Source organism: Pollicipes pollicipes, unplaced genomic scaffold, assembly GCF_011947565.3.
Source record: "Pollicipes pollicipes isolate AB1234 unplaced genomic scaffold, Ppol_2.1 Scaffold_5724;HRSCAF=6776_pilon_pilon_pilon, whole genome shotgun sequence".
Lineage (NCBI taxonomy): Eukaryota > Metazoa > Arthropoda > Thecostraca > Pollicipedomorpha > Pollicipedidae > Pollicipes > Pollicipes pollicipes.
Window position 1 is genome coordinate 46164466 of NW_023596746.1, and position 72089 is coordinate 46236554.

The following is a 72089-nucleotide window of genomic DNA, read 5'->3' on the forward strand; positions in this document are numbered from 1 at the left end:
ACTTCATCCAGAAGCAATAGTTCTCACAGGCAAATATCATGTTGGATCAAGGAGGTGAATAATTGAATGGCTTGCTTATGCGCACTTGGTATTGTATTGTAAACGGCTAGATTGTCATGTCCCTGCCACATTTGGACCTCACTTGAATTTTAATCGCCTTCATTTGCAGATATCTGCACAGGTGTGAGAACGAGCAGAGGGGCCGGGCACAGGTGTGACTGGCCGGGCCAGTCATGGTACCCCACTGCGAGCAGGTTAAGGCGCTAAAGCTTGAGTAAGACTGGGTGAAAAACAAACCACATATTTTGCCATGCGAACAGTCCAACATACCACATGAGGTCGCAAATGCTTTGTCATTTTTAAGAGCATAAGGGCAGTCCTACCGTGCTTTACGCCATGTCACGTTGCCCTGGTCACTCGATGAGACTCGGCATGGGCATATTCGACATTCAGAAGGGTTCAGGGCCTAACAGGGCCTCAGCACACTCACTCTGTGAAGCCTTTCAACGTTTCCATGGAAATTCACGGCATTAGAACTGAAGACATATTGCTGCGTACCACATTCATCGTTCTCACGACATATAAAGGACAGTTATGTGCGTCGCTTTTTGCTCAGTATTCCTATTAAAAAATGTTATCATCATCTTAAGATGGTGCTTCGCATACGTTCATGCCTGCATGGAACTCGGATTCAGGCAGCGTGAGCTATACAAACACCGTTTTGTGGGTGTGCACGGCTTCCAATGTTTTCAAGCAGGTAAAATATGCCGAGATGTTGTAAAAGAGCAGGCGTTTTCACGAAGACTGCGCAAACCAAATCTGTTCTCTTGATCATTGTTCGTGAGTCATTGTACGACGTTAGCCTGCTTCCATACAAATGTCCGAATTAGTTAAGAGTTGTGTGACGAACAGCAATTCATTGTTCAAATCGTCCTTGACACTGTCTAGACATTAAAAACCCATATCTCGAGGCTATTCCAAAAGTTTTATCCCTCGCCAAGTGAGAGCTGTTTTCACTCGTGCCGTTAACGAGGTGGGTGTAAGGCACTCCTCTCCATCAGACCCTAAATTGAGCTATAGCCACGAAACAAAAACGGTGGATAGCCAGGTATCGAAAAAAGCTCGAGAATATCCCGTTTTACCCGTTGGTCTCTTTTCTGGGAACTCATTGGGAACTCTCCGGGCCAGGTCAGCATGAATACCTCCGAACATGAAGTAGAAAAGGGAAATTTTGAGTAACAGAAAGTCACCTTTGGAGCTAAATTAGCTTAAAGCTTCTAAAACAAACCCAGTGTAAAATGGTCTCAAGCCAATTTAAGGCCAAGCAAAATCAAAGGACAAAGGCGGTTAGCCTTTTCAAAATGATAGATGTGCTTGTAGCCTTGTTCTGCACTGAAGCTGCTTCAGAAGTTACTTTCCATTGCCCATTAATGACAAAATCGACGCCTCACTTAAAGAGGACTACTTGCCACTAGAGATGTCACAACTCAGTGGCCTAACACAAACTCGGACCTTTTTTAACATGCACAACGTATGCACAATGAAGCGTTGTGAGCTATGTCAGGAATAGTGGATCTGCCTCTTGCTGTTTTTTCCGCTTTTCCTCGTCGGATAAGGGTGAAGGCATTGCACTCAAAACGCCTTGAAAAAACGCGAATACTAGCAGGATCTTTTGGAGCAAAACATCCGTCAATGCGTTTGCGCAAAACTATCTCGGGCATTGCTGTATTGCAATGAGTAACATTGCTTTAGGGACAAGCTGTTCACATTAATAAATGGGTTGAAATCACGTAGATCATGACCACTGCCATGCCCTGTGAGGCTTAAAATGTTAGCTAATGGGTTTTCGGTTGTATAATGGCGCCGCGGTGTGAGGGTGACGCCGAAATTGATGATATGACGCTGGAGCCATTTTCACAAATCACATTGCGTGACAATGTGCTGGTTATGACTATGACCGGACCTAGCGAATTCGATCGGCATAGCGCGGCCAGTTTGTAATGAGCTGTGCTTCCGGGACTGTCCCCAAACACTGTCAAAAAGCAGCATTTTGACTGGGTACTGGTCAAGGAAAATTGGACTACTGGACTGTGGGGCTGCCGTGGTCCAATCGCACTCGGCTTCAGCCACAGCGCATTGCATTTGAGACCGGCGTGGGAACAGATGGCATTGATCGCCTCTCGGTCGATTACTGGCACAACTTTGTTTGGAACAGCGCTGAGATCGTCGGCTGCTTTGGTGATTGTTCTCTGAACTTTGCAGCTTGTGTCACGCCTGTATCTATTCTGGCTGCCAAGATCTGACTACGTTCCTTAGAACCGTCTGCAGTCGGGCATATCCATGGCTCGCGCCTGAGCGCACGTGCCCGGCTGTGCATCTGCCTAGCCCACGCTTCAACTGTAATAATATTTTGGCCCACACTGCAGCCGTAATGATGTCTTGGCCCACACTTAAACTGTAATGATATCTTGGCCCACACTTCAGTCGTAATTATATATCGGCCCACACTTCAGCCGTAATGATAATCCACTCCCCCCCCCCCCCCGTCAGTGGCCATTTCGTGTCGCTGTGACTTCGAGCCTCGAGGTCCGGTCGCGTTTTCGATCCAGGCTGTGGGGTAATTTTGTTGTTAGCAAATTTAACATTTTCCATGCCAATCGAATTGCATGCTAACATATGTTTACATTGTAATGTTGCTAGTAAATAAGGCGTCCCCATTTAGGATACCCATAGTTTGCCCTTGTTCGTGATGATGAATAGCTTCTGCGCAATGCCTTGAAGTTTACGCATTGCAATTTTTCAATTGCGCCCCTTATTACGTGAAACTGCGTGAGATTGAGATCGGTAGTTACAGATGTCCTAGTTTCTAGAAACGGCAATGATTGCACTGGGCTGGGTTGGGCCTCTATGATGAAACTTGTCTTCGTGACTCAGTTATAAGACTTCCTCAGCCTGCGAACTCGCTGGTAAGTATCGACGCGTGATGTTTCAAAACAATTCAGATGGTCTCAGACATGCCGGGCGTTATATTTGTGAAGATGGCGACCGCAAATAGACACCCTAAGTTCGTACCAGTTGTCACCAGTCTTCCATGTATGCATGCAGCTTGGGTTGATAAGTAACACACAGTTGAGGGAATGCTTCGTAACCTCACTTCGTGACATCTGTCTGATAGTCTTAGATGGCTTGCCTAGTTTAAGTGTTGGTTTTGGCCCATATTTCACATGTCGTGCAATTACAAATAAAAAGCCCCAGGTGAGCGTGATGCGAGACCACGGGCAACACCAAAACCGTGCAAAGCCGCAGCGATCCACGGTCGAGAGACACGCGGAGCTTGGCAACGGTGTCAGCATTTGTCCAGATCACACCGATATGCAAGCTGCAAAGTAGGGCATGACCTGTTATAACCCAGCAGTGCTTTGTCGTTACTAAAGGTTAGTTATACTTTACATTCTCATTTTTTCTGCCTCCAACGACTTAAAAAATGTATTCAATCGATGACGTAACGTGCTTGCTGTTCCTTGCTGGCTTCACGTCAGCCTTTTCAGCCCGCCTTTTTTAGCAGGGAGATCTGCGACATGACACTTCCTCGGTAGATCGCTGGCTAAAAGAGTGGAGCCTTTGGACTGTTCGATATGTAATGATATTTCCTTTACATATCGAGCGTACCAAGTTTTTTTGCAGTCAACATGAAATGACTTCTCCTGTCAGGTGCAGCACCATTTGCTGTGTATTTAGCGCCAGTGAACAGATGGCTGAAAATACCACCGACGCCCGCTCGGGTATGCGGGCGAATTATGCTGCTTTGGTCGGCAACATGTCTAGTGGCACTGTCAAACTAGTGCATCTACAGTCTCTGGTGCCGCACGCTCCGGTGGTCAGCAGACACATCTCGTGTCACTGCCAAACTGGTGCATCTGCAGTCTCCGGTGCCGCAGCGGTTAAAACGGGTGCTGTGGAGATACTACGCTGACGCCAGTTAATTTGATTGCAATTCAGTTGTGTTGTGTGGCTTTACGGGCGTTCGAGCTACACCGACATTCCTCTTCTACCTGAGTGTCGGTCATTTACAACGGCTAGTAAGCGGCAGCCATTGCTGTTAATTGCCATGCGTGTCCCAAGCATATTAGAACAGAAATATACGACCTGTGACTGAGTGTCAGCTGACACCAGATAAAAAAAGCACCCAAGGAACTGAAATAGGACCAAGAGTGGCTTAATGTCTATGCTCGCAGGAAGTGGAGCTACCAGGTTTGACAGGTTAGTTGGCGGTAAACAGGTGCAGTGTCACGGTCTAAAGCACATCCACTCGGGGTCGACGACACATTCCTGGGCTTCTTCTGAACCAAGTGCATTGTGGCAAGAAACGCATACAAACTACCGGTCTTCAAAACAGATGGGTGGCATTGAAGGCAAATGAGGTGGAACCAAGTGTCCACGTCCACCATCGATGAGGTGTTTGCTCCCGACCGAGGAAGCAAGAAGTCAATATACCCATGTTCTTTGCACAGGCGAGTTTGTGAACCACCTGCCTAAAACCAGACGACTGAAATTTCCGGGTTTACGAAAAGCACATGACATTCTGCACCGTTCCCTGTTCACGCCCCGGAACAACGTGACAGAAGCAAGCCGCCAAACCTCTCAAGATTCGGCGTTCCTTCGCTGTCCGACGTGCCGCGCGGCACGAACCGGTCACGTAGCGAGCATGCTTGCATGATGCTGCGCTGCTGAAATGGGGACAAATAAGAATAGGCAGTCATACTGGCATTAACTTTACTTGAGGTTGATGTCTGCTCGGTAGGGGTTGATAATGGCCATCAATTAGTGTGAAGCTGCCCTCCGGCGTCTGACTATCACTAAGCCTCCCGCTCAGGTTGATAATGGCCATCAATCAGTGTGAAGTTGTTCTCCGGTGTCTAACCATCACTCAGCCTCTCGCGCCAGCTGCCGCTTTGGAGACGTGCAGAGAGACCTCCCACGATGGAGACATCCGGCCAGCTGTTCGCGCAGGAAGCGGGAGAGGAAATATAACACGGAAACAGCGCAACACCTGTGCAGTGAACAATAGGAGACGAACAGGAAACAGCATTAAAAATTCAGAGCCGTGCAGGTGATCTTGGCAAGCATGTGAGCAGAAGGATGTTGCTGGAGGGTGATGCAGACTGTAGGACCGCTCGGCGCGACTCGGCTCGTCCCGAGCGTTCTCCGGCGGCCACCCAGGCACGGCCAAACGAACCGGAATATCGCCCCGGCGACAGACATACGCTCGGTTCCGCATCAGTGTAATCGGTCCCGACTTTTGCTCATGGCACATTGGGTTGATTCCCACTCTGACTTCGATCAACATTGTTGGGTCGATCCTGATTTTGACTCATCGGTATGTGGGGGCATACGTGCGCAGAGATATATCCAATGGAGTTGATTTCGTGGGTAACAGTCAAGGCATGAACCGTCGTTTGGGCAATACAACACTGTCACTGAACACACATTTGGATGAAAGGACGTAAAAACGTTCAGGATTTCATGGGTGGCACATGCGGCAGCTATGATAATTATTTCGTTACCTATTTGTTTTCTGTATTTCTATTTCAAGCGACTCATGGGTCATGAGTGCTAGTGAGGCTGCATTTAATCCTGATTCCGATGCTACACATCTCCAAAAAAATCTATCCAGCCTCGGCTCAACGAAAATTCGGATTTTCCGTGGTGGGATTCGACTTTAAATGAGTCAAGTACAAGCTTGCTTGAAAGGCAAGATAAAAAGTGGTAGCAAACTTAGATTGAGCCATGAAAAGTTTAATGCATAAATAAGACAGCAGTATTAGCCTTACTCCTCAGAGAAAAACCAGAAGAATGGACAGAAAGTTTGGTTAACTTAACCCAACTAGATCTCCGCAGATATATGGAGATCCGGAATATTGCCCTAATATAGTTAGGTTAATATAAAATGACTGGAACCCCACGGGTTAATATAAAGTTACTCATCTGCAATGGAGATAGAGTTGTGTTAACCCAGCTATATACACAGTCTCCTGTTTTTCTCCGAGGAATAGGACGAATACTATTGTCTTATCTATGTGAATAATGTCCCTTGCTAATGTAATGAACAACAAAACCACCTGCAACCGCACCCGCACATGCACCCGCACCCGCACATGCACCCGCACCCGTGCCACCCTGCCTTGATAGCTCGCATAAGCATCAACCGATTTGCCTTACTGTCTTGGAGCATCGCACGAAACGGACAACTGTCTGAGAGAGCCCACTTAACCCAGTTTACCTCCAGGAAGACCTACCTGGCCCACTTAACTGTCTTGGAAGGCCCACCTGACCCGAGTAACTGTCCGGGAGGCCATCCGATCTGGGTAACTGTCGCGAGCGCACGGCGCCGTCCGGTGGCGGATGACGCTCAGGTGACCGTGCGGGGGAGAGGGGGGGGGGGGGGGAGGGGCGGCATCGTGACGAGTTCCGGTCCGGCCCGCACGCGCCACGCCATGGCGTGGCCGGCACTTGCCCAGAGGACGCGCGGGAGCCACGCTACGAGCGGCAGGGCACCGGCCCTGAGTGCGCCGGCGTCAGGGCTGAACACAACTGCTGTGAACACAGGCCAGGCGGCTGCAACTCTCATGACGAATGGGGAGCGCATGTTCCAGGGCACTCGGTCTGGGCAGGTCAGCATGGTTCATTCACACTTCGCAGGTTTCAAAACAGCTGCAGACTGTTATTTAATCCACGAGTACAGCGTGTGCGAATTTCTGCAGGGAAGTTACCTGTCCAAGTGTTGGCTATTTACAGTAAAATCTATTGTCACGCTGCGCGCAGCCTGCGAGCCTGCGAACTGCTAAAGTATTCATCCAGTCCGCGGGAACCGCCAGGTCGCCGTATGGGGCGTGTCTGTCGACTGTTCCGTAATGACCCGACCATGCGTCCACACACGAAAGGCTAGCCTTCTGCGCCCGTTTAGAGTTTTCTCCGGGTGTTGATAGTTGTGAAGGTTTGGAATCTGATGGCTTGAGTGGGCTCGTTTCTACTCGTTTTATTTTCCCACCAACACAATTGCACGATTGTATCTGATCTGCTATCCTTGGAAGGCCCTACATTCCACATCACGGCCCCGATCTGTGCCAATTTGTTTCGTTTCAGATGAGAACTGTGCGATGGCCTTCGGCTGGGGTGTGAGAACAATTTTGTTTCACTGAAAGACTCGGCAGGATTGATGAAAAGAACGGCCATTCCGCTTAGAGTTTGCCTGGTCTATGAAATGTCACATTTTGGGTCAGAATATCGTACCAGAACATTATTAAAATCCTCAGTACCTTTCAACATAAGCAACGGCCAAGTCACGTCAAGTATCTTCTGCAAACACTTGGGCCGATGTAAACTTTAAAAAAAAATCGTCGGATGATGCGCTGCAATTTGACGCTGCCATCACAGCTGGCCACGTGCAATATGCTGCCATCACAGCTGGCCACGTGCAATATGCTACCATCACAACTGGCCACGTGCAGTACGCTACCATCACAGCTGGTCACGTGCAATATGCTACCATCACAGCTGGCCACGTGCTATATGATGCCATCACAGGTGGCCACGTGAAATATGGTGTCATCACAGGTGGTCATGTGCAATATGCTGCCATCACAGCTGGCCACGTGCAATATGCTACGATCACAAGTGCCCACGTGCAATGCACCCCGGTCATCACCTGGCTGACAGGTCCAACTGAACCACACCTTCAGACACCGAAAATGGATTGTTTCGCGGCTCAGTAGGACAGTCATGATTTGAATAATATTTTGGAAATAACTATAAATTACCTGTAGTGTAGGCACATCGCGTCGCAATATGATGAACCGGGCCGGCGAGCCACAGTTACAGTGCAGTGGCCACGCTTCTATGTCCCATCAGCGCGTGCGACATTCCCGGTTTAGCAGCTGAGCAGCCCTGGAGCGGCAGCTGGCTCCAGCTGGCCTGAAGCGTACCTGACTGCAGTAACGTCTGAGCTGCAGTCAGTCTCGCTCCGCAGCGGAGTGCGGACGGAGCGACACTGGCTGCGGTCTCCCTGGAGCGACTCCTGCCCCAGCCTTCCTAGAGCCGCCGGCCAGTGTCGCTCCGCAGCGGAGTGCGGACGGAGCGACACTGGCTGCGGTCTCCCTAGAGCAACTCCGGCCCCGGCCTTCCTAGAGCCGCCGGCCAGTGTCGCTCCGCAGCGGAGTGCGGACGGAGCGACACTGGCTGCGGTCTCCCTAGAGCGACTCCGACCCCAGCCTTCCTAGAGCCGCTGGCCAGTGTCGCTTCGCAGCGGAGTGCGGACGGAGCGACACTGGCTGCGGTCTCCCTAGAGCGACTCCGGCCCCAGCCTTCCTAGAGCCGCCGGCCAGTGTCGCTCCGCAGCGGAGTGCGGACGGAGAGACACTGGGTGCGGTCTCCCTAGAGCGACTCCGGCCCCAGTCTCCCCAGAGCCGCTGGCCAACAGGCCGTCGCCGGCGGCGGGCGCTCACGCGGCTCATCCGGTGTCCGCCGGTGGAGCAGCCCTGCGCGCCGTCCCGGCCGGGCGCCGTCGTCCCGCGCACAAGCGATGGCCGGGTCCGTGACGGCCGCCGTCACTTCCCGCCGCCGGAAGCGCGGAGAGCGTCGGCGGCGGCGCCGCGTAACGGCCGCGCCGCTGGCCGTGTCGCTAAATGACGGGCCCGCCGGCGCCGGCCACCGGCTGGGAAGGAAACGGTGGTTGTTGCGCGCGACCGGTGAGAAGCGGCTAATCCAACTGCTGGGCGGCAGACGGGGTCCGGCCAGGCCGATGTGATCGCGCTGATTGAGAAATAATGGCCGTGGTAGTATTGGCACGAGCTTGCGGAAGCCACTTCCGTGCGAAGTTCGCGTTCACCGATGCCGGATGGAAGGCTTTTGCTTTTACACGCGAGAGAAGCGTTGGTCAGCGGGCCTTGCGTCACCACGCTTCGTAACATAGCCTCTTGATACATCCAAGCATTTGGGGTACGTGTTACAAACCGCTACAAAGCAGCGAGACGATAACGAAACTATGAGCGAGTAACGAGCTGTGCATCAAAAGGAATTCGAGAATCCGCTGCTGATCACCCATTTGACGCATGGTATGCGTGATATTAAACAACGCCATCTCCAAAAGCCAATGCCTTGTTAGCTATCAAGCAACGCCCCTGTAAATGACATGCCAAAATACGGATTACAAATGCCGCAGTTCATAAATCCGAGAGCATATTCGTTCTTGAACAGCCTCGCCAGACGCGCTTCTTGTGGCTCAGCTCATGCCGTCATCTATCGACTTCCTTTTGCAGGCTCTTTCCGTCGGAGGGGTCCAGCTCCCAGCGCGTGACCTGACACCAGGTCAGTTTGGGCCCACTCTCGTCACGACTAACGTAACCGCAGGTCAGCCACAGCCGACCCCGACCCCTGCCGACCTGACGCCAGGTCAGTTCCAGCCAACCCTGACCCCTGCTGACCTGACGCCAGGTCTGTTCCGGCCGACCCCGACCCCTGCCGACCTGACACCAGGTCAGTTCCAGCCGACCCCGACTCCCACCGACCTGACGCCAGGTCAGTTCCAGCCGACCCCGACTCCCGCCGGCCCGACACCAGGTCGGTCCCAGTCCGGAGAGGAGAGCCATCAGCACGCCTTCGAGCCGCCCAGCTTCGGCGTGCCGGACAACGGGGAGCCGCTGGGCATGCTGGTGCGGGCTCACCGGGACGCCAGGCCGGGGCGGCCGGCCGAGAGTCGGCTGGACGGTCCGCGGGTGGCCGTCGGCGACCCGGGCGGCAGCCGCCCCGACTGGTACGGTCTGCTGAGCGGCCGGGACCCGACCGGCAGCGACGCGGCGGCGTTCATCGCCATGCCGCCGCCGCCGCCGGCGCTCGCCGCCGCACCCGGAGAAACCGGTGCCGTCGCGGGCTGGCAGCGGAGCGGTGCCGCGATGACCGCGCCGCTCGCCGACGCCGACGCAGCGCCGCCCGCGTCAGCTGGCGACAAGGCCGCCGCGCCCGATCGCATCCTCTCGCTGATCGACGTCGAGTACCAGCGTGCCATGGACAATGACGACGCTACGACGTTCATCACGCCCCTGGATGGGCCGCGCGCGCCGCCTGTCCCCGGGCCCTTCGAGAACTACGTCAGCAAGTACGGCCAGTTCGTGGAGGCGCAGGCGCGGCGGCGCGGCGCGGCGGCCGACCCCGAGGGCGACATCGAGGACCTCCTGCAGCGACTGACGAACAAGCTGGGTGTGGAGGAGCGCGTGGGTAGCAGGGAGAAGGACGTGACGCTGGAGAAAGAGCAGACGAGGGAGCACGAGCTTGACTCATCAAGGAGGCGGCCGGAGAGCGGGGAGGAGAGTCGGCTTGCAGTGCCTTATGTCGATATCAAACGTGTTGTGACCCGGGCGAGGCAGAGGTCGGAGACGGGTGAAGGTGCTGAAGAGCTTTCAGCCATCGGTAGGGCTTCTGTGGAGAGGAGAGAGAATGTGGACAGGTCGGACCGAGCGTCAGATGCCATACCTGTGCTGAAGAAAGCTGCAACGTCACACGTTCGTCCAACGGAACCGCCAGGTGAAGATGACAAGTCTGAAAAACAGGCAGTTTTGATAAAAACCGATGGCGCCGTAAACGATGAAAACGCTGCAAAGTTTGCACCAATTTTGCCCAATCAGATTGAAAGGCACGTCGTAAAGAAAACATCCGAAATCAATGGATCAGATGAATATGCTAAAACATTCAGTAAAAACAAGGTATTTCGTGAGGCATTACTAAAAGACAACAAGCCCGGCGACTTAAATGAAAGTTCACTCTCCGAGCTGAAATCAACAGCCACTTTGTCTCGTGGAGCTGACGGGAATGATGGCGAACCATCAGACCTCTCCGCTTTCTCAGCGCCCCCAGAACCATCCGCTGACTGGATAGATCCCGACACTCGGCTGGCAGTGGCCTCTAGGAGTGGCCCGGGAACCCCTCTCACATCGGTGACATCCATTCTGCTGGACGTCGCCAACAGTAGCGAGGAGCGCGGGCAGGAGTCGGATTCGGTTCGCAGCGAGACAGCCGGCGAGGCCGCCGCTGAGACGCGGAGGAGACTGCCGGGGTACGAGACCCACGCCGAGGTAAACTTGGCGCCCCTCACCGGGGAGGCAGAGCCGGCAGGCGAAGGGTACGGGCCGGCAAAGCCGTCGAGCAGATACGAGCCAGACGAGGACAAGAGCCGAGAAAGTGTCGATCACGAGGTGGAACGTGACGAGGCAGAGAGCGCCCAGACCGAGGCAGAGAAGGTAACGGTATCGGTCAGCAGCGGGGCCACGTTGGATGGAGCAGAATCTGTCTCATCGAAGAGCGGTGACGGCCCGGAGGGAAGGCACATTGAATTGTGGGAGCCTCCGAAATACAGACCCAGAATCAAGATTCACCTCCCGTTCGTGCGGGAAGAGACGGTTATTCAGTTTCACCCACCGGACCGTCACAATTACGGGCCACCGAGGAGCATCTACTCGACGGCACCGGAGTCTTCACCCCACAACCTGCACACCGGTACTCCCGCAGGCCATGGCGCTCATGACAGCGTGGCGCGTGAGCCGCTGGCGGGCCAGCACCGCCCTTCCAGTCACACTGTCCCGGGCACCGGGCACCAGCCGGCCAGGGGGCAGCCGCCCACACCGGTGGACGGGCTGCACTCGGCAGCGTCCCCCCTACCCAGTGACCAGCTACCGAAGGAGCACAGGCGGCCCGGCCAGGGCCACCACCGCGAGACGCAAGGGCACCAGGGCGAGGAACCGGTGAAGGAACCGCAGCGGCTCCAAGGTCAACAGCATGGTCACCCCAGACCGCAGTCCCACCAAACGGGGCACGGAGACCATGCCAGTCAGGAGCCACGCCCGCTGGCCAACCCCAGTCTACAGCTGGCCTATCAGCCGCCCCCTCCGCATCAGGTGGACGAGCCGGTACGGCACGAGGAGCCAGTGGGCTACCGACCACTTGTCCACGTGGCGCCACACGCTGGTAACGACCCGTTCGCTCACCACACGGCTGCCGGCCACCATCCACCGCGACACACAGCACTGTCGGCGTCGCAGGACGATGGAAGCGAGTATCATTCGATCGGACTCAAGTCTCCCGAGAACGAACACGAGCCGGAGCTCTTGTACGCCCCCGCTCAGGTGACCCCGCCCCAGCCGACCTACGTCCCGCCGCTGCCGCTCCTTACCACGCTCCAGCAGGTGTATGAGGGCACACCGACTCCTGGCGTCGTAAGCCCTGGGGATGCTCCAGCCGGGCAGCCTGCTTTTCTCCATGAATCTGTCGCTTCGCTGCCCTCCTACCATCCATCTAACTATCAACTGGAGCCCCCTGCGCCCTCGCACAATGTGCTAAGACCTGTTCCAGAGGCGCCTGAGTCTGTGTTCACCGCCTTCAAACCTGCGTATGCCATGCCTGAACCCGCTTACACTGTTGGTCAGCCCCATCAGGGGTCCGGTTTCGTTCCGCCCGGTCCCACGCACACACATCCTCTGCTGGCCCCCTCTCACCCCGACCCCGGTCCCGTGTACCCCGACCCCGGACTAGTCCTCCCCCTGTCGACTCACCCGCTCCCTCCTCCAGACCACTACCTTCCCTCCGTCGTCTTCGACGTCCCCAACCCGCTCCCTGGCCCGGCACCCCCTCCCCCTTCCCACGGCGCTGCGTTCGTGCCGCTGCCGTTTGCTTCCGGACCGGTGGCGCGCCCCACCCACCCACCGATCCGCAACTACGTGGTACCACCGGGGGGCGCGCTGGCCGCACGGCCGCGGCCCCCTGGCGGCCAAGACCCGCCCGCGCGCAACTACCTGGCGCCGCCGGTCGGCCGCCGAGCAGAGATGGCTCCGGGCGGGCCGCCGGCCGCCGCGGACGGCCCCGGGGCGACGCCCACGGGAGCGGCCCCCACCGTGGCGGTGCCGCGAGAGGGCAGCATCGTCAGCGTGCTGAAGGCGGCCGGCTCCCGGCTGCTGCTGCGGCTGCTGCGGCTGGCCGACTTGGAGCAGCTGCTCGCCGACACAGGTGGGTCACAGCACCTGATGTGGTCGTGCCGGCGACCGGCTACGGACGAGGTCATACCGGCGGTGTCTGATACGCCGTTCAAGTGCAGATGAGAGTAATCATCCTATTTTCTTCTTGCATGGTGCTGGTCTGCGCGCAGCGTTTCAGTTAGTTGTTTCCCCGGCGGTCGTAAGGCATTAGCCTTCAAGACAACCTAGTTACATCCGACGACCACGGCCCGGGAAATAGCTGACGGAAATGCCATGAGCAGCGGAGTGACACCACGTCCGAAGGCAGTGGTTGGAATTACTTTTCCATTTGAGTGCCAGTGATGATTGATGATGAGATTGCTGGAGAACTTGGGATCGCAAAGTCAAGCCTCTCCCATACAGCTGATGATTGAACTTATCCACTGAACCAGTGTCGTCATCATATTGTGTGAAAGGCGTCAAAATATCGAGTACAGCAGCAGCAGCAGTAATGGAGTGTGGCACACTACGTGAGTCAGACCGACGGCTTTCACCCCCAACTTCGAAAAACTAGAAAGGCCGAGGTGTTGCACGAGGATAGATAAAGACACGTTCCCTTCCTTTCACTTGTCGGGAGCATGGGTGGCGCGTAAGGTTTAGCCGATGGTGTATGTGCGATGCCAACTTTCATCAAAACGATGACAAATTTGCACTTCACTGATGAAATAAGCCCTCTCCACTCAATTTGACTGCACCGAGTTTTTCTGCATCTTCACCCTTGCTGCATGCCAGTCAAGCGTCGCACCCGCGTGGGCTGACGCCACGCCTGATAGCGAGCGGTGCGGGTGGGTATGCGTGCACGTGCTGGTCATCGCTAGTCCCGTGTGCATTACGTCACAGCGGCCCGCGGCCCGGACCGTTTAGCAAAACGGCGGCTTGCGGCCGTGCTGCCAGCTGCGGCCTCGGTGACGGCGTGCCGTGCGTGGTCGGCAGACCCGCTACACTTGCCCACGGCTGTCCTGCCCACGGCTCCGCCAGCCTGCCCGGCCTCGTGACTCGTGGTCAACGCCAGCCGTTACTCACTGGCAGGCTGCGGTCACCACGGTCCCGGCCGCCGCATATCCGCTGTCAGTTGCCACCGATGGAGTGGGCTCGGTTCTGCTCGACTGGGGCCGGTATGTGGAGGAGCTCTCCGGCCGGAACCAACCAGAACGATGTGAACCCACGACCGTCGAACCGAATGCAGGACGAGCATGGGCCGTCGCACGCATGTATGAGGAGTGCGTTACGACACTGGGATGACATACCTTTGTGTCGTGGCGACTGTCATTGGCCAATGCTTCGGTGCATGGTAGCATAGCATATTGCTCCAAAGTTGCAGTTATCTGTGTTTTTGAGCTGTTGATTGTGCGCTTTCGTAAGACGTGTTTCTACTGCGTGAAGAGCACTCGCATTGTGTCCGCATGAATGCACAGAGACTCGCCCAATGTTTTAAGTGTCAGTTTGCGGACGGCAAGTGAGAATAAGCATGGACTCAGCAGAATTGTTCCCCTTTTCATTGCACACATCTGTTGAGCACGCCCAGCTAAATTTCTGCGATGTATGCATGTGCCTTGCACCTGTAGAACAACCTCCTGCGTATATCCGCTATGCATGACTTTAGACATTGCGAATGTAGGCTGTTTGTACGCACAAGCATGGTATACATAAGCAGCTGGATTAATACGCTTATTATGGCATATCATAGCATACAGTTTTCACTTATTTGCACCATCGAAAGTGGCTGACGCCTTCCTTGGCTCAAAGCAAGGCGCATGTTCGCACGCTTTGAAACTAGCGACTCGCCAGAGAGACTGCTGGCGCATCTGAGCAGACAGCGATGTGTCACACTGAAAACACTGCCTTTCTTGCACCGTGAAAAAGGAGCTGTCCTGCTAAATCCTGAAGCCTTTCCGAATTATGGCTCACAGACCGGAGATTTAAGTCAGACGTTACCTGCCCAGCAATTGATTACCCCTAAACAGCCTCCGCATGTTGGCGATGCCATCAAATCCCTCGTTTCCGCAGCGGATGTCTCCTGGTGGAGCTGGCCACGGCGCTATGCCCAGGGTCAGACACCGTGGTGAGCAGCGCCCATGCGACTGCGCGCCAGGCTTTCACACGCGCCTATTCCGTATTGTGCCACCGGGGCGGCACTGTTAACCACGCCGGCCGAGCGGCGGCGCGTGCGGACGCTGTGACGTAACTCGGGCGTCGGGTGTGGTCTGGGCCGGGCGGTGCGGTCCCACCACCGCCGAGCGCGGCCGGGCGTTGGGTGTGTGAGGGCCCGGCGCCGTCTGTGCGGGCGCAGCGACGGTGGAGCGGCGAGAGGTGTCAGTGGTGTCGGTGTGAGGGACAGCCGGCTGTGCCCTGGCCGCTTTGTGCGGATGACGTACAGACGACCCTGTGTCGTACGGTAAAGCGCCGCAACACGGCAGGCACGTCAAACGCTTTCGCGCGCCATCAACGCAGCAAGCTCACTCTGTCTCGGTTATCTGACCCAAACAGAATCGACAGCTGAGCCCAGCCTACCCGAACAGCCCGTACACTCATCCGCACGTGTAGGGCACCGGCGCCTATGCCAGGGACGGTACAGCTGAGACTACAAACACGGGCCACAGCGGTCAGCCCATGACCGGTCCTCAGTATTTTATCGTCGTGATCAGGCCGTGATGTCGCCGCCGCGGCGCGCCTCTGCGGTGTCTTGCCCGCGGCCGGCCGCGACGCCGCCGCCTGCTGGGGCCGTTGCCGTGCTCTGGCGCCGGGCCGGGCCGGTGGCCGGACCGCTCTGCGGTCGGTCGGCCGCCGTGGCTCGGGACCGGACGAGGCTCACTGAGCAGCGCGGGGAAGCCGAGCCGGGATATGGGCAGTCGGCGCCGCGACCATGACCACCGCGTCGAGCCGCCCGTCCAGTCTGGCCAGGTGCTCAGCACTGTTCAACGGCCGGCGACTGAGAACGGGCCGCACGGCACCCGCGCCGATGGACGGCTGTTCTGTTTCGGCCACTGCGGCGGCGAGATTGATGAGGTTCTTCAGGCCGGATATCGCCCATGCAGTAGGAAGGCAGGGAATCTGTTCAAGTGATTGCTGGCCGACGTACCTCCTCATCACGGATACACAAGCACCTGTAGTCGACTCCATCAACGTCGCATGTAATCTGCGGTTTGTAATTATTGTGAACGTAGGCCAAGGTGAGACAATGGTTTGAAGCCATTAAGTACCGCACCAACACGCGTGCGGTCGGCCGGTTGGATACCGTCTGCTCGGGTGGGGGTCAATTTGACCCCCCCCCGAGATCTTAAGAACTAAGAGGGCTAAATGCACCAGATTCACAGGGTGTGTTGACCTGTATGTGAGATCACTTAGGCCAAATTTTGAGGTTCCTGGGTCATGACCTTCGGGTCAAGTAAGGTCAAACAAGGTCAAACTCCGGGTTGGTCTTCAAAGTGTCCCCAGAACCCAAATACCTGCTCTAAGCAAACTATCACACGCTGATTTAAGGTCAATAACTTTTTTGTCCCTTCTAAGGTTTTGGTGACTAGAATCATTGAGAACTGCTTTGGGTTTTACATTTGAATAAGCGACAAAGATGACGCTAGGCAATGTTCCTAAAAGCGTAATCTTGACTTGGGCCATTTCAAGTTAGTGACCTGTTATGACCTTTAAGAAGCTCATGGAAGATGTCTGATGCGGTTTCTGTTTTTAGTCAATTGAAAATGAGCACCAGAAACTACCTCATACAGCAAGCCCTGGACTAGTAAAACAGGCTGGTTTGGACCTTAGTCTGACATTTTTACCTGACCCTAGGTCAATGGAATTTGGTCATTCAGTTGCTGTGTTGAGAGAAAGTATATCAGAGATGTATGGCTTCGTCTAACACTCCGTTGTCGCATTAGATTAAACGATTCCCTGGAAATTAGCTTCGCTGAATCCATGGCCTGACTTTGACCTCCCGTAAGTCAGTGACCTTACAAGGTACATCTGTTTGTGTTGACACCAAACGATCTGCTATTCAATTGTCTACAGCTGTGCAAAATTTGCCGCGGCTACGCCCCGCCGTTCGGAAATTATTCCCGAAAAACTCGGGGGATCACTTTGACTCCCACCCGAGCGCGTGCCATTAGGAGAATCTTGCATTTTCCAATTTGTCCGATCGATCTCATTTAGATTCCTTCACCACAGCCATAGTATCATTATCAAAATGGGCCCTGTTTTCGAGGTGTCTTTCTCAGCAGATACATGACACATCCCGTTTGCAGCGGAGTTCTCTCTCCCCGTGCACTACCATGACATCACTAGCCCACAAATCCTGCCGCGTGTGGCCTCCGTCGCGACACCATCAGGAAACCAAGCGACAGCGAAAGCCATTGGGATTGCAGTGCAGAATCATCTGTTTGTGATTATCTCCCGATCAAGCGGGCCTGCAGCGCCGCGGCGCATGTAATGCAATGGCGACGCGCTCTCGCGCTTCCCGGACATGTCGCCACCCGGTGGATCGTGACGGAGGTGTGATCCTGCGCCGTCCTGCTGCGCACCGCGTCACGTCCCTGGGAGAGATGCGTCACGCACCGCGTAACCAGGGCGTGACGAACGCGTAGCGCGCCCCCCCCCCCCCCCCCCTCCTCACCACCTGCCAGCAGGCCGGGAATGTCCACCACACGCGGAGATTTGACGCTCCAGTGCTCTGGCAAAGCCACGGTCGCGCCACATGGCAACGCACCCTCACCCTGCCGGCAAGCCAACACAACGTAGTCGCCTTGTCGAGCAAATCGAATTGTTTAAATTGTGGGTGTGCCATCTAAACGCCGTTTGGCAGTTATATGCCGGCCGATGACGCTCTCGTTTGTGTGGGTCATACCACGTTGCACAAGTTCTTTGAAGTGAAGGGCGAAAGCTTGGTAGCCGATGGGTGAGGGCTGGGGTCCCAACAAGTCTCGGCCTAGTGCGCAACGATGCGATTAGGCAGACAGCCTGGGCGACTGGTCAAGTTTGCTTGTGTTCCATTCCAGGACATTAGCCTGATAATCCAACATGGCCGTTTGTATGGGAAATATGCTGACATTCCCCCGGAAAGGAATCATGTGTTCATTCATCGCTTTTGTACAGGAGTCGTTCGTTCATTCATCGCATGGGTGCATTCATCGCTCGCGCTTCTAAATGTCCCACCCGTGCGGCAGCGCTTCATTTCCGATCCGTTCGTTTCCTTCCATTTCCTGTTCAGTGTTCATCCCGCATCTGCGCGTCGTCTCACCGGCTCATGCGCCGTCGCCGGCGTCACGCGACACCCTCACACTTGGCTCGGGCCGCTCCGACTGGCCAGAAGCCGCTGAACGCGGTGACGACCCCGAGCCGCGGCGTGACCGTGACCTGTCGCCGGGTGGCAGTCGTTGACCGGTCTGCTGCGCTTCTGGTTTCCGGGCGTGAAGTTAGATCATAAGCCCGGGTTCTTAGCTGGGGTGGCGCCGATGACTGATTGCTCTGCTTCGTTCTCCACGAGCGGCAGTGCAGAATTACTCGGATTGCCCAGTCACGAGCAGCACTGAGGTTCGCTGGAGGTTACGGCGGCGTTGGCCACAGGGCGACGCCGTGGCCTTACTGCGTGACCTCACACCTACCCGAGTGCGCGGCGACGTTTGAAGTGACATCTGGATAAGGTCCCTTGAATTCATCCCGATCACTGCGAAACCGTGGGATAAAGAATACAAGTTAAAGACCCCGACGACCCCCAGCCGGGAACCCCCTGGCCTACCAGGGACCATCCGCGTCCACCGGGGCGAAACGTTCTTGATTACACCACCGGCGGCGGGGTCTGCCTGCCTGTGGTCGGGTCCGACGGCTTCCGCCTTCAGCCGAGGTAGAGCCGCCGAGCGGTTCCCGAGTGGTGAGATACTGTGAGAACAGAATCGAGCTGCTCGGATCTGTTAGAACAGGATCGAGCTGCTCAGGGGTGCAGCGGTGGTGCAGTGTATGCACGTGCGTACTCAGCCACGTTTCGGGATGGGACGAATATTGCCAAAGCAGCTGATCCACCAACTACCAGCCCTCATCACGGTGGCATTATGAGACAGGGATGTAAATCTCTACCATGTTTGAAATGCACAAGGCACATAATAAACAGGACTGAGACCTATTGTTTTTTCGACATCCCCATCAAAATAGCGTATAAACTTTACTTCGGGAGCGTTTTTGTTCCACTATCATCAGCCATTTCGTCATTTTCCGCTTTCGCATTTGGTCCCGTGAGACAAAGTCGTCAAGTAACCCGAACATGAAGCGACTAATGGGCAAATGATGATGGAACATGATGATGTAAATGATGTTGAGGCATGATGCCTCTTGAATGAAGTCTACAGGTATTCTAAGGACCCTGATGGCGAACGATAACTTTCGTACATGCTTATGGTATTTTTTGTGCATTTCAGATTTAGTACCACATTAGGCACCTGTCCAGCAATGTAGTTATGTTTCTGTCTCATGTAAGCGCAATAATGTAAGCACTAAGAGCTACAAGCAGTCATCAGCTGAAAATACAAGCTGTCTATCATCCGCCAGGTGTGTACCATGGCAGGCAGCAGCAGCAGCTTTCCGTTGGCGACTGTACTGCGACCGTGCTGACAGGAGTACGCGCCGTGCTGCCGCAGGGCCGTACACGCTGTTCGCGCCCACTGAGGAAGCGCTGGCCGCCCTGCTGGACCGCACCGGCGGGCCGGATGCCGTGCTCGAGGCCATGGGCAGCGAGAACCTCATCAAGGTGGGGACTGCCGCGTGCCACGGGGCTGCTGACGTGTGTGTGTCAGTGGTCAGCACAGTTCGAGCCTCATCAAGGTGGGGACTGCCGCGTGCTACGGGGCTGCTGACGTGTGTGTGTCAGTGGTCAGCACGGTTCGAGCCTCATCAAGGTGGGGACTGCCGCGTGCCACGGGGCTGCTGACGTGTGTGTGTCAGTGGTCAGCACAGTTCGAGCCTCATCAAGGTGGGGACTGCCGCGTGCCACGGGGCTGCTGACGTGTGTGTGTCAGTGGTCAGCACAGTTCGAGCCTCATCAAGGTGGGACTGCCGCGTGCTACGGGGCTACTGACGTGTGTGTGTCAGTGGTCAGCACGGTTCGGAGGTGCAGGACAGGTTGACTAATTGTGGTTCACACTGAAACACTTTTTGGTGACCCACGATTACTTCTGGCATAACTCTTCGAATGACATTTGTGGAGATTAACGGGGCATAACTGGGCCAAGAAGTTCCATTGTTTTGGCATATTAAGGCCGTGTCATTAATGCGCATGTCTTCAGGAGCCATTGATTATCACACATTCATCGATAACTTATCATGTCGGATTGATACAAAAACATTCGTGGAGAGATTCATCTCATGCTCACGAGGCTTTCCTTTCCCAAGCCCCAGGATCTATCAAGCCCCTTGCGCGACCAAAAGCCTTGTGGCTTGACCTACCCGTGCTATCCCACATATGTTCTTTGTTTTCCCTCAATTCAGCGTACCTTTACAATTTAGACCGTTTCCTCCAAGTGTTCCGGAGCTCTCTCAGTCACTCGACACTGACTCCTGCCTCCTCATCACACTCACCGCCCGCACTCCTCTGCCAGTTGCTGCAGTACCACGTGATCCGCGGCTACGCGCCCTCCGAGGACCTTGAGAACGACCTTCTTGGCAAGACGTTGGCCGGCAGCCGGCTACGCATCAACCGGTATGACACGTACGACAACGTGCGCGGCAGCGTCAACGTCACCACCGTCAACGGCGAGCGCGTGGTGCGGGCCGACCTGGCCGCCGCCAACGGGCTGGTGCACTTCATCGACGGGGTGCTGGCGCCGCCGCCGGCCGACGTGGTACTGGCCCTGCAGAAGGACCCGCTCGGCCGTTTCACCGTGCTGGTGGAGGCGCTGAAGCTGGCCGGCCTGCGGCAGGTCTTGGCCGGCCGTGAAGGTGCGAAGGGAGCCGCGTCGTGTCACGCTTGGCTGCGTCTGCCTCTGGTGGTCATTGAGAGGAGGTGTGTTAGCCCCTCTGCTAGCGGGGGGCTAACACACTGTTTTCATACTCACCAGATAACCCGGCTGTGTTCTGTGAATCATGTCCGCTCATGGCTCAAGGGACCGCTCCGTGACGAGCGGTGTTTTCTAACCCCTCTTCACCCGTCTATTAACCATGCCGTTGTACTGGACGTATCCCCCGTGGCGTGATGCGCGCATCTCCCCCGGCGCACATTCTACCACTGCTTACGGGACTGCAGAGCCACCAGCGCACAAATGCTCACCGTCACCGCGTGCCGCCAGCTGGCCCGTTCACGCTGTTCGCACCGACGAACCGGGCGTTCACGCAACTGCCGGCTGACCAGCTACGCCGGCTGCTGCGCGACAAGCGGCGGCTGCGCCTGCTGCTGCTGAGCCATGTGGTGGGCAGCACGGTATACTCTGCCGGCCTGCAGCCGTTCCAGGAAGTGGCCACGCTCGGCGACTCACAGCTCACCGTGTTCACCGACGGAGGTAAGACTGCAGGCCGTGCTCACATCAGTGAGTTGGCTGGCGACGCTCGGCGACTGACAGCTCACCGTGTTCACCGACGGAAGTAAGACTGAAGGCGGTGCTCACACCGGTGAGTTGGCTGATCACGCTCGGCGACTCACAGCTCACCGTGTTCACCGACGGAAATAAGACTGCAGGCGGTGCTCACACCGGTGAGTTGGCAACCCACGCTCACCAACGGATGTGAGGGATCGTACCTGCAGACTGAGGTGGGTTCTCCGCTCACATGGTGACCTACATATGTATACTCACCAGGGGCTGGTGAGCTATCAGAAGACAAAACACTCCTTCCTGCATCGTCGACAGAGGAGTTAATGAGATAATTATTCCGAGTGTTATCGTTTGTCTGTTATCTTGCTATAACGCCAGGGTCCTGATAATGCCATGAGGTTCCCCGGCCCACGTGTCGGAGCTCTGAGCAGAGGCAATTTTACTGCTTCGATCATGCTGATGAATACCATAGGGAGTCAATCACATCTGGTCAGTGCTCCGTACTTGCACCTGTGAGTACAGAGCATTATGTGTGTTGTGCAGCCCTTCATTTGTGCAATTAATTTTATTATGCAATATTTAGCGTGTAAACCTGATGCCCGAATTACATGCTATGCCACTAACTGTGCTGGGTTGGCTGACGTATTGCGGCTCCTCAGTTATTCTGTCGCCGCTGTAAGCCGGCTCCCGTCTCGAGCTCAGCCCGTTGACCGGTGCACGCGTACCCCCGCTGACCCGGTGCCATGCTGACCTGTGTGACCCTGGTGACCCGGTGTCATGCTGACCTGTGTGGCTGTGGTGACCCAGTGCCATGCTGACCTGTGTGACCCTGGTGACCCGGTGCCATGCTGACCTGTTTGGCTGTGGTGACCCGGTGTCATGCTGACCTGCGTGGCTCTGGTGACCTGGCGCTGCACTGACCTGCGTACGCCTGCTGACCTGCGTACCCCTGTTGACCTGCGTGCCCCTGCTAACCTTGTGCCCTGCTGACCTGCGTGCTCTGTTCGCCAGTGTCGGTGAAGGTGGACCAGGCGCTGGTGGTGGTGCCGGACGTGAGCTCCCTCAACGGAGTCGTGCACGCCATCGACGCTGTGCTCGGACTCCAGGACCAGTGAGCGAATTGTGACCACAGGAGGAATTCCGCGACTAGTGAGGGGTGCCGCAGAACTCTGGGACCAGTGAGCCCACCAGGCGGGACTCCGCAACTGGTGAGGAGTGCCGCAGAACTCTAGAAACATGGAGCCCACCAGGCGGGACTCCGCAACTAGTGAGGAGTGCCGCAGAACTCCCGAACCAGGGAGCCGACCCGGCAGAATTCCGGGAGTCCTCGTCAGTGCACGAAGCCTGCCGACTGGGCATCACGCACCAGCGAGCGGACCGACCCACCCATGTAGTGGTCGGGGACCGGCGGTGAGATCCGGTGGCGCAGCTGGGCGGACCACCGCTCCGGCGGCTCGGGACCGCTGGTGGACGGGCCTATCGAGTGCCGCCGTTGCGAGCTCGATAAACAGTGGCGGTTGCACCGTCACCATCTTGGACGGAAGTGATACGCGGTTCGGCTCAGCAGCAGGGCGACCCGTCAACGCGTGTTGTCTGCGCTCTGGAACCTATGTGCCGCCCGGTAGAGTCGCGCAGAGCGTGGCGTCAGTCCCGGACTTGCCCGCCCCAGATGGCTCCCGGCATGCGCCTTTTAATTGGCACCTTCCAAATCAGGACAATCACACACAATTGGACGCGGCCTGCGACACCGATAGGCCGCCTTTGTTCTCCTGTGTCGCAGTCTCCGAACATGTAGTGGCTGTCTCATGCGAAGACGAGCCCATGCTATTTATAGCAGTATAAAACTACCACCGCATGTGCTGTCGTTATAATGACTATCACAAACACGCCATCACTCCGGACGTGATGCTGGCGTTGTTTTGTCGCGAACGCCGCATCGCGTTGGGACCCGTAGCATGCAATTGCTCCGTGATAGTCATTTCCCACGAGGGCGGAGGACAACGCCGTCGTTTTGTGTGAGAGCAGCGGAAGAATACCGTGCCGTGACTAGTTCATTATTATCCAGCCATGGAAAGTCGCCGTTCCGTAGCCTTTTCCAACTCAGTAGTTGTATGTTCTGATCATTTCCCACGCACTGCGTCATTTGAGAGAGAGAACCGAACGACTGAAATCCCCACACACGAATCTCTGTCTACAAGCGCACCGTTAAATTCGTAACTTGTGATTATGAAACGTACTACGGCTGCGCTTGACGTGCTTGGTTTGTGTGGTGCAGCCAAGCGGACCTGATTTGAAGCGCGACACAGGACGCGCTACCGATAGTCGCGCCTGGGCTCACGTCTCACGTGGCGGCGGCTCCCGCCGTGGAAGTGACAGCGCCAGCGGCGCGTGAGCCCCTCCGGTGTGGGGGCGCATCTCACCACTGCTCACGGCCCGCCGGCACGCGCGAGAGTTACCGCACGCGCTGGTGCTTGCAGGATTGTTGTTTTCGCCACTGTTGCCTGATGTCTGCCGACTCGCCCTGGCGTGACGTGGCGCGTCACTGGAGCGTCAGATGTATTCCGGTTACGGTGGTGGTGGTGGTGGCGCGGACGGGTCGACACTGTTCCGGACTGCAGACCAGACCAGGCCTCTGGGGTCCTGCCGCAGACCAGGCCAGGCACCTAGGGTCTGGCCGCAGACCGGACCAGGCCCCTGGGATCCTGCCGCAGACCAGACCAGGCCCTGGGATCCGGCCGCAGACCAGACCAGGCCGGACCTCTGGGGTCCGGGCCGTGGATCGGACCTCAGACCTCGAGCCTCTAATTCCTCGGAGGAGCCTTGGAAGTCAAGATTTAAGGTCTCGGAAATGGAGCCTTGAATGGAGGGCGCATTTACCCACGGATTGAGCAGATCAGACAGGCCGTGATCAGCAGATCAGACAGGCCGAATGCTGCGGGTGTCGCGGAGCGACGTGCGTAGTGTTTTCATCATGAAGAGAAAAGCCGTCGGAAACTGCATCTTTCCTTAAGTTTGAACTTTCACGCTCTCGCCATGAAGTGGCGAATTAACTCGACAATACAAAATTACAAAAAGTCTGCTTTCTATCGGCTATTTTGCAAGTGGCTGATGATAGCAAATACGGCAAATCATACGAGAGCTGAAAAATCGGACCGTATTTTGTTTCGTGATGATTGCCTCGTGTCCTATTCCTTCATCGGGTGGAGGGGAGCCATCACTCCTGAAGGGACCCCAGGAGTTACAGCAAGCCTGGACAGCGATGGCTGCTGTTTGCGTTTTATCTACTTGCTCGCCCATCGAAAGCGATCATTAGTGCCACCAATTTTTACACGGACACAGGATCACTCCGATGTGACATCAGAGCCCATGTTATGTCAGGTAGACGGGAATTAGCCATTTGTCGACAATGTCATGTTGCAGATAGTGTCTTTCAATTCGTGAGCTTGGCATGGCTAGCTCATAAAGCTGAGTGTTGCTGAGGTCTGCATGTCGCGAGCAGTCAACGTTTTGCTTCATTTGACTTGTTATAGATGTGTGATGTTCACGTTTCGCTATGTGATTTTGTAGCACTGTTACGAAACTGATGACACGCTTCAGGCGACCGCAAATCTCACTCCCTCAACGCATTTTTTCTAGGCGCGCGAACCTAGCCATCATTCTAAACTAGCTCTGTAATTAATCATAACAGGACGTGTATGAAATCAGGTGGTGTGTCTTCATTTTTTTTAGTTGGACGGTTATGTTTTTTACGTGCATGGGTGTATGCTTTGTATGCGTATTTATGCGCCTTGTTGCAACCACCTTGTTGTTCCACTTCTGGAAGAGATTGCTGGCTTCAGAACATTTTCAGTCATCATTTTAAGAGAACCTGGTTTGCGTGGTTTTATATGTTTTTAATCAAGAATAAAAATACACAGGCGTGCTGTTTTTTATCGTTCCTACGATGGGAGTTATAAAAACATCGATAATGTACGGACATTTGGGTTTTATGTGGTAGTCATTATGGCATACTTATACGCATCGCTTTGACCACTGTCACTGATACTTTCCCGATGTGGTATACTTTTAAGAACACGGTGCCGGGGGACCAATCGCCCTTTCGCGAAAGTTACGACGAGAACGCGATTCGTGAAAAATTAGCCTCATCATGGACCTATTGAAAAAAATATTTCAAAAAGACCGTAACTCCTCCCTTCTTGGTGGTGTGCCGACAAGCATTCTGATACAAATGCTGTCAATGAGAAAACTTCCGCGACACGACTCTACACAACAAATGGAAGCAATTATAATGAGTAATAAAACATAAAATAGGTAAAATAAATCATTAAGCGTCTACGCGACAAAGCTTGTAACGCTGAAACCTTTATGCGACAGAACTGCTAACGCAAAGACTTATCACGACAGTTCCATTCCATTCCATTCCATTTCCCATCACCGAAAGTCTCACACACCAGCGTTATCAAATGAAATAGAATTTGGTACCAAGTCTGAAATGCACGAAAACCGGCATAAGCTGGAGCAAAGCCCATAACAGTTTCTTCACTTCAATCAAAACATCCGGAAGGTTTCATCAAATGAACTACGAAAAGTTTTGGGTCCTAATTTTTTCATCGTTATGTGTTGAGTTCTTAGCTGAGTTAACGACCTTTCATACAGCAGGAGATGCAAGGTAAAGGACGGTGTAGAATTAAATAATGATTGCCTCGACGGTACTCAATATTTCGAGCTGTGCTCACCCTCACGAGCGATAAGGGTCAGAGAGCCTAACGGAAATATCACACTTGTACAAGAAGGCACGTGAATCCAAGAAGCTGCTTCCAATCTGTGCTGGCAGTGCCAGTGGCTCATAATACATTTAGGTGCAGATCCATGCCAAGAGCGACACAAACCCGAAATCGAAATCACGTGTCGGAGAAAACCACTGCAGTCTCGGCGGAGATGCGGACAGAAGATCTGCAGACGATCAGGATCTCCAACCAGAGAGAGCCGACCTCCGGCCCAGAATAGCAATCACGGGTCGGAGAAAATGACTGCAGGCTCAGAGGAAGGTGTATTCAGGAGGTAACTGCGGGCTCTCATACTGTACAGACCGGTACCTCCTGGCACATTTAAAGTCGTTGACTCCGTATCGATCCAGGGTTTCGTCAAGCGGGAGGGTGATGGGGGGGGGGGGGAGGGGGAAGGCAACATTGGGAGCCCCCTGGAGTTTGGGCTACTTCCAAAAAAGAAGAGCTCGTATTCCAATTAATGGATTTTAATATCTTTGCATATACTATTTGTCATACGGAGAACCATCATTCTATACGCAGTACTTGAACACCAGGCACATTATGTATGTACATATATGGAGCGCGTTCTTTCTCTCCACGTCATGGTGTATCCTGATATTTTTAGGCTAAGTATTTCCGAGCGTACATGGCAGTTAGCTAAATTTGGCTGCTAAATACCATCACAATGTCGAAATTGTCATCCAAGTCGACACTTGATTCCAATGTTATTTACGGCCTGCCAACTCCCGGTGGCTAGCCGGCTAGTTGATGCGATCAGCTGATGGCTGATGACTGATGCAGTTTGAGCTTTGACTGGAATGAAGGAGCTTAAAATATCGTAGCATTTAGAATGCGTTAAGAGCGTGAAGCACGAGTACAATAAGTGTCACAAATTCAATAGCCAACGAGAATGACGTATGCGACGTCGGCGGCGCGTACAATTATCTTAGGGATTAAGCGTAAAATTGTCGAAGCACATCCGACTGCTGCTCTAAGGCTAAGGCGCCACGGAAAATCACCATGGTGTAGAATTCGGACTTGCACATAACTCAATTAGCCAGGCCCGTGCGTACAAGCAGGCGAAACACCATGACGCTTGCAAGCATACGTAGGGCTTTCTGCAGCGGACCAAGGTCGTTCTGACTTCATCGGAAGAGTCCACAACCAATTAGGAGGGCGCCGAGTCGGTCAAGAGTGCCTCGGCTGGTTAACGTGTAGGGCCTCTGATAAAATGGGAAAACCCAAGACCAGGCGGGGCGGTACCTGAGCGATCGAGGGTGCCGCAGTAGGCCAACAAAGAGGCCCCTGAGAGTGTAGGGTCCTCAGACCAAGCGAGAAGAACCCAAGACCAATGTGGTGGGCCACTGACCGATCGGGAGTGCCCTGGCAGATAAACATGTAGGGCTCTGGCCAGAGCACAGCGCCCTCCGAGCAACGGGAAAACTCAGGACCAGTGTACATGAAGCAATGCCCTGGAGCGATCGAGAGCTCCTTGGACGATGAGGGTCAACAGTGCAGCCACAGACAGCAGTGCAGAGTCCTTTGAACAAATATGAAGTGCCTTAGAATATTGTGGCGATCAAGAGTTCCCGGGCAGGTTAACAGAAAAGGTCCCGACAGGAGTGAAACTCTAGGCAACTGTATCTTCTCAGTTCGGCAGACAGCCGTTCTAGTCACGAAAGGAGTGCTCATCAATCCAAAGACTGTTCTATATGTATTATGGCATAGCCATGTCCATCCCGGGAAAGGTCTCCCACCAAACCACAAGCCCCTCCCCAACCATACAAGACGTCTACAGTGCCCCAAGCCCCTCCCCAACCATACAAGACGTCTACAGTGCCACAAGCCCCTCCCCAACCATACAAGACGTCTACAGTGCCACAAGCCCCTACCCAACCATACAAGACGTCTACAGTGCGGATCACGGGATCCTCTCGGGAATGTTGAAACATCGGCCTAGTTGAGCATGACCGCCGGAAAATGCACCACGGGCGTGGTGCGAATAATCTAAAACTGTTACTCTATGGGGAGATATGGGCTCCGCGCAAGCACGAGGTCAGCAGCAGGTCCGATCGGTCAAGTAGATGCGCAAAATCATCGCCATCTCCCAAACTGGGAGATGACTGGGCACAGGGGCGTACTTACGAAAATGGGTTGGGAGGAGGGATGGATAGGGAAAGTAACTTAACCAGGCCCGAAAAACACCAGGAAACGGGTTCCTCTTCGGATTTAGCCCTCTCTCTATTCTGGAAGTTTTGGAACTGGAACACAGGTTGGGGTGGGAGGGGGCCTGAGTGAGGGTTCGTACAATGATGCCTCAGAAGGGCCCTCAAATTAAATTCAAGCCCTTCAAAGATTGGACTGGATCGTATATTTTTTAACAATTCCGAGGATGTTCCCTGCACAGATTAACAATTACATCAACACGAAAAAGATTTGTTCTGCCTTCACTATTTCATTTTGGTCCGCCCGTGTGCCACCACCGCACCGGGGCGGGGCCGGCGCCGCGCGGCCCATGGTGACTGAAGCGCCGAGCATGAGGCTTTTGTTGCTAAGATTTGCGGGCGTGCATGTTCAAAATGTGCATCATAACATGTCTTTCTTATCGGTTCTGGCTGAATGTTAAACATTTCAAGAAAGATATGGGTTGGCCATGCAACTACAACTTGTCGACCCATTTTTGGGGAGGCTTTCACCATTGGAACCTTTTGGCAAACATTTATTCCTCCCCTCCACTGACTGTTAAAGCCTGGCTGAGCTCCCGCAGTTTGCGTAAATTAGAGCAATTATCTGTGATGAATCTTCACGTAGCCAACTGCCCAAAAACTTCGAAAAGAGAGAGGTCGGGGGAGGTTAAGTCACTTTTCGCTGTTCAGTCCGTACTTTAATTAATTTTTTTTCTTCAAAACTAAGCCTCTGTGTTCGATCATTTCCAGTTTGAGAGCCGGCAATGACTTTACAGATCCATTTTCCGGACTGTGACTGGGTATCTCCGTGCCTGCGCATAGTCCGTAACCCACCCGTAGTGTGGCAGGCAGTAGTTTCAAATTGCTTGCACCACGCCCGCGGTGTATTTCCAAGAGAACATGCTTAACTTAACAATGTCTCAATGTACACAGTCTTCTCGACCGTCACTGAAGTCTCTTGTCTCACCTTGGCAGTGATAATATAGGATCTCCGCACAACCGGAGAGTGTCCTTTTTATGGCAGAAGCTGGGATACTCAAGTCTGTTGTTTGTACAGCGGGCTGAGATGCCCATGTTCATACATGCACGTGCATGTACGACCGATCCGTCTGCTGCGCTGGCTAGGTGCTGCGCTCGGTGTTACCGGAAGCCCGCCAGCGTACCTTGGACCTCGAGCACTTCAGCCAGTTACAGCATTGGGCACGCTCCCATTCACGATATTCCTCTTGCCTCATTTCTTTTCCCCTCTCCTGCAGCATCGTGATTCCTGGTCATGCCTGTTCATTTGTATGCCTGGGATTTCTCGTGGTCGTAGAGGTCTTTCTTGACTAGACATGCCTTTCCTACCACAGCATTGCCACTAAATGTGTGCACAACTCGATAAACTGCCTTTGAGGGTCCATCCTGAAATTTCAGGGTAAGTAAAATGATATGCACACCCATCCTGCTTTACCGCGATGACACCGTCCTAACCATGACGGCAGCATGATGGCATGACATGGTGGTGGAACGGCAGTTTGATGGCATGGCAGTTGGAAAAGGATTCCTTGATTTTTTATATCGATGTCTGCATCCCAAAACCCCCATAAGGCAAACTATTTGAATGCTACAATTTTTAAGTTGCATCTCATATATTATAAAAGAGGCGAAAGTGTGCCAGCCCATCTGACGCCGTTCAGTGAAATGTGCCACAACAAATGAGTCATATTTGCCTTAACGTACACAGGACATTTTTCTTACATCCCACGCACAAATATGTATTTCACTGTCCTTTGCAATGTTCGTGTCAACGAACGGAAGTTGCAAAGCTAATAGCGACATTGCGTTCCCACCGTACCAAGCACGCATCGCTCACTAACGAGTAACAAACATCGTCCGTGTCTAGAACACACAGTTTAATACCATTGCTAAAGGTCACCCGCGTAAGCACACGCAGCTCCCGCGCGCTACCACCAAACACCTTCCTTCAAAGCCACACTCCTTCCCTATCAACTAGCCATCTCACGAACTAGCATCGAAAGCATCCAGCACTAACGCCGCGCGCTTCCCGTGTCAAAATATTGCTTTTGTGCTGGCATTAAGCACAGACATCCTGTAACAGCAAGGCAAATCTCTAGTTGCGCTACACATTGCGGTTCCGTACACTAAATGAACAGCTTCATGATATTTGCATCAGTACAAACGGCCGATAATACGCATCACAATACTTTATATACCACTAATGACTGGATTTAATTCAACGAAATACTAAATTCGAGTCTATACCAATGGCGCTTTTAAATGTCTTTCCTAGCCAATCGTAACTCTGTTTGTACAGACACACGACACATTAAAGCACAGTTGTGTGGCATGTACCTAGTTTATTAAAGGCGACTAATGTAGCTTGCCCATTCTCAGTTCAAACGAAGACTCTGGCATTCTGAGATTCAAATTCTTGGTGGAAAACCACTGTGATTGAAACCTCGCAAATACGCTACAGCTAGGCTTTGTACACAAGCCAGCCTGATTAGGACCGGTGTTTTTCACGTTGCACGACATACATGTGGGCCTTCTGGGATGTATGACGCATGTCCTGCGCTGTCCTTCATAATGGTCCTCGATACGATACAACATATATTGCTGCCACTAAATCACGGCATAAAAATACCACTTCAAACCAACTGCACCTTCACAAAGAGCCAGGCGGGACGGGTCGTGTCGCTTGAAACTGATCCCTTCGGCCTCCCTGAAAGCAGAGCTTATAAAAGAACAGAACAGAGGCTCGTTTGTTGCCCACAAGCTGGCGAGCCGACCGTGGTCGGCCGTTTCTCTGAAGTTCCTCCGTTTCGTTCCTTCGATACATTTGTCCGCAACCGCACTGCCACGGACACGTAAGGCCACAGGCCTCAGATTCATCTCAGTTCACCAGCTTCTCCTCAGCTGCATAACACACTGCAGGTCGGTGCACAGCGTCGCACGAGTTCTCACCGCGCTCGGCCTGGCCAGCAAATCACAGTTGCAGCTGGGCGGCAGCATCTGAGCGCGCCGCACGTCCAGCCCCTGTGATCCGGGTCGTGCATCACCCGTCCCCCCATCCCCTCTCCGCTGGCGGGCTGCTGTACAGCTGGGTTGCCTGGCTTCTGTCGACAGTCCGTATCAGCTCCCGCTCGGCGCTGACCCACTGCTGAGCCTCTGGACCAGCTCCCGCTGGGCGCTGTCTCACTGCTGAACCTCTCTTTCAGCTCCCACCCGTTGCCGACTCACTGCTGAGCATCTGGATCAGCTCCTGCCTGATGCTGACTCACTGCTGGGCCTCTGGATCAGCTCCTGCCCGGCGCTGTCTCCCTGTTGGACCTCTGGGACAGCTCCCACCCGTTGCCCACTCACTGCCGAGCCTCTGGACGAACTCGCGCTCGGCGCTAACTCACTGCTGAACCTCTGGATCAGCTCCCACCCGTTACCGACCCACTGCTGAGCCTCTGGATCAACTCCTGTCCGATGCTGACTCATCGCTGAACCTCTCGATCGGCTCCCACCCGTTACCGACCCACTGCTGAGCCTCTGGATCAGCTCCTGCCCGATGCTGACTCACTGCTGAACCTCTGGACCAGCTCCCGCTGGGCGCTGACTCACTGCTGAGCCTCTGGACCAGCTCCCGCTGGGCGCTGTCTCACTGCTAAACCTCTGGATCAGCTCCTGATCGACGCTGACTCACTGCCGAGCCTCTGGAACAGCTCCTCCCCGACACTGTCTCACTGCCGAGCCTCTGGATCAGCTCCTGTCGGTGCTGTCTCACTGCTGAGCCCCTGGATCAGCTCTCACCGTACGCCGCCGCCCTGTGGCACATCAGGGCCCTCCACCAGCTCCGGCGTCACGGACTGTCGTCGTCCTCAAGCCGGTTGGCGGTGCGCTGTTCGTGTGCGGCTGAAGCCAGCGTGTACATGGCCACGGCCAAACAGAGCACCAGCGCCACCTGCGCCACGTAGTGTTCGAATACGACGTCTGACGGTCGCGTGTGCAGCCGGTACGTGCTGCTGACTAGTAGGTACAGACAACCGGCTGCCTTCAGCCCGTCCCACACGGTCGCCAGCACGGCAACCGCCGGCCACGAGTTGCGCAGGCTGAGTAGCAGCAGCACGTGCAGCACCACGTCCAGGGCGGCGACGCCGACGGTAACGCCGCCTATAATCAGCTCGTCCAGGCAGGTGTCGCCGCAGTGGTGGCGGTAGAGGTGGACGCGGTAAGCGCCGCAGGCGAGAGCTGCCACTCCGCACACCTGTCGGCAGCGGCGGAGCGGGTCACGGTGTCAGCAGACTGGTCCGCACCTTCAAAGGGTGTCCTGATTAGTAAAATCGTAAGCGATAGTGGCGCTGTGTTCAGAAATAGGGGATTAAAATCACAGCTTGATGCCCTCTGAATCAGCAGTGCTTTACGAATCCCAGCATCCTGGTTCAGCCGCAATGTCAGGGTGGATTTCATTTATCCCCTGAATCGGTCATTATAATAAGTTCGACAAACATCGGAAACGGAAATTCTTCGTTAAAGCTTAGTGACGCGAAGCTGGCAAGATCTGCGAGGCTTGACGGCCACTGCGTGCACCACCCCACAAACTTTGAGACCGTACCTGATCGATGCCAAGGCCATTGTTTTGTCAATCTGGTGGTCTCAAAACATTCGAGCAAAATAAGACCCGTCTAGGGAATCCCCTGGCTCGCAAAAATCGCAACTGCCATGGCTGAATTACTTGATGGTCTCACTTGTATTCGAACCCAGCATGAGTTTCACTTCTAAATTTCACTTCTGAAATCATACAAAAATACCTGGGCCCCATCTCAAATGGCTGCGCCGTGACTGTCACAGCCCCCTACTCAACGACAGCGCTGCACCGATGTAACGTCACAACGCTCTGACCCTCAGGGTCGCCAGAGCGCTGCGCCGATGTAACGTCACAACGCTCTGACACGCAGGGTCACCAGAACGCTGCGCCGATGTAGCGTCACAACACTCTGACACGCAGGGACGCCAGTGCCCGTCAGGACTGTACACATCTAGGGCACGGGTTGTCCACTTACTACCGGGATTCGTTAAACGCATCGGCTGGTTGAGCCCTGACTACCTTGAGCACGGCACTCACACACTCGATGTGTTGAGATCACGCATGGTGCTGGCTATTGTCGCGATTGTAATTACCAGAAGACTGCCGCACTCCTGCTGGAGTTGTTCCACCACATCCATTCACTAGGCTGTTCTGTCCTCAGCACAGAAAATCCTGACCAAAATTGCCATCACTGGAACATGATGTTTTGGTACACAAGATCTTATACCGTTGTTCAGCAGGAGCGCTAAGTGAATATCACGGCACGAATCACTACTCATAAAAATTATTGCACGAGTTTCCTTTTAGGAGCTACTGCTTGCTATAGGAGCATCTATACCACAAAAACAAGCAGACCCTCTTCACCAGGCGAGAAGCAGAAGGTTCAAATTTTCCGCCATGAAGAACTGTATCATCAGAACCGCGCACTGACTACCTGTCGGGAGTTATTCTAGCCGTCAGCATTGCACCACCCCGGTCTCAGCCACTCCACTCACCAGCAGCACGGCACGACCGCGGTCTCAGACCACTCCACTCACCAGCAGCACGGCACGACCCCGTCTCAGACCACTCCACTCACCAGCAGCACGGCACGACCGCGGTCTCAGACCACTCCACTCACCAACAGCACAGCACGACCCCAGCATCAGATCACTCCACTCACCAACAGCACGGCACGACCCCGGTCTCAGACCACTCCACTCACCAGCAGCACGGCACGACCCCAGTATCAGATCACTCCACTCACCAGCAGCAGAGCACGACCTCGGTCTCAGACCACTCCACTCACCAGTAGCAAGGCGCCGACGCTTTGCCCGGCCCTCTTCCACGTGTAGGGCACCTGGAAGCACTCGACCGTGCGGAATCCTGTGTAGCCGGTGGATGTGATTGTGGTAGTGCGCTGCTCTGGCATGGCGACGCCGGGTCGCGCCCCTCAGCCGCGTCTCACCTGACTGGAGCGGGCCCCGCGCCAGTCCGGGCCGCCCCGCCAACCCGCAGAGCAGCCCACTCGCGGCGCATTACAACGGGGCCTGTGTCATAAAGCGGTGCGCCGCGATTGCTACGGATCACGCCGGCTTATCTCCTTAGTCTCGATGTGCGTTTTGCGTGAGGCTTTTTGGGTGGCAGGATTCCACAGTGGTGGGATCCCCAGTGGCCGCATATTTTTTATTCGTATCGTTTCATGACACGGGACAGGGCCCGTCCTTGCACCACAGCCTCGGGCCAGTTTCCAAAACAGGCTTCAATCCACTGGCAGCAGCAGTACCGGTTGCGAGGCATGCAGCCCGCCGCACTGCGCGACTTGGACAGCCGCGATTACGTCAGCGGCCCTGCCAGTTGTTATGAGAGCGGCCTTTGTTTGAGCGGGCCGCCAGTCCACACATCCCACGCCCAGACTGACTCGCTAGGCGAGATGGGCGGCGCTGCCCCGACCTGACAGCGGTCAGATGTGTGTGCTTACCTGGCGCAGCGCCGCGGGGTGCGGCTCCGACCAACACCGGCCCGCCGTCCGGCTCGTCACGACGCAGGCGTGATCAGGAAAGGTTCGCACGAGGCCCTCGCGGCTCGATGGCACGCCGATCACGCAAGGGGCCGTGACCTTGTGTCTTTTGTTCTGGACCGGGGCACGTCCGGCGGGGAGGGAAGGAGAGTTGTGCTCTCGGTCTCCTATGAGGCGATTTATGGGCGAGAATGCACGGGCTGGTGTGCCACCCTTTCCATATTTGGCATCTCGAGGCGACGCTCGACCCGCCCTGAGGTGTGAGCGGGTGGATACCTTTGGTGCCCTTTTGCGGTTGTCTGCGAATAAACACGTCTTCACTAAGGCCCGGACTCGGGCGTCTACGCGGCCTGTTGTTGACTGGAGCAACATTTGCAGTTTGCTACCAGTGACAGCCTGCCGTCGCGTGTCCTTAAATAACGCCAAGTCTGGCATGCGATGACCTTCGTCGCTTTTGCTCTGCAGGGGTAGGATACATCTACATCCTGTTCACAGACAAGGTGCACCACCAGATTTAGATGCTGATGGCGATTTCGGTTTGACTGATTTTATACAGATATCTTGCTGTTTATCCACGAATCAACGTGTCCAGTGCTGGTCTTGAAGAGAGCAAGGTAACAGATCACTGCCCTCCATTTCCAGCGAACACTGAATACCTTCATTTGAATTTAAGAATAATGCGAATAGAAATGTATCCAAAACATTTACTGACAAAGCTTGAAGCAGGTAACAGGACAACAGTAATTCAGATCTACCAGTGATTTCTTTGTCTTGCAACTGCGAAGGCTGCGCACCATCACCGCGGAGCTGTGAAAAACGACGCACCCGTGTCAGCTCCTGACGTCATCCGTGCCCACTCGCGGCACCCGTTTCCACTCTTCAGCTGCGGTTCGCCGTCTTGCGCGTGGCGTAGTAGCTGGCCGGCCGGACCATCATGCGCACGCTCTTCAGCGAGTGCCGGTAGCCTGTCCAGGCCGCCCAGAACACGCCGCTGTCCTGGCTGTCGGGCTGGGCGTCCAGGTAGCCGCCGTTGAGGTTGGCGTTGCCGCAGCGGCTGTACCACCAGCCGCCGTGCAGCAAGCTGGCGCAGTTGCCGTCCGCCAGCTGGTCGTTATCGCGGTCCTTGGTGGTGAAGGCCGCACCGCCGATGTCGAGGCTGTCACCGGCGTCGCCGCTATAGCCGAACACCCTGACGCGGTACTGGTCCTGCTCGGCGGCCACGACGAACCGCTCGTAGTGCGCGTACCGGTGTGTGCCGTCGTGGCCTTCAAGCTCCACCCGCAGCTCGAACTTGTCCGAGGTGGTGAGCAAATGGATATTCTCGTTCCCCAACCAGAACTCGTGCTCCAAGTCGCCGAAGCCCCACTTGTAGGCCTCCCAGCCGAGGAAGAAGTCGAGCTGTGGCTCGGCCGGCAGCCGCTGCTGTATCACCGTCCAGCCGCCGCCGTCCGTCTCGTGGTCGCAGTAGGCGAGCGCAGGCCGCAGCCCCCGTCCCAGCCTCAGCAGGAACAGGCCGCTTTGGTGCAGCCCCAGCTGCTGTACCTCCCAGCAGTTGCTGGAGATGGCCTTGCTCGCCGACAGCTCCAGTGGGGCGCTGACGTGCGCAGCGCCGTTGGCGTGATACTGCGCAGGCGCCCTCGCCTTCAGCGGCCAGTCCGATCGGGTGAGCAGCAGCTGCTGCAGCTGCCGCTGACCGTCCAGCAGCTGGCCGACGAGCCTATTCAGCGCGGCGGCCACGTCGCAGATGCCGGTGCCGGGGGGCGGACCCACCGACGGCGGTGACGTGGCGCCGCACTGGCCCTGGACGGCATGCAGGAGAGCAGCCTCGGCTCGGCGCAGCTGCTGCTGCAGAGCACGCTGGCCGCTCCGCACGCCGCCGCCCAGTTGCGCCAAGCCGCGCCAAAGGTCTGCCAGGTTGGGCCGGCCGGCGGGCAGGCGGCCCGATAGCAGTGACGTTACCTGCCGCTCGGTGGATTGAGTCATGTCCAGGAGCTGGTTCAGAATCTTGGACACGGCCACCTGGCCCTCGATCTGCCAGCACAACAAAACGACCTCAACGACGACCTCAGAGTCAGCTGTTGACAAAAAGACCAAAAGCGTTGTGATCATTTGAAGTAAGAATATTAACAGGGAAAACGGTGCCACTAGTAAAAAGGCGCATCGCAAAATTGATTGCAACATAGGCATTATCAACGGTTTGTAATGTTACTACACCTGTAAATTATCATGGTGCCCATTGTTTAGCTCCTCTTACTTGCGGGCTTTTCCCAGTTCGGTTTTTTACCATGACATGTGGGTTCATCAATCATTGTGTGCATTTCTGACTGCTTGACATGGATAATTTTTCGCTTTGGAGAGCATGGTGGCGAGCTTGGCGATTTACATGGGTACAACATGGGGAGCCCCACGACGCATACATTCCAACAGGTCCGCTAGCACATTTCTCCTGGTTTTTACCCTGTTTCTTGAAACCACTGATGCTATCCACATACGCCAGTTATGGTGACAAGCTAGCTCGTGGGACCACCTAGGGCCCGATTACCATCTCGCGCAGTGCGAACAAGGCAGCACTACGCTGTAAGGCATAATTTGCAAGTTCAGTAGTGAAGCTGTTATTGTATAGGCTTGGTTTCATAAAGTCAACCGATCATCTAAGGATGTGTAAGACGAGCACGATGCGGATCAAGCCGCTGTATTAGGGATCTCATTTAGATGTGATAAACAAGAACCATTATGTTCTTTCTAGCGAGTAAAAACTCAAATGAAATGCTAAATGAGCATATCCACCTCCGTGGCCCGGTGGAGATATGCTGGACACGTAACCCAGCGGCACTGGGTGCCAGTCCCAGAGCGGGCGCGTTGTTTGGCCCGCCTGAAATGGGAAGGTCAGATGGCAACTGACCAACAAGGGTTAACCCTGGTCCGGGCGGCCGTGTCGCAGCATTGTGCGAACGTAGAACCCTTCGCATTCCTGTCTGGCGCAAGACCGGAGGCAAAATTATCCGTTGGACTGGACGGTGCGACTTGGGTGGTGGGTTCAGGGCGCACGCAACAAGCTATGCTTAGCATGTACTATGAACCCAAGGTCACCCATACAAACCAGTCGGAACAAATTCAAAAAAAAGAAAAACATATCACGCGCTTTTTGGTTCTTCAGCCATAGGAACAGTGTTGTAGACTACATTCACCCCACATTTCTTCTTTTTATAAGCTACCCATATTGGTGGACATTACCTTGCTCATCTCTAATCCGTATTTCTTCACCGGGAATCGTGCCAACCGTTCTCGGAAAACGCGCGGGTTGGCTCAAAGAGGATCAAGACCTAAAGGCAACACCATTCTCTGGAAAAGCAAGGTCTAAGAGAAAACAAGGCCAACTTGTTGATGTGTTTTCGGAAACGGACACTTTTTCACGTGGCCTCTTAGACCCACCCCTGTGACGTCCTTCAATCAATGCTGTGCGAAATGTGATGCTAACTCAGCTTACTAACTTACACCATCAATGAATGCTGGCATGAAGATTTTGTTATCTGGAGGCGGTAAAATGAATTTTCGCCTTGTTTTTGATCATGTTGATGCGATTCATCGTTTTGTCTTGGTCTGAAGATATATCCATCGAGTGAAGCACAAGGTACGAGCTCACAACCATCGTGAGAGGATACCTCAGTGCAGCTTATGAGTTTTAAACCAAATTGGTTGGTTTTGCGCATTTGTGACAAATCAGTCAGCGCGAATGACATGTTTCCAAAATGACGAATCCGAACTGCAATATGAACCGGAAAAGCAAAATAAATTAGCCCGATTAGGTGACCTGTCATGATAGAATTCATCTAATCTGACTTTACCGCTTAACCTTTGTTAAAGTTATGATGAGATTTTGAATCACAAGCCGGCGCTCTTTTGTTTCCTGTCGCTTGCAGATATGTACGTGCAATGTTGCAGGCGTAAATATTCATGAAGTAGTCCGAAGATTTTCAGGACTTTTAGTGCTTTTGGTGCAAGCTGTGACGACATTCTTTGCGTAAACATGTTAACTGAATGATTCCTGGGTGAGGTCAATCAGCATTATCGATTGCTGTTTGAATGTCGCCAATCCGACCTTGCAATCCTGAGAAACTAGAGGGAGCTTATAACCCTCCAGAACATCGCGAAAGGAAGAAGTGCTCCCGACGGCGCCTGTTTAAGGCTCTTCAAGATAAAATAGAGGTGGCTGGATGCCACTGGTCTTCTGAAGGCTCTTCTTGAGGTGGCTGAATGCCACTGGTCTTCTGAAGGCTCTTCTTGAGGTGGCTGGATGCCACTGGTCTTCTGAAGGCTCTTCTTGAGGTGGCTGGATGCCACTGGTCTTCTGAAGGCTCTTCTTGAGGTGGCTGGATGCCACTGGTCTTCTGAAGGCTCTTCTTGACCGCCGGATTATAGTGATATTCTGGCTGCCCGATAATGGGATATTTTGCGTATGATCCCTAAGATTAAGCTTTCATCACATCCGATTGCATCGTAATAATCTCGTTTCCCTGTCGAACACCACAAACAACTGATAAAATAAGGCCTTTATTGTCAAAAGCGGTAAATGTTGGGTTTGCACAACATACGGCGTCATAAATATAAAAGGTTTGTGCATAACTTCTCCGATAGGGCTACCAGGTCTTGCTTGCTGGCATCGACCCTGAAAAGTGGTAATCTTCCGTGATCCGAAAGAAGACAGTGTAATTTGTGCTTAAAGGATCTTGCCAGTGTTCAAATAACACTGGCAAAATCATTCCTCTGCCCCATTATGAGATCTGATGACTGAAGCCTTTAATAAGCACGTAACGAAGTAACTTTCATTGCTCGAACCTTTAGGTTTCATAGTCGCATGTTCAAAGGTGCCGCGTTCGCGCACTAGGTCACTAACAACTGCTTGGAAATCAGCCGGCTGTAAGCTACGACAGGTTAGCTTTTTGGATTGACGAAATCCATAGATTAAAGCAATATACGGTGTCAGAAATCGCGGCCAAAGTATTGGGACCTACGTAGATATTTTGCGAAGATTTTGGCCGCCGTGAGCAGGACCCCAGTGCCGCGCAGTTGTTATGGCCCGGTTTGTCGCGACTTATGACGCAGCACCTTCCCCTCGAAATCAGTTTTAAAAAAGGCCGTTACATACTTCCCGGTCGATTACTGCCACACGTATGGATCACCTGTGCTGATAGCCGTCAGTGAGTTGAAGCCGGTACATTCGCAAACATTGCACAGCTGGTTTCGCGTCTCCGTCCGCGTCTGCTCTCGTTAGTGATATTCAACATCAGTCCTCAAATCGCCTCATTACGGGCGAGGCCGTAATGGGCGTGTTTTACCATGGACGTGTTAAAACAGAGCGTTGTCTTTTCAGAAGGATGCATTGGTAGATTACTGCTTTCAACTGAAACCTGATGCTACTGCAATTGCTTTACGCATCACCAAATACTTCGGAAGTTACTACATACCGTGCCACAGAAGACTTGAATGCTCAGGCCTCGATGCAGACCACTTCGAGCAGCCTGTTTATTGTTAGCAAAATTTCTGTAAAATCCCGGTTAATTGAAGCGTTGCAAGAACAGTTGCGTTAATCGGCAAAAACGTCTTTAGATAAGTACAGCTTAAAAAAGGGAAATGTGTGATCAGCAGGCGCCTAGCACGTGCCCCAAGCGTGCGTGTTTCTTGCCACCTTTACGCACCCCACGCCCATCATTGATGTGAAGTATGCAATGATTTTACCATTAGTGGTGCAATGCCTTGATTAACGTCAGAATTGTATCCTGTTCCAATCCATTTTGAAAACCCTGCGCTTCCACTGATTAAAAACGCTTACATAGCTATGTGTCTTGAGGTGGGCCCAAGTGCGCATTGGGCTCGCCATGGTGTCCCAATGTCATGCTGCCCAAATGCGCGGGAGATTTGATTGGCTTACTCAGCCAACGCGAGTATTAAAATCTATGGACTTGTTTAGGCATGTGATGTGATATTCCAAGGCAATATTACTTCATTAATCACTCGACCATATTAATTCTAAGCAGATATCACTCAAACAAGTACGATCAACCGCAAGAACAGTTACCGTTGGTTCACATACGAAAGGTAAAACATAACTTAGCTGCATGAATAGTGAATTATCAGTTTACCAAGTCGGCAATAGTTGGTGCCGGGCTGGTTTCGCGGCTGTTGACTCCGCTGCGGGCCGCTGCAGAGTCGAACGCGCGCGAGCTCGGCGTGGTGCCACACACGCTGGTGTCGGGCGCAGCCAGCAGTAGACAGAGCACCGTCGAGCAGATGCCACTGAAGGGCATATCCGGCCAGGGGCCCATCACAGTGTGTCGGCAACCACTGCGTGCTACCACCTGACGATGCAGCTGTCACCGCTGCAGGACACCGACTGGTGCAGGCCGGTCTTGCCTGGCGCAGTTGGGACCGGCCCCAAGAGCCAAGCCTGCGCAACTATCATGAATAGCCGGGCAGCGCAGTCGTTACTGTACAGTGATAATGCTGCGTTTTTGCCGGCGTGATGGAGATACGAATCAAAGAGTAGCGTTCTCTGAACCGCTGCTTAACGTGAGGTGTCAGAGAGGACTGCATAAAAGTGGGCGCGGTCTGCAGGTGGTATACGATTTAAATGTGCTTGGAGTGAGTTTTGTTTGGGAATAGAGCTGCCTCGAACTTCTTCGGTTGTGCACCCATAAGGGGCAAAAGAGTAGCAAGAACAGATTTTGTAATATAGTACACTTAGTGGACCTAAACGACAAGTGCAAAAACATGAACTTTACATCGGGTCAAATGTTATGCGATAACAAAAACAGCGGTCATGTTGATTGTGGACGCAAGAATATTCAGTTAGGGGTTTGGGGATTTCGACACAAGCCAGCACTTCTCAACTACGCCACAGCTGCAGCTAGAAATGCGTCACAGCCATAATAATTCTAAAAAAATGGGTAAGAAATTGACAAAGGTAAGCGATGTTTAATTTAGATGTTGCTCCCCAGCACACCACGTGTAGTGGCAAGTCGAATGGGTTTTTTTTCGTGCATGGGCCATGACCATGGAATATTTTGGTCTTTTAAGTGATGAAGAGCTCAGAAGAGCAAGCGCTGGAGGAGGCCAAAGGAGACCTTAAAACCGGTCCCGAGACGGGCCGCCACGTTGGGCCGTTTGCTGGCGGTTGATGCACCCGCCCAGCTGTAGAGGTTTTCACGGATCAGATGTACAACGCCCAATCCACAAGCTACCCGCGGGGCTGTGCGTACAACCTCAGACCACCCATTCTAAACAAGCTGTACCAACGTTAAGCCACCCGTCTGCATCTTTCCAGCGCTATATATATATATATATATATATATATATATATATATATATATATGTATAATTCATTGAAGAATTTAAGGAAGCTTGCGGCAAGACTTACTCATGTGGGTTGATTATTGCAAAACTTGCGCGAAAAAGCTAATTATTACTGGGAGAAGCACAGTCACATTGCGTACACTATTCTGAAGTATCAATCCGATATTTTACAAACGTTTTGCCCATGCCCACATCCGCCCATAATATTCTAGGAGCCTATATCTTACTAACCCGTTGCCATTTCTTATGGGTACCCATGGTGTTATCCAACCGTTGAGTTCCGCCGTCTGCTACGTTTCTATGTTCGAGTTTTGGGTAGTGTAGGTCAGGACCATCGGCCTGCGACCTCGATAATATACAGCTAAGTAAGAAACTGACCACATCAATGCTGCAGACCTTACGTTTCGGTCCAATCCACCTAATTGGATATGGATCTGACCTGAACTATATCAACGGTACAGATACGCTTGACCTTATCAAAGTAACGCCGCACAATTAACCGATAGGATATGTATATTTGTTTCAGAAACAGTTCAACGTTTACACACGTTCCTCTAGCGGTTGGCTTATGTGGAGCCGTTTATGTCATGAGGTAATTCAAGACCCTGTATGTTGACCAGTACCTCCTGGCTAAGTGTGTGCACTGGCAGTTGATAACCCTACAGCAGTGCTTTAGAATGCACACAATCGCACTCTTAGTGCACAATGATGGACATTTTCCCTCGGCCGCCGCATACTAGACACCACGCTATACTATACGGAGCCCCGTTACTTTGCAAATCTCCGCTATGGCCAGCCCGTCAACGTTGAGCACTGCATTGTAAGCAGTTGAACCGAGCAAAACGGATGCCTTCATCGGACAAGACGGCTGCACTGGCAGATGATAGTCCTATAGAAGCGATATTGCATCCATACGACCGCACTCTTCGCACTCGCGGTCAGAGATCCTTGCCTGGGGAGGCCGTACGCCTGCCATTACGCTTCGGGCCAGCCGGCAGCATTCAGTAAGGTGCCGTCGGGGGTCACATGAGCAAATAGGCGAGAAATCACCTACTTACAGCTGAATATCTCAAAAAATAATAAACACTAAAAAGAGTTTTGTCAGAGAGTTTTAAGAGTTTTGTCATATAGTTTGATTATCTTCCCGTTTACAGGTCCAAAGGTGACCTTTCAAAGCGCGCTAATGATCTGAAATTACCATCTCGCTATTAACACGAAATTTGCTGTTTTTTCTGATTTCAAAACTATTTGACAAAAATTAGTTATACGAACACCAATACCCTCTTCACTGTGTTTCTCTTAGTTTCGAGGCGGCGTGTCCTTGAGGCGTCAGAGGATTGCGTGACCTCTTACGTAGCGGCAACATCACCACTGCCAAATTCTCTTTTCGATACGTTGTATATGGTTCCACTACCATTGACTACCATGCTTAGCAAGGCTGGGTGATGAGGAAACCTGCAAAGCTTGCGGACGTTATAAAAGCACATTGAGTTTTCGCAGATCTGCATTCAGATGTTGCATCCAGCCGGTGTTCCCTGTTATTGTGCTTTTCTGTTATAATGCTCAAACCGAAATAAGCCAATTTCTTACAAGCCAAGAGACGTTTCTTACAGACTAAGACATGCTTGGGAAGTGGAAGCCGTTGGAAACCGATCAATTACGCTAAGAAGTCGTCTGCCTCGGCGATCAGTCGATGACCACAACAGCCCGCAACCAGGTGTACTCAGTTCGCTTCTCAGTTTCCTCTAGTAGTTTGAGAGGTTCAATAAGCCAGACACGACAAGTATGTTGCCCGGTTGCATGTGCAGATAACGTGCATTGACCGCATCTCGCGTCCACTCTCCGCGTTCTGGCAGCTCGGCAGCCGACAGGCCGGGAAAAACAGGAATAATCGCTTGCGTCAATCGACGGTCTCAAGTGCTACAGTTGACCAGTCGCTTAAAGCATAAAACACGTCACGGAATAAGTAAAGTAGTATAAAGATCATGCCTTCTACGTAAGGCCTTGCCTGGGTAGGCTATCAAGGGGATCTTGGTCCTTATCAGCCACCTGAGAGCATAAGTCCGTTGGTGTTCAGATAGCTTCGGCTACATCAGACTGGAAGGAGACCGTAAAACGCAAGAAGGTGCCGTAAAGCTGCATGAAGCTTAGTATTTTACTTAAATTTTAGGATGAAGCATCGGCTTGGTTTGATTTCTGCATTCATTTTGAGAAAAAGCGAGAGAGAGAGAGCGAGAGAGAGAGAGAGAGAGAGAGAGAGAGAGAGAGAGAGAGAGAGAGGAGAGATAGAGAGAGAGAGAGAGAGAGAGAGAAGAAGAGGGAGAGAGAGAGAGGAGAGAGAAGAGAGAGAGATAGAGAGAGAGAGAGAGGAGAGGAGGAGAGACTGGTGTCGCTGAGCTTTGAGAGCTGCCGGGTGACTACATATATAAAAAGCTGGTTTGCAATCGTACCCGGGGTTTCTAGGAAGTAGTTCGGGGATGCTTGTGAAGCATACACCACAAAACAGCCACGGGCGTATCGAGATCGCAAGCATTGGGAGTCGCCTTTAAAACCGAGCGTTTCAGTGTAGGATCGCCATGATTTGCCGGCCTGCTTCCAAGAAAGTTTTGTGGCGCCACCGCCGCGCTCCACAAGACACGTGCGATGTTTACTCGGGAAAAACTGGCGTCGTGTTGGGGCTTTACGACGCACTCAGCTGCTGAGGATGTATGGCGGTGCCTGCCTCTCACTTTGGCAGGAGTGGCAGGCACCGCTGGGAACCGAACCTCGTACCTCTGGTTTCCAAGACGCGCAGTGGTTAACGCAAATGCGTTTATCACTACATCATCGGTGGTACCCTGCAAAAGTGCGCCTAAAATCGCACGTTGTGCATGACAAACCGGTACGCATAAGACCAATTTGACATGCGGAGGCCTCTAACACGGAAAAAGCCCTTTCAAAACCATGTGCCTCCGCAGAGAAATCCTGGTACCAGAGGCGCCTGACTGGGAATCATGTTCTTCACTGCAAATTCAATTAATCCTTCTCCTTTTCTGACAGGGAACGTTTGTTTAAAATTCATGGCGTTTTCAAACAAGTCTCATATCCAAGAGTTGATACACGGGGCCGTAAAATTCCAGGGAACGTTCGTAACGATTTGTCCATTACCCGTCCAAGACGGTAACATGAAAACTGCGAGAGGTTAGACGTCCTGGTGGTCGATGTGGAAATATGACTGCGAACAGTGACGCCAGGTGGCAGAATGGCTGCGTGCGGCTTCCGGATTAACGGCACGGCCTGATGAAGGTGCTATATCTGCAGACATGGCGCGCTATGTTCTGTGTGGTGTTCTGCGTGTGACCGACGCCCCCCGTTCTCAGTCGCAGGACAGTGCTCTGAGTCAGAGCGACCCGTCGGTCGCGCTAGTCAGCTTTGCAGGCAAGCCTTGGCCTCGTACTAAGTTGATGGATGACCTTGTCCGCCAGCTGCACCCGGGGCGCGGTGTCACGCTCCAGGTCTAAGGAAAGCAAAAATGAGCCCGTTCCAGTCAGACTTGTCCTTGATGGCGCCATCTGCCCCCTCCCCCCCCCCCCCACCGCACTTCAAGTGATCCTTTCTTGGGCCGGGCGTCAGAGCGCGCAGAGCGCCAGCTCGGTTATGCCAAAATGATACCGCCCAAGAAAAAGTGAAGGTGCTCAGCCCCCCCCCCCCCCATTTGTACAGGAAGTTAAGTACCTTTGCTGACCTGGAGTGGCTGTTCGCCGTATTAGGTCCTCTACGTTTGTGAAAGCGCACTACGACATCGGGCTAACGCGGAATCCGCATCACACTGAACACCATCATGACTCGCTTTTTGGCGAGCAAGTTTTGGCCTTAACACGGAGCCAATGGCAGACGAGCGTCACCTAGAGTTAGCCGATACCGTGGGTAACTTTTTAAAAGATTCAGTCCGAGCCTTTTGAATGGATGAATTTCTGGGATAAGAGATCACACTAAGCAGTGCTTGTGGTGTGAGCCCTGACCCCTACCATCCGATGGCACAATTCGTGGTCAACGGGAGAATTTGGTGGCGAAAACTTGACGTGCCCCAGTGCTCCGCGTTGTCCGCCCTGCCCTCTGACTTCATCTGACCTTTATCGCGGCCGCTGCCACCGGTTCCAGTCCATACCTGTCGAGGACAAAGGAGGACTGATGGAATTCGTGATATATCGTTTTATTTCAAGCACTAGATTCGGAGGGAAAGCATGAATACTACCATGTATTTAAGTATATTATATGTGTTCGGATTCAGCCCTTACCCTGAACGGAGGTCGATGCGAGCCCCCGCCCCCCCCCCCCCCCCCCCCGTCGCTCCAGTGAAGCCGCAAGGAGAAGAACTAGCGGACGAAGAGGAGCGAAGAGAGAAGAAGCGTGTTCGGCCCACGCACACCAAGCCTTCCAGGGGTGGGGGGGGGGGGGGGACCCTCCTCTGTGGACGGTACCCACGGCGACTGATTGCCTTTAAATGCCCCATCTGCCGTCCCGTGCAGTTTTATCATTTTCTACTTTCTCTTCTTTTTTTATGCGGGCCATTATCTCTACGGGATTGAGGCCGGCCCCGGGCGGTCCCCAGCTACTGCCTCCCTCCCACCACTCGTACAGACTCAGCACAGCAGAGCACTGCATGAGCACAGTATCAACAAATCAACGGAAACATACATCGTTCAAACATCACCACTTGCACCTACGGGAGCTTGCATGGTGCGCTCCTTCATCGATGGGCCCAACATCCGCCCCGAATCACGACTCAAGGTGGAAGCCGAGTTCATCTAGATCACAAACATAACAAGCTTAACGTCACAACTGTCCACCAACGTTCTGGTCGGATCCGTATCATATTGTCCAAAGGTACAGAATGTCCAAAGGTACAGAATGTCCAAAGGTACAGATTGTTCAAAGTACAGAATGTCCAAGGTACAGAATGTCCAAAGTTCATGATGTCCAAGGTATACAATGCCCAAGATGAGAAATAACTTCCAAAATGGCGCAGAGTGGAAGGGGCCCGTTTCATAATGTCCCGGTGGCCATCATTTGTTCAAACCGCCGGGATGGTCCATTGTCCATCATGCAACGTACGCAACTTGACCTGCTTTTGTGTGTAGGCAGGGGCGAAGCCAGAGCGTTGCCAAGGGGGAGCGCATGGTTGACAAAATTCCATCTTATGGTGATTCCTCCCCCCCCCCCCCCCCCAATCCCCGGATATAGCTTAGTGGTGAACAAGGTACACGGTTTTCTTCGTCTCATTGTTATTTTTACCTTGTAACCCAAACAGAAACCAGGAGCTACCGCGAGCTCAATTCTGTTTGTATTTTGAGGTCAATTAACTGCAGAAATCAACCGTTGAACGACTGTATGAAATAAATCACCGGCGCCCTTAATTTACAATGGTTTAACTGACTCTTTTTAAGCCGATAGAATTCAAAAGCCTTGTCAGAATTTTCAGCTGGGTTCTACAGACATTGAGGACATCATGAAGGTAGATTGTAGATCGATGTGTTTGATCCAAATTTGGGGACGAAAATTTGCAGATCGAGTGGTCAGCAATGGGTATTAACATTCCCAGGCCATGTTTGGAAATGTTCGCCATTCAGTTAGAATGTATTAGTGATACAATTTATGTAATATAACTTTTTAACATGCGCGCTCGCAAATCTTGGCAACAAAAACCTCAGCACCAGGCGTTGCAGCCTTCATTATCTGCGGAGCGTTAGCCCAGTAGCTAACTTTTAACCGTGCCCCACCGGTGGACGAAAAAGATGACGCTTCTGAAATGATTACCTTTTAACACTGTAAGCGAATGTTAATACAAATTATGTGACGTAATTTTGAGTTTGCGCACTCCGAAATCTTGGAAACACAAGCCTCGACACCAGGCGCTGCAGTCTCCATAGGCTGCGCAACGTCGGCCTAGCAGCTGATACTAAGCTGTGGCCAACGGGTGGACGATAGTGACGACGTTCCTGAAAAAGTATTCTAAACTATTGTAAAGTAAAGTATAAGTATTTAGACCATATTTCACGTGTGCAATTTTTTGACTGATGAAGAGAACGGATTTACTCTTAAGGCACCGTGAAGTGCGGCTGGAATCTGGTGATTGAACTGAAGAGGGAAGGTAGGATCTCTATTTCTCGTGTTTTTACAAGTATTTATCTATCCAGAAGACAGATTAACACGGCACCCGCCGTCTGGTTGCACTTGCAGTGGCCGAAACTTTTTGGTTTTACGGAAGCTGCAACCCTTTTCCTTGCTCTCGAGGTTGCGGGCGGGTATGCTCAAGCCTTTTGACGTAATTTGCTACACTAGCACATTCTGAAAAAATGAACGCTTTCAGGCAAACATGGCATGAACTTGTTCGTTTTTTAAAGATTATGTCGACCCATCCTATTCAACAATAATGAGATCGCACTCTACTCAACAATAATGAGATCCCACTCTATTCAACAATAATGAGATCGCACTCTACTCAACAATAATGAGATCCCACTCTATTCAACAATAACGAGATCCCACTCTACTCAACAATAATGAGAATCCTTATTTCTTTCCGGGTACGGGCCTCTTGAGTAGAACATCAGGGGTACATTACCGTTTCCGGTCAAGGGCTGAAGGGCCATTCCGTTCCATCACAAAGTGTATTCTGGCTTTCATTCTGGCGACACGGGGTGGGATCGCCTGGTCGATCCGGAGGCCATTAGAAGGACATATCACACTAAATTGTTCCCATCCCTGACACGGGACGCCTTCCGACCCGCGTAGTTAGCCCTGGATCAGCACAGGAACCCTCGCTGACGCAAGGACATCCCTGATCACCGCAGATAGTCCAATAATTGTCACATAGACCCTAATTCCGTGTTTTTCTGTGTTCTTCAGAGATATTGAGTTCTCCCTGATGGTAGATCGTAGATGGGTTCCTAATTTGTATTAACATGGCTAACACATGTTCGTCTTAATATGCTTAAGATCCTGCCATAGCTGGTTACTGATAAGAAAACTAAGTAATATGGTCTTGAACATGCGCGCTCCCAAGTCATAGCAACGACAGCCTCGACGCCCGGCGTTGCAGCCTCCAGCCCGCGCGGCGTCGGTCTTGCGGCTAAGCGATGACCAATCAACGAACGAAAAGATGACGCATGTTAAGAGCAATGTCTGGTGAACTGTGTAAATCGGCATGCATGTTATATTTGGTGCAAAATTAAGCCAAACGCAACTTTAATCTGAAAACTGGAGGGGGGGGGGGGCCAGTTAACATTGCAAGCCCCCCACCTTGAAAAGTGGGGGTCCATGGTTCCCCGTTCCTACACCGATGGTCCCAATGGACTGAAAGTAAAATGCACAGAATAGAGCAGAATACACAATATATGGTGTATGGTTCTGAACGCACAGGATGTACATATGCATGCATGCATGTACATGCATGTCGACATACATGCATGCATGCATGCATGTATGTCGACATCACAGGATGTCGACATACATGCACCAATGGCACACATTACAACATACTTAAACATTTAGGTGCACATTTCAGCAACGGCATAAGACAACGCGGACCAAGGATATAAGAATCGCTGCGTATCGGTAAACGTTGACAGGTGATAAACTCGCAAGCACCATCGTGAAATACTGAATGTTAGCGTTGTTGTTTAGGTAAGGTCCCTTCAGCAATACTTGTCTGCTGATTGATTTTGACACTAATTTCCCGTAGCGAATTGCTTTCTGATGTGATACAGCCCATCGAAACCTTTCGGTCTAGCCATCGATGTCTCATGCAAGCTTTATCATAGTGTCGTATGTCTTACATTAGGATACAGAAGCTTGCACGCTTGATTATTTTAAAACTTTTTCTTGTCAGGATCTGCACAGGTTTGCAACAGTTGCGATCATTCACAGGCCTTTTAAGCTGCGCGTTGTGCGTTAACTTATTCACGGGTGACCACGTGTACTACCTGGAACTGTTGATTTGTTGTAATATTTTGGAAATATTGGCATGGACTCTGTGCGTAACCACGGGTCTCCCGGTATACTAACGTACCTGTGTTTTGGCATATATTTCATAATTGTGAGAAAAAATCGTGCGTGCGTGCGTGCGTGAGTGCGTGCGTGCGTGCGTGCGTGCGTGCGTGTGTGTGCGTGTGTGTGTGTGTGTGCGTGTGTGTGTTACGGTACTGTTTTAAACATTAATGGTTAGCACACGTGCAAGCGTTGCCGTTTTCTTTAAACGAGTGATAGATTGCTGGGTTTGCTCTCATGCGATAAACAGAAACAGTGTCAACGACTTCCCTTGTAGGGCGAGCATATCTAAAAAAACGAAATTGTCCACAGATTTCACCCATTTTACAGACTAACTTCATAGATACATGAAACTAAGCGCAGCCACCTCCCAGCCCGGCGGGATCTCATGACTTGTTAATCAGTGCCTCCTCTTGGACTGGTGGGACTTAGAGTAGCAGAAACGCCGACAAAGCTCAATCAGTTAGTGCATGCTGCCCAGCCCATATGTGACGGTGTGGGTAGGTTTGAGTCCCCCTGTTATTCGCCCTCAGCGCTCCACATTCGCTATTTGCCCCATTTCCTTTTAGTGTCTTATCTGAGAGAGTAGGTGGTTCTTCCGAAGTCTGCTGAGCGTGAGCAATCCGAGTGTGGGTATTCCACGTATAGATCTTCCGGGCATTGAGCCTTCCGAACATAGTTTTTCTGACCCTCATCTTTCCCAGCTCGGGAGACAAGCTCACCGTTGCTGCTTCGTCAACGGCGAAATGGTTTCCTTGCTTTGTGAGTTGCTGGCTGGGGGAGTCAGTGGACAGCCGTAGAGGACAACAGCCATGTTTTGACAACTTGGGCGTATTTTACGCGCTTGCCCACCCCCCCCCCCTTCCCCACATTCAGGGCTACCAGTTCACGACTTGATCGGTGTCATGTTTACGCACTAAAACTAGACTTTAGCACAGTTCAACATTTACGCACTTCTGGATTTTTCTTGTCGACATTGATTGACATGAATAGCAATGTATGGTCCAGTTCAATGAGGACTCACATGTCACATGCCTCGGTGTCCGCTTCAAAAGGACCGGGCCTGGAAGTCTTCCCCCCCTCCCCCCTCTGAAAGGAGACCCCATGCTGTTCAGGAAGTCCTCTGGAAAAGCCTTTCCTCAACTTATATCTCCATCAACATTGCATGTCAACATTGATGTGGGGAATCCACATCAATGAAAAGTCTCCGCTTATCTGTTGATGCACCAGCTAATTGTTCTAAATGGTATCATGTGCAGTATCTTGACCACAAATGGCTATTCATTGAACCATATCCCATGATTTGAAACGTAGCGTGCTTTGTAATATGCTACACCTTTGACCTAGATCCCAGTGATAAATGATCAGAAACCAGTTATTAACCCGATAGGAAGCATACATTATTGATACCCATACTTTTTCATTTCTTGCAAGGTTTACTCCTTTGGACGCTGTAGGCTAATTGTGGTAAAAACGTGACGGTGATCGCTTGGAATAAACGGCAGTTGCAACAAGAGATTCTAGTCGCATAAAGCTATGGCCAAACAGCGAACACGCCCCCGGTCAGGCACTGAACAAGTTCCACGCTGGCTAAGGGCAACGCTGCGACGCTTTCACAGCAGCTCCGCGCGTGTCCAACGCCCCCCTCCACGGTACTCGTCTCGTACTCAACGATCACTTGCAAGTCGAGCGCGGCCTCGCCGACCAACAGCATCCCACACCATTTCTGCACCGGCGCGGGAAATGAATACGTTGCTATGCGACCCCCCGACCGCATGCTCGCAGTGTTCGCACTGGCCTCGACTGTGCGCGCGCGGCCGGCGCTGGGCGGAGCAACGCTGCCTACCAATAAGGGCGGTTATTTACACCCTGGCGGCCGCCCAAAAAACTATTTTGGAAGTTCTGGTTCTTGGACATTCTTTAGCTTGGACAATACGTGCATTGGACATTCTGTACCTTGGACATTCTGTACATTGGGCATAATGAAACGGGCCCCTTCCACTCTGCGCCACTTTGGAAGTTATTTCTCATCTTGGACATTGTGTACCTTGGACATTATGAACTTTGGACATTCTGTACCTTAGACATTCTGTACTTTGGACAACCTGTACCTTTTGACATTCTGTACCTTGGACAATATGAACGCGTCCGGGAGGGGGGGGGGGGGGGGAGCCGTGCGGTGCCTCCCCCGCCCTGACGACTTCTCGGCTTTTACTGCCTGGTTAAGATTAGCGCCATCTACCAAAGCGCAAGAAACTACAAGTGCGATCGTCTAAAAGTACGTGCAAACTACAGCAGCGACCATCAGCGCTGCTCTGCATCAGTGCGCATGCGTGGCCGCCGCGTGGATATAGTCAACACAGTCTTCTGCTTGCATGGCGTTGGTTAGGTTAGGTTAGGTTAGGTTATGTTATGTTAGGTTAGGTTAGGTTAGGTTAGGCTGCGTAGGGTTGTGTTGGGTTGGGTTAGGTTAGGAAGGTTAGGTTTGGTCAGGTCATGATAGCTTAGGCTAGATTCTGGTCTATTCTGGTCTGTCCGTTTTAAAAACTTACCTGCACGCGATAAGAAACGGCAGGCCAAATTCAGGTGACTATTTTATCCGTTTCTGAATCAACTGTAGCAGACTCATCCCTATCAATAATCAATTGTGACAATTCTATCCCGGTAGACCCTTTCTGTTCGGGCCCCCTGACCCTACTGGGGTAGGGGGTTATCAAAAATCGGAGGAGTGCGTTTTGCCAAAAATTGACCAATGTAACTTTCCACCACAATTTTGGGGGGTTCAAAAAATTGCTCGAAAAAATCAACGGTAAAGTTGACCCATTTTCCGATTTTTCGGTACTTCAATGCTCGGTATTTTCCTGTTTCCTAATAAATGACTGTAGCAAATGTATCCTCGGCTCATAAGTGGACGTGACAAATGTATCATCACTTGGAAAAATCTCACATGTGGAATAATCTTAAAAAGTGTTATGAAAATTCGTGATAAGGACTTATGTGTAAGGGATGGGCATTGCAGAGACAAATTGAATGTTCCAAAAGGTTTTACATAACTTACATAGTTCACGAGATATATTTTTTTGAAGAAAAAAAAGTGATCAATTGATCACGTTTACCTCCAGCGGGAAATAGGACCCTAACTTGGAATTCCTTTTACGAAACGATTCGTCTGTTTACGGGGATCTTTTTTGTGATGAACTTGTCAAAATCCTTGAAATATAATTTTTGGTAAACGAAAGCCTTCTTTTCAAAATTTGCATTATTTTGTTCTTTTGACCGCTGTTTCCTCAAAAGTGTTTTTGTCATGCTGAGGCTACGTTCCCACAATTGATGCGTTATTGTCACTTCTTTTCAGATAACTTTTTGTCTCTATCTTGACACAGTATATTTCCAAAAGTGTTTATATAATCATATGCACAGTTTTTTCTAAGTTTGATCTTTTCTGGACGCCTTCTTATAGGAACCATATGCAAAAATTTGGTATTGGCGTAAGGCCTGGGACCCTGGCTTTCTAATGACGTGAAAAAATTCCCAAAATTTGAAATAAAAATTTGGTATTTTTTCCCTGTGTGAAATCACGTAAGAAAGTGTAAAGTTTGCAATATTGTGGTGACGTCACTTTGTCATGTTAAAATGCAAAATGATCTGTACCGGTAAAGAATATTCCTATAAATGCACTCCAGAAATCTGGTTGATGCAGCTTTGACGATGGCCGAGGCAGACCCCGTCAAACACCACCTGTGCACTACCGTCATCATGATGGGATTTTTAAGTGCCACGCGTAACGCTATGGGGAAAGCTGAGTCCATATAGTCGTTCGTGGTGTCTTGTAAAATCAGGATATGTTAATGCTGAACACGGCATCTTGTAGACAATGAATTGGCGTACATTTTGTATGCTGAATGTTCCCAGATTTAGTGCAGAATATGTCAAAAACGGATTTTTTTTTGGTTGAACTCTATGTCAACAACGTAAAACTTAAGTTGAGAAAAAAACAGTTTTCTCCATAAATTTTGATGTTCAGTTTCGTGTCGAATGTGTTGCCAAAAACTTTTAGGATATATATATATATATATATGCCAAAAAAAGTTGCCAAGCTTCATTTCATAGACAAAAATTGCACAAAAAATTTAGAATTTTTGAAAAAACTATAGTGAAGACAAAGCGCTATTCAAAGACACCAAAAATGTGTCTATGGCTCTGTTGGATATGAAGTTTCAGCTTGCCAAACACTAAGAAACATAGGAAAAGCAGGCTGAACAGAGTTTCTACGTGTTAAGTATAACGCTATAGGGGTAAAACGGGTTAAACTTGCTTTACTTTAACAGCTGTATCTTACAGATCGTTTATTCTAAATGCGTTCTGAAAGCGGCGCTAGAAAGAAAATGACCAAATCTAGTCCTTATTAAAGCCACTTATCCACCTCGACGCTATATAAAAACGTCGAACGTGATACACAATCTTGCACATCAATTTTCAGAAATTTACGAATCATTTAAACGCGTTTTCTGAGAAAGCTACGCTTCGGAGCGAAAGAAATGTAAACAAGGCGTTTTGATTCACAGATGCAAGTTGCATCTACTGAATTTGTTCAATTTTATATTTTACAAAAAATGGAAAAATAAGTTGTTTTTGTTTTTACCACTCAAAACAAAAGTTATTAATTGACATCAAAACTGATTGCAGATTCGAATTCAGCGTGATACAATGCACCTGAAATATGTCTGAAATAATCTAACACTTTATAGAAAAGTTTGCATTTGTTGGCAATCACTCATGTTTTTTTAGAATAACTCAAAAATCATATAAGCTCACTAACATGTAAGATACACCATTCGATGCGCAATGCAATTTCGCGTCGAACTACGTATGTTAAAGCAAAATTGAACAGTTTTAAAAATCGGCTGCTTTGGTATATACAACCTTTCAAAGCGCATATCTCTCCCAGCAACTGAGATAGAAATTTATTTTCTGTTGCAAACCACGCAGAATTGAATTCCTTAGTTTTTGATGTTTTATGTTCTATGCCTGGTAATGGAAAAATTGTAAACTACGACAATCTATTTTCAAAAAATGTCAAAATGTATTTTAGTTTAAAATGAAAGCCCGTGGTCTGTTTAGTGTGTGTACCAAGAGAGATGTTTTACTGTCAAAGTTAGGTACATTTTATTCACAGTTGAAGACCCTTTAACTAGAGGATAGAATTGTCACTAGTTGACAACACATCCTCGAGAATATTTAATACGTATTGGTACTAAGAGGGGAAACGGTGTTTAGTACCGATACGTACTAAAAGTGGCGGAGTTTAGTACGTAGATACTAAACAGAGCAGCCCAGTAACCCAGGGCTGGCCAGAGGAAATGAGACTGTGTAGAGGTGGACGTCGCGAATTTCTTTTCTTTCGGTGAAAGTGGAAAGCCTCCACCATTTTGGGATCTCAGTTCCCACCTGAATGCGACTTGCTCCCAGTGCACGGCTATGTCGGTCGGTTGGTGGTCAGTTGGGAGATGGTGGAAGTGATTGGGAAGCGTGCCTGGAGAAACTCTAGCGCGTAATTTTTAGAAGAGTGTTATCTACCGGCTGAGTATGACAACGATATATCCTGGACTACAGGGCATTGGAAAAGATATTGTCATCAGGGTAGTGCAAGGAATGGGATACTAGTCTCGAGATGTGGTTAGCATCAGACTTGGTTTGACTCGAATGTCTTGAACTAGCTCCGGACTGGCTCACAGATTGTAGAATCTGACTCAGCTCGTGACCCAGCTGTTTCATTTTTCATTTGACTAAGTTCAGGCCATGTTTACATTAGAGCACATGGTGAATGACTCATGCAGATAGCAAATTCAAATATCAAGCTCTGGCTCATTTATATGCATATGTATGTGTTATTTATCTATCTATCTATCTAGCTATCTATCTAGCTACCTATCTATCTAGCTACCCATCTATCTATCTATCCATCTATCTATCTATCTATCTATCTATCTATCTATCTATCTATCTATCTATCTATCTATCTATCTATCTATCTATCTATCTATCTATCTATCTATCTATCTATCTATCTATCTATATATATATATATATATATATCTATCTATCTATATATATATATATATATCTATCTATCTATCTATCTATCTATCTATCTATCTATCTATCTATCTATCTATCTATCTATCTATCTATCTATCTATCTATCTATCTATCTATCTATCTATCTATCTATCTATCTATCTATCTATCTATCTATCTATCTATCTATCTATCTATCTATTTATTATTTCTATCTATCTATCTATCTATCTATCTATATCTATCTATCTATCTGTCTATCTGTCTATCTATCTTCTATCTATCTACTCTCTATATCTATCTATCTATCTATCTATCTATCTATCTATCTATCTATCTATCTATCTATCTATCTATCTATCATCCATCTACCTACCTACCTACCTACCTACCTACCTACCTACCTACCTACCTACCTACCTACCATACCTACCTACCTACCTACCTACCTTACCTACCTACCTACCTACCTACCTACCTACCTACCTATCTAATCTATCTACTTATATCTATCTATCTATCTATTTCTCTCTCTCTCTCCTCTCTCTCTCCCTCTCTCTCCTCTCTCTCTTCTCTCTCTCTCTCTCTTCTATCTCTCTCTCCTCTCTCTCTCTCTCTCTCCTCTCTCTCTCTCCTCTCTCTCTCTCTCTCTCTCTCTCTCTTTTGGTTGCTGGCTGAGATTTGGTTCTGGCTCTGGCTCTGGCTCTGGCTCAACGATCTGGCTCATTTATATAATATATATATATATATATATATATATATATATATATATATAAATGAGCCAGATGCTTCATATCTGGTTTTGCAATCTGCATAAGTCATGAGTCAAGTGCTTCAATATAAATTTAGTGTAAACTTAGTCAAATTAAAAATGGAACAACCGAGTCACGAACGGAATCAGATTCAGATCAGTCAGGCAGACAGATGCGTGCTAGAGGGACACACACACACACACACACACACACACACACACACACACACACACCACACACACACACACACACACACACACACACACACACACACACACATATATATATATATATATATATATATATATATATATATATATATGTAAATTATTCACTCCTTTTGCGATCAGTGCAACAAATTTGTTTGCGTAAGTCTCCAAGAACGGGAGAGAGGAAACAGCCGCCAAAAAATTTGCACAATCCCATCCTCCGAACTTATACCACCGGTCAATACGAAACCTTCACAATTTGATGCCGCTTGGTCGACAGCTTGTCCTTTTCAGGACATGGTGACCCTGGGATAGGTCAAAGGTCACCAAAGATTCCTAACAGTGGAAAAATTGACCTGAATACATCCCTATTTGCAAGCGTATGGAACAGATCGATACAAAGCTTTTACTTATTGATGCACCAATGCTGAAATCCTCTCCTTTTCTAAACATGGTGACAGTTGGCCAGGTCAAACGTCATCAAAAAATGCCCGACATCTCCAATATTGTCTGTAGGCGCCCCCATGCTCCGAGCGTATGCGACCGATCGGCACGAAGCCTGTACCAATCGATGCGCCATGGTCGGTAGCCATTCTGTCCAGAAGGTACTGTCCTCGTGTCAGGTTAAAGGTCACCATAAGTGCCCCAACTTACAGAAAGTTTGCAGATAAGTTTCACCCATGGTCTATCCTTTCCAGAAGATGGTAACCTTGGGTCAGAGGAGAGGCCGGAAAAATGAACAAAACCAAAATAAAAGTTTGCAGGCAACTGTATGCTCGGAGTCTGTGAGTCTGATTGGCACAAAAGATCTACTAACAGAAATATTCACCATTCGATGCCGCTTGGAGGATAATCTGGCGATGTCCATCTTTTCACATATTCATCCGACCACGATCCCCACACCAACTGACGTTCTCCAGCTATCATCTGCACAGCAGCTGTACCCCTGCGACCATCTGTCTCAAAAACGCACTTCATCCACACAATTGCACCCCGATTTGAAATTTCCAGGTTTGGACTACCGGCTTTCAAACAGACGTAGGATAGGTTTTGCCTATGTTAACGCAAATGAACGGTCCTTGGTCAGATTATCCCTCCAGTCTAAATTGGTAGCACCTTCGGCCACCCATGTAAATGGTACTTTTTTGAGCGGATGAAAGCCAACGAACCAGATGGCAAATTTTATGTCCTGGTGCGGATGTCGAGCTAGTGACAATGGCGATGACCTTTGACCCTTGCGTCGCATATCAATATCACTGTTGTGCATTGATATCGTTCTGGTTTCTTTTGTCATGTGTGCTTACCCACGGTCAAGCTAGGTCGAACAATGAATTTCGTGAACATATTTGCTTTTTGAAGGTGTTCCTATGTGACATTTAATAATGTTAAAGCTATGAAGGTTTCCTAATATCGCTGGGTGGGTCAATGCAACAACAGCCTTCCCCGCTTTGATCTGGCATGCCATATCGCATGGGCACTGATAGTGAAGGGCTGCGCGTCTAGGAAACCAGAGGTACGGGGTTGAATTCTTCGCGGTGCCCACTCTCCCCGCCAACATGGGAAGCAGGCGATGCCACATGGCCTCAGCATCTGAGTGCGCTGTAAAAGTCAAGTGACAAAAATGACATCACAGGTCACACCTGGCGATATTCACTATTTTTTGTCCTCTGGTAAAGCTTTCCGAACCCATATGACGCCATCCTCTGCATTGTCTTAGCAGTTTTAGTTCTTTGCGTAAGAGGAAGCAGCTAGGCGTTGCAATTAGATGCATATGACCTGGTTGATCTGTCCAATATGCGTTCACCCACATTCAATCACACCCATCTATTGCAGCTTGACTAGAGATTTCCGACACCGTGTCTGCCGTGGCCATAGCCTGCTAGTTTTTAACATCTTTCGGGGATGCCCCGAGGCCCCATCATTGGGCGAAGGTGAAAAAGCTCCCATAAGGCTGAGCCTGTCATGGCCGGGTCTGTCCTGTCCTGTCCCGTCCTGTCCTGTCCTGTTCTATTTTGTCTTGAACAGAACATAAAAGTGTGCGCTGGCCAGGGCGGGCGGGTTTCTTGTGTATCTGTTTTCTGTTTTTCATTCTGGCCGTCTTGTCCTCTGTCCTCCGCTTTCTGCCTTCTGTACTGAATCCTCGGATTTTTGCCCCCCCCCCCCCCCGCCCAAGTCTTTTGTCCTACCGTACCATCTGTCATGCACTACCGTGTGCTCTGCTGTTTCGTTTGTACCATCCTGTCCCGTCGCTTCCGGTATCTAGATTATGCGCCAGGAGAACGTCCTTGTTATGTATCTGACGTCAGAGCATACATCACGGTGGCCTTTACCTGCAGTCGATTTTTCAGCGTTGTTACTAGCACGGTTAGTGAAAGGAACGCTCCATTAATTTGCGTTTTAACCAAGAAAAATGTCACCTGGTCTGAAACGCACACTAGGAAAAGGTGCAGTCATACCAGGTGGTTCGTTCGAAGTTGATGTCCGAAATGCGGAGCCCCCAACGTTCCGGCGCCAACAGCACGCTGTGTCTATGATATCTAAGAATCAAATCGTCCAATTAAAAAATTATAACAGTGGTTATCCCGTGCAACTGCGCTCAGGTATTGATGTGGCATATATGACATGCCTGACGATGTTACAGGCAGTACAGATTACCTTAGAAATCATTGAAATCTTCAGTGACTTCAGGTTAACTGAAACCAGTATTTTCAAACCAATATCAGGGCATGTATGCCAGCAATATTGACCGTAGACCTGCGTAACTAGGTAAAACGAACGAACGTATCCTTGTCCGTTAGGATCATACCATAACATTAGAAAATACATTTTGTAATTTTTTAATACTTTTTCAACACTGAATTTTGAAGACTCGTGTCAGTTCAGGCTAAGTTCCTGCCAGTTCAGGATAAGGTCATGGCAGTTCAGGCTTAGATCATGTCAAGTTAGGTTAGTTCATCTAATGCAATTGTTCCGTTTCTCCGGTCACGTGTCATGGGTTTTGATGATTATGTTTGCGGTATTTACTACTTCTTTTCTCCGCCCGATTGATGTCAAACGGGTTTACCAGGGCGTTATATCTCAACACGAATTTCGCCTCATGTAACGTCTAATGTTAACCTAAGGTAGGGAGTTTCGTGTGGTGTGAACGGCCTGGCAGGAAGACAAGACGGACCATGATCGAGCATCTTGTGTTTATCACGATGGTACAAGCTGCAACATTTGTTTTAACCCCACTAGTGTCAGGGTTCGCAGTGAGCAAAAATGTGAGCTATCAAAATATGTCGAGACGTATGTCTTGGTGTAAAGACTTATGTCATGGACGGGCTAAGCCATCCGTTTAGAAATCGTTTGGAGGTGTGCAAGGCTTTGTGGTGTGGACAGTGGAAGAAATTTCCCAGGTTTCACTAAAGGTTACTCAAGTTTAAAGGTCACTCAAGTTTACCATGGCTTTGTCTGCCGAGTGTGCCGTTCTGTTAGGGCTCCCTGTTTTCACTTTTAGAATTTCATGTGCATTTGAATGCTTTTCAGATGCTCGGGCTCCTCCGTTCACGGCCTCCGCCTTGACCGGCTCTGTCGTGCCTGCAGATCCGGCGCGGTGTCGTCAGTAACAGCGCTATGTCACCAGTTCCGATGTAGTTTCACCGTCTTCGGCGCGTCATCGTCACCTTCGTGGTATCACGATTAAGGGCTGCGTAAACACTGCCATATCACCTCTTGACAAATCTTAGAATTCTTACGGTCTGCAAATTCCAAAGTCTGGTTCGGGCAGCCCACACGCACAGCGGGACGAGATGTAGCAGGTGCCGCCTCCTTTGAAAAACTAATTGATCTTAACCTGGGGCACATCATAGGGTATCCAGCGTTGGTGCTCTGTAGCGAAGTCATTGTGGCGGCACTGGCTCCGATGCTGTGCATCAAATACCGTCGCAGAGCACCAGATGTGCTATGTAACAGCCTTTTGGTCTCAGGTGCGATGCTGGGAGCTTTAGCATGGCATAGCGATCTCCTCCGCCAGGTGAAGTGTGTTGGCATGTTTCCTGTTCAGAAAAATATGGTGGACGGTGTGCAGTCAGCTTAGAGGTGCAGCATGTGTGTGGTCGTTTAAGTGCACTTTGTTGCAGGCATGGCTATGCGACATTATATGTGAACCATTGAGTTACTAATAAATGCTGTGACGCGTGGTGCATTGTTCTTCAATTTGTATCTGCGTTGTTTCTGAAAGGAGGTGAGATCGAAAACTACACAATGGAAACAGATGTAGAGTTTTCGGGAAATTTTAGAGAGCACAACGGAGTTTGGGGCTGTGTGGAACCATCAAGAAAAAGGGATGTTTTTTAGGAAGAGCCTAGAAGAACAAGAGAAGCGTTGGAGAATAATGTGGTAAAGAGGAGAGTCTGGGTAAGTTGAAAAGAGAGAACACAGCGCAACAAAGGCTTCTGATGAAAATCCTCAGATGTTTGCTGGAATTCACCTAATTTCCTTCGTCTTGTAATCCGGTTCCGCCGCCGTTCGCGCTCCTAGAGGACATCAATGGATTCCACAAACTTAAGAGACCCTCGGATATGCGGGACGGAGGACGTCGGTAGTACACTAGGATGGTAGATATATTGATGCATAGCACACTGCACTACACCAGTAGATGGTAGCACATCGGTGGGAGGGATATTATCTTTTCCGGTCAGTGGCTAAAGAACCTTTCCATCCCAGCGCAAGGTATTCACCAGCTGCTATCTTGCGAAGTGGGAATCGGGGCCCTTTGATCTATTCCGAGGCCCTCAGCTCAGGGAATGTATTGTATACCGGTCCCCTCCCCGACGCAGGCTGTCTTCTCACCGGGGCAGCTGCAGCCGGATCGACGCAGTGGCTCTCACTGATGCAAAAAGATCACATACGGGCGCAGAGGGTCAAATGATTTGCACAGGGGACTCAGTTCCACTCAACGAGCCACTGGTCGAAGCGGGGTGGAGGGCTCCCAGTTGTTACTGAGGCCTGCTGTGAGAATCGGAGCCATTAAACTATCTCGTTGGCTCATTATGCACCCTTTTACTGCTATCAATCTTCTGTCGCTCTCAGAGGGTCTGAACCAACGGAGAAGGCCTGTGGTGGGCTGTGGTGGGCTGCCAAATGGGCCTCTGGCCGGCTCGAGCAGCACAATTTCCTCTTATGTATGCACTGTGATTAGAGGACATCGTGCCCGACAAAAGCACCCCGACCAATGCGACTTGTGAGGTCCTCTGAATGGCATTCGTGAGCCCAGACCTTGTCCATGCTTGGAAAATGGGCCTTAGTCCGACAAAGCGCCCATTGTTGGTGATATCGACCGAAGTGAAGGTCTTTTCTCAGATAGGCACCTTTCACCGCCAGAGACCCTTTGATTGACATCAGAGGGCTCCGGTCCTTCGGGCTGGAGATCTCTGGCCAGCCCTTCGGCCCTTCGAGCCCTGTAATCGGGCCGTTGATTTTCAATCCCGAGTGAACCTCTGGATCCCGAGGGACCGAACCGACCACGTGCCCCTAATGCCTGCTTTCACCCCTCCCTACCTGCGCCCGTAAGTGGACCTATAACATTCCTTATGTTCAAAACAAGCCAACTTTATTACGCTGCGGTGTCCCAGCTTCACGAAATTAGATCACAGTGCATGTTTGGCGCTTATAATTATCAAGGATCGGTCACCCGCCTCCAATATTATGATGTCGACATGAAACGCCGCTCTCGTTACACTGGGCCGAGTACATTGCAACCAATAATGTGCGTATTGGAGCGCTGGTTATAACCCTCCAGACTTTGATGCGTATGTAAAACACAAAAGAAACGTATTCCAACAGCGCTACACAACAAGCAACTTTTGGCTGTAGCTCGATCCAAAATTGAGTTATTTTAAAGGCTTAAAATTTTCAGACTCCTTTTGATGTGTTGCATTATTTACGTTTTACCACGAGAAGATCCGTCGACCAGCATTCTTTCCGTACTAACTTAACTTAGGGTTCATCGCTACGTTCCAACAGTAACCTATACACGCATGCACGGAGACAAGACATCAAATCGTCTCGCTGATTTCCGTCCCCTAAACTTTGTGTTCATAATGGATCGAACTGGTACCCTGGTAAATTTCATGACCGTAGCTTAACCGGAAGTAACATGAAAGGGCATTTAAGATTGGAGATGGATCTACCGCATCGACTTTCAGAGTGAGAATAAATTCATCGCCGACAGAGATAAAATCACTACCTTTGTGTTAGCTTCCAAAATCAGACACCGACAATGTCCACAAAACACAACATGCACGTTTAATATGGTTACCGCTAGCGGTTACTCTAAACAAAATATTTTACGATCCCGGTCGCTCACGCACGTTCAGCGTGAAATCATGTGCCGTTTCTTACGCAATCTACCTCCGAAAAATGAATTGGAAGTTGGCCTATTGGTCAAGCAACAAATATCATCCCAATGTTGGTTAGAGAGCGAATTAGGCGATCCGAGTTATATTTCTGGAAATCTACTCTACAGGTCACGGACATGACATTGTGTGACAAGACGTAAAGCACGAAAATACATTCACAGACTTTATTGTGATGGATTTCGCATTCTGACATTAGTCAGAGATCTTGGCGGTGTCTTAAATGCGTTTTACATGCTATTTGAATGTTATAAAGCGAGTCATCTAACACTTCTAGTCACGTTTCCTACAAAAGATAACATTTTGCATTGTCTTTTGATCGAAACCATTTGCGTCATTCCATCTTGTACGGGAACCGAGTTGTAAGCTTAATAGTACCTTATCATTTGATATCAAAATGAACCATGCAGCTTTCAAAATGCGTTGATTTCCATTTGCCGTAAATTATTTGCCACAAATTTTGACGGGCTGCAGGAAGTCCGTTGTGAAAATTAATTGGCACGTCGACGTTTCAAGCTAGGTAGGGTCGAATTAGCAGAGCACCACAAAGGGGCCAATTTTGGACATTCATGCCGAAAATGAACGTGGCAAAAATTGGACAAATTTGTTACATTACGAAAAGAAATTCCTTTTTCGTTTTCTTTTCTATTCTCCTGGAAGCCTTAAACGCCTTTAGAACTAACCAATTGATTACAATACAACGTATTCCAAATATTCCATCTGGTGTTTAACATATAAGTATGTGTACGGGACTCCGACGTATGACATTTTTTAGTCGCGTATTTCAGAAAAATGAAATCTGACAGGATCACCTCCTTACCTTCAGTTTGACATTACTATGTGATTCGATTTAACTTTTTGTTGTGTTTCTTACATAACGTAGATATTGCTCGCAACTACCAGGTTCGATGACTGGAAACAGAACCATCACACTTGTATGTACATTAAGATAGGTTGCAGGTCGTTATCATCGTAGCTGTTGCTTTACGTCTCACTTAGCTGCTGAGGCTATATGGCGTCACATGCCTCTTACCCTGGCAGGAAGGGCGGGCACCGCAGGGCTCGAACCCCGCGCCCCTGGTTTCCCCGGAAGCACGGGAGTTCACCAGATGCGTGTACCAATGCACTTTCGGCATCCACACATAGCTCATAGGGAATAAACAACTTGCACCGACGTTTACAGCCATGGTCAAAATTTTGTATTAGCTCCAAAATTAAGCGAGCTATCACAAAAAATTAGGTTTCCAAAGGCAAAGCCAATGTTAAGTCTATGGGACTGCGACTAATAAAGTGATTTTTGTCAGTGCGTCTCGGCAATATAGCAGTCGTTGACTCTGGCGTAAAACAGAACCCAACGCACGAATCTGGTAGCGTGATTTACATAGCCCCGTAACTTTTCCCTAAAACATTGAAAAGCGTTATTAAACTTTTTACCTTTGCTTGATGCGCTCTCTATGAAAGGACACCACTACTTGGTTCTTATCTCCGGGATTTTTATTCCCAACTCATCCGCACTCAAAGAAAAAACAACAGATACCAAATCAAATTGAAGCACTACAAGCTGAGATGTAATGGAAATATGCCGAGATGTAGTGATACGAATATGGACGCATAATGTGTTAATCTTCTCAAACGTTTGGAGCTCAACTACATCGTGAACACATCAGACGTGTTTATCTTCTCACACGATTGCTAAACATCACATTAAATATTGAAGATAGCAGAATTAATCAATCTTTAAAGAACCAATGCCTGCGTTTCCTCAAAATTTGTTGCGAATCGGTCTCCAATTTAGAAAAGAGTCGAATGTTAGGTCTTAGTGCTTCGATTCGGGGGATTATCGCAGCACCTAATGTTCGTAACTCCTAATGTATCACAACACCTAATGTGCGAAACACCTAATGTATCACAAGGCCTAATGTTCATAACCTCTAATATATCATAACCCCTAATGTATCATAACCCCTAATGTTCGTAACTCCTAACATATCACAAGGCCTAATGTTCATAGCCTCTAATATATCATAACCCCTAATGTGTCACTACACCTAATGTATCATTAGGCCTAGTGTATCAAATCACCTAATGTTTCACAACTCCTAATGTATTGCAACTTCTAATATATCACAACACCTAATGTATCGGAACGCCTAGTGTATCATAACCACTAATGTTTCATGGCGCTTAACGTATCATAACGCCTAACGTTCCTAACCTCTAATGTATCGCAACTCCTAATGTATCATAACGCCTAATATGTCAAAACACCTAGTGTGTCATAACCCCTAATGTATCGTAACCCCTAATATCAGCTGACGACGCTGGCGAGGGCGGGCGATTTTCAACCCTTTTGACCGCATCTGAACTACCACTGAAGTCTACTAGATTATGCGGGCGTTTGTGGCGCATACAGTACTGGAAGGCGAGGCAAGGTGGGCGGTGTCCGAAAACTCATTCTTGATTCTTGTCACGCTCATTTTTGTGCTTTCCAGGCTGATGGGCTCTGAGAAGTATAATGAAGTAATAGAATATAAGAATGGATTGATGAAAAATCCGTTCTCAGCGTCCATTGCTTGATGCGCATAAGGAGAAGTAGATGGTGACATGGAAGTGAGGTAGCTGGAAGGCAGGGAGCTGGTTCATCAGTATTTGAACCCGAGTCACGCTTGTCACAGTTCTTGCACGGCTAAATGATCAGTATTTGAACCTCAGCCATGCTTGCCACAGTTCTCGCATGACTGAAATCTGTTCTCAGCACTCCTTGTTTGAAGCTCATAAAGAGAAGTAGAGGGTGACACGAAAGTGAGACAGCTTGAAGACGGGAATGGTTAATCATCGTTTGAATCTGAGTTGAAGGCAGGGAAATGGTTAATCAGCATATGAACCTGAATCACACTTGTCACAGTTCTTGCATGGCTGAATGATCATGGCTGATGAATGATCTGAATCTCAGTCATGCTTGTCACAGTTCTTCCATGGCTGAATGGTGGGTGCTGGTGCATACAGTCTGTGCTTTTGGCATACGCCCAGTTTCAGTAACCCATTGCATTGAGTTGTTTTTTGACAATCCCCCCCCCCCCCCCCAGCCTCATGTGAAATTGAAATGGGAAGTCATTCCTCCCATGGAAACAATTATAAGTCTTCAAAAAAACTTTCTTTAAATTCTAACATTAAAGAAGCAAATTCATGCGGTCAAAATGTGTGGAAAAATCGGGTCTTGGGGGCATATCAGTTCGGCACTGCCAGGTGAACTTCCAGCCGATTTTCAAAAGTGATACCCCTAGCATATAACATGACTAAAACTTACCAAGCTGGACAAAAAGCATGGAATGATAAGTGGGTCAGTATCAGAACCCCTAATGTTTGTAACCACTATTGTATAATAATGCTTATGTATCAACACTGATAACGCTTCATAACATCTGGCAGCATGGTGGGTGCTGGTGCAGACAGTCTGTGCTGTCGGCCTAGGCCCGCTTTTAATAACCCATTACATGGGATTGGGCTCATTTTACTACCTGGGGTAATTTTTAGTAGTTAATGAGGTAGGATTTGAGAAATGCTGGTGTCAATCATATTATGTGTTGATTGTATAGATCAACAACACATAACATGCCCCTGAGGACATGTCCCTGAGAAGCGCATGCGTATGGATGTCATATATATGTATATATATATATATATATATATATATATATATATATATATATATATATATATATATATATATATATACATCTCTCTCCTCTTCTCTCTCCTCTCTCTCTCTCCTCTCTCTCTCCTCTCTCTCTCTCTCTCTCTCTCTCTCTCTCCTCCTCTCTCTTCTCTCTCTCTCTCTCTCTCTCCTCTCTTCTCTCTCTCTCTCTCTCTCTCTCTCTCTCTCTCTGTGCGTGTGCGCATGCGTGTGTGTGTATGCGTGTGGGATTACATATGCGTACAAACATATTACACAACTTTACGTGACAACTTGTGAATATTTCCAACGACTTTCTACCGCTGAGAGGTAGTGACCTATAGACAACGCATACGACCTATTCCCCATGAACTTTTCGGTCCAGAATATGTTCGTTACGATAGTTTCCCGGCGACTGTTTCTTCACACAACCTGTATCTTTTGTAGCCTTTGCATGATTCACTTTTTGCATGGCGAGCTCTTTAGCATACTTATGTCGTTCTAACGAACTAAGGCAAACAAACTTAATCTCAAGAAAAATTGTCGTGCGATTTTTTTTTAAAGCGTACTTTTGAGCTCAGCAGTTACTGACACAGGCACTAGGTGACATCCGGGGAGTGTTATCTCTGCTTGCGGACAAAGGCACGTGAAGAAAGGGCCGTGCGACAGTTATTGGCAAGTTACAAGCTTGCACGCGTGAAGTTCGTCGAGATAGGCTTCGAACGGTATCAGTTTCGTATTGTGAAAAGAACCTCACGGAAAAGCCTTGCTCGGCAAAACAGAAGTCTGAAAAAGTTCAGCACGACACTGTTTGCATCGTAAACGCTCGTATGGATAAGTCCGTTAGTTTGTTTGCCAAGGGTGAAGCTTGTCTAAAAAACTACTTGCGCTAAGGTTTTTGCACATGTTTGATGTGGACACACGAACATTTGTCCTCAAATGTTTTCATCGACAAAGTCAGTTTCACATGAGTGCGCACACAAAGATTGCAATTCAGATGTCTGATGTGTGCATGATCATGTTCAGGTCAGACAGTCACCAAGGATGCAGTGCATCCGACAGCAATACTGACGCCGTCGCCTGACAATGGGAGAAGTCCACTTTAACTTAAATTATTGCATCCTATGGTTGCGTGTCACATGCCATGTATCCTGCTAACGCTAAAGATGCGCGTTATTTGATTTTCCATGAAACCCCTAACATGGTCACACAAGAAGGCAAAAGGTTTGCTACAGCTCAAAACCGCAACAAAGCATAGATAGCGCGTTAAAGCACATGAACGCTCACTTCGTGTTTCGAAATCTAGAATCGGCCCGAAACTGAAAGTCGTGCAACGGTGAATGAAGATAAAAAGAGCACCACGTCATGTGTTGTGCGAAACTTAGTCCAGGAATGCACAGTTCTTCGCTGTCGCCAAGCTCATCCTTGTACCTAAACGACGTTTGCACAAACGTTTTTTTCGGCTTTTAGGACTTCTCATGAGGATTTTCTGAGGCCGACGAATATTTTCCAAACCATAATGTTTGAACAGAACACCGGATATATAAAGGGAGCGCGTATAGTCAAGTAATAATTTTTGACTGAGCACGTTGAATGGTAGCTGATTTTGGTTTACAGCTTTTGGTGCCGTTGGTTTCTCCAAATTCGTCCCACTGACGAGACATAGCCGCAATCCCAATTTTTTTTCTCGTTTGCATGAAAGAACGAAACTATCTGGTATTCCCCAAGCAATATCCATTACTTAACACATTGACATCATTGAGCAGGTATCGTTGGTTCTAGCCAATGGCTTTTCGAGAATGTCGCTTGTCAGCGCTGACAGCAGCTTGCGAACCCGGCGATGGCGGCGGCCATTATGTTGATGTTTTTTTCATTCAGCTGAGGACTGCGAGTGTATGGGTTTAGACGTAAGCTACAGCTGGTCAGTTAATACGCACCAATTCATGTCGGCCTACTATATACTGAGATGAGGAACAAGTATTCTGTCGCGTCCATCGGCTGCACTAGGCTCCAGGGAAATGCGACTATTCTACGTCACCTAACAACCAAAATGATTTCTACGTTACCTAGCAACCAAAATAATGTCCATGTATGTAGCGTGCAGTTAATTGCCACATATGTCAGTGCATTCGTCCATTCGTTCCCGCTGATTGGTTTATATTTTAGGATTGTGTTGGTTCACGTCCAGCCATCGATTGTATGGATATAAATAAATAAATCAAAACTGCTGCGAGACCCAATTGCACACTTAGCAATCAAAATTAACCATAGATCATTGTCAAACTTCCCTTAGGCGTGTAAAAAGAAAACCGAAAACATTAGACACTCTCCGTTTAGCAATAGCCAGGCTTCATTCCATGACTGAGAGACGAATCTATCCTTCACAGGCAGTATTCAGGCGACATCTGCAAGATGGCGTGAATAATTTGATATTCGGCGATGCATTTTTTTCTGAAACGCCCTCATGCGAGTGCTCTCCATGCAAACAACCGATGCTGTGTCACTGATGCTTAGCAATTTTTACGTGCGTGCTTTTGTCAAGCAAGTTTGTGTTGCCAGCATTAACGTGCTCAAGATTGTTTGATATAAATTTTATCTTTCGCTTTACGCATGCAAACCCTTTGCCTGGGAGCTTTTGCATCCCCGTCAACGTTTTGCCATAACAAATATTGTTCAGGCGTTCTTTAAGACATACAAGCATTTGCTTACGAGGTCTTTGGCACTAGCCTTTTCGCACGTTATTTTACCAAACGCACGCGCGCACGAATATTTTGCATCACGCGTATCGCGCACATTTGTTGGGTGAGATTCCACAAGCCTTTTTTCCAAGCGCATGTTTGTCCTAAAATCCTTGTCTTCGCGGTGATCGGTAACAGGTTTTCAACGCTAGTGTTGCCTGCAACAGCAGCATACGACTGGCGGTCAGTGCCTGCTAGTTCGTACTGTTGTGGCTTGATTCGAAACTGCTGCAAGTAAGGTGTGATTTCAACCTGGAGCTGGGCGGCACTGCTCTTTGTATACATGCTGTTGAGCATTGGGACTCCCTCATGAACAAGGGATGGTCCTTGCACGAACCAAGGAAGTAGCAGACGGTGCCGCTCGCTGACGCCACACCGGCGACGCCGGCAGTCAACCTGTCCAGACCCGCCTTTCCATCGATAGCATCCCGCCGTGCCTGACGCCGCCGGAACTGCCCTCGCTTCTACCAACTCTGACCCACCCCGTGCCGCTTCTTGGTCGCAGGAGCGAGGGAAGTTGTCAAGAATGGGAGAGGAGGTCAGAGGCATTTGAGTCGTTTCTTTCCATGTACCGCCGCAAGCCTAGCGCTGAATAATCTCAGTTGTTGGGAAGTGGACTCTATCCCCCGAGGTCCCTCCCCCCCCCCCCCCCAATAACGCGATCGTTCCCTCGCCTATGCTTGGTCATATCGTCCCCGCCCCGGCATCCCGGTTGTTATGCTGGCGGCTGGGGGCCGGGGGTTGTTTGACCCGTCCCGTTGCGGAGGGGTGGCTGCACCCCCCCCCCCCCCGCCCCTCCCCCGCCCAGACAAGTTGGCGCATGGGGGGATGGCTCCTGGAAGTGTTTTTGTGAGCGTGCTGGGCGCATCGGTGAGTGTGCATTGTGCAATATCATTTCCGTTTCGTGCATTGTGCTGTCGTGTGGCAGGTCTCTCTTTTATTGATTTGTTGTTTTTTTATACGACCGGTCCACTCGCAGGGCAGCGCCATGTTGCTTGGAGGCCGAAAATCCCTCCAATATTGCGCATCCTTGGCCACTTAGTGACGTGGAAACCCCTCCTATAGTAAAATGAACCTCAATCAAAAAAGTCGATTCCAGTCATTGTGTACAGCGTCATATAAGGCTCATTTATGTATGGGTAAGAAGTCCCCTCCCCTCACCGAAAAGGCTTTAGACGGTGTTCTGGGCCTGCGTGACTTTTTTCTTGTGCAACAATACATTTGCGATATCTCTCGACTGTTTCTTCTGATGTACTTGCTTGCAATATGCGAACGATGCGTTGCTGGTGTTTTCAGCCTGCGGCCCTTTTTGCGTATTTTCTCCGACAGGATGAAGCTCGCTGTTGCGGATATTGATGGCAACGGGATGGACATCAACTTCAGCCCTTTGTTAGCTGGGGAGGTGCTCCGCTGTTGAACTAATGAGCTGCTGCTGAGAACTGAGAGAGAACTGAACAAATGAGATGCAGCTACTCTGCTCTGGATGGCTGTTTGAGGAGTGCTGCTGGCCGTCCGGAAGCATTATGTCTGCCAGCAAGCTGGCACAGCAATCAGAGGCTTCTGTCAGTCATCTGGTGCTGCTCCAGAATCATCATTTTTAGGAAAGTAGGCATTGTACCACATGGGCTCGTAATGTTCAGTTCGTGCTTCACGAACAGTTCTGCTAAAATCTACGGCGATGATTTCCTTGCCACGATTATTAGCAATTCCATACGATGGACATGGCAAAGACAAACTACTTTATTTCTCTGCGCACTCTCGCAGGCAACAGGAG

The 72089-nt window shown here is 50.4% G+C and overlaps 2 protein-coding genes across 2 annotated transcripts; both read right to left on the bottom strand.

Annotated features, from left to right (window-relative positions):
- Window positions 1-30203: 30203 nt before the first annotated feature.
- LOC119103896 (uncharacterized) lies at window positions 30204-34525 on the bottom strand. The gene is made up of 2 exons (XM_037227585.1): window positions 34379-34525; window positions 30204-32769 (listed from the first exon to the last, which is right to left on the bottom strand). Exons 1-2 carry the CDS (start codon window positions 34499-34501, stop codon window positions 32365-32367), a joined length of 528 nt encoding a protein of 175 aa, XP_037083480.1. The 5' UTR covers window positions 34502-34525; the 3' UTR covers window positions 30204-32364.
- A 1443-nt stretch (window positions 34526-35968) lies between these two features.
- Window positions 35969-38332, bottom strand: LOC119103116 (techylectin-5B-like). Its single transcript, XM_037226567.1, has 3 exons — window positions 38324-38332; window positions 37049-37120; window positions 35969-36712 (listed from the first exon to the last, which is right to left on the bottom strand). The coding sequence occupies exons 1-3, from the start codon at window positions 38330-38332 to the stop codon at window positions 35969-35971; spliced, it is 825 nt and encodes a 274-aa protein (XP_037082462.1).
- Between the last annotated feature and the right edge of the window lie 33757 nt (window positions 38333-72089).

Coding starts and splice junctions, on each gene's coding strand:
- LOC119103896 (XM_037227585.1), bottom strand. CDS start 34,501: ATGCCAGAGCAGCGCACTACCACAATCACATCCACCGGCTACACAGGA. Junction 32,770..34,378: donor GCGTCGGCGCCTTGCTACTG/GTGAGTGGAGTG, acceptor CGCTGCCGACAG/GTGTGCGGAGTGGCAGCTCT.
- LOC119103116 (XM_037226567.1), bottom strand. Junction 36,713..37,048: donor CTCAATCCACCGAGCGGCAG/GTAACGTCACTG, acceptor GCGCCTGCGCAG/TATCACGCCAACGGCGCTGC.